Source organism: Toxotes jaculatrix, chromosome 17 (genome assembly GCF_017976425.1).
Source record: "Toxotes jaculatrix isolate fToxJac2 chromosome 17, fToxJac2.pri, whole genome shotgun sequence".
In the NCBI taxonomy this organism is placed as follows: Eukaryota; Metazoa; Chordata; class Actinopteri; family Toxotidae; genus Toxotes; species Toxotes jaculatrix.
Window position 1 is genome coordinate 14,998,750 of NC_054410.1, and position 70,583 is coordinate 15,069,332.

Sequence of the window (70,583 nt, forward strand, 5' to 3'; positions counted from 1 at the left end):
TTGGTAAAAAATTGTGATTTATATCTCATAATTTGTAGGGATGCACCGAAATGAATTCTTGGCCGAAACAGAAAACCCAAAATGAGGAAACCAAGGCCGAAAACCAAAAACCAAAACACCGAAAGAAATTATTTTGCCAATCATTAGTACCACTGCATTTATGGCTGAGACTGTGTACTAACCTCATTAAAATTACAAGCAATTGAGATTACATAAATTAATATGAATGTTTCAAAGAATAAATCAATTTAAACAAGATTGTAAAATTAAATATGTTCTCTCATAAAAACACAAAGTGCATATAAGTCAAGTGCATTTTAAAATTCTCGCTGTAGGTCTACAACATAATAGTGTATCAAAACAAAGACTGCCATAGTCCATATGTTAACCGCGGGCCTTTAACAACAACAAATGCACCAAGAGTTGCAGCGCTTTAAGTTTTAAACTTACTTGGCACAGACGGAGTGGGCGTGTTCGGAGGGATTTTCCTTTCCTGCGCTGCATTCCTCTCATATTCAGCACAGCGATCGAGATGTTTGGATTTCAGGTGTAAATTAAACCCGACGTGGAGAAATTCTTTGCAGATGCGCCCCCTCTTGAAATTTCAACAATACGTTTTGCAAATCGCTATCCGCCTGTCTTTCTCAGATTTACTAAAACACGTCCACGCCGCGGACATGTTGGCCTTTCCACACACGCTCGTACAGGCCGCGGTTTTCGCTTGCGTCATCACAACATCCTGTTTCGGCCGAAAACTTTTTTCGGTTATAAAAGTTTTTCTCGAATACCGAAACTGCACCTTTGGGCCATTTTCGGCCGAGGATTTTCGGTGGCCGAAAATTCGGTGCATCCCTAATAATTTGGATTTATTAAGTAAATTAAGTAGTTTAAGTACTAAAGTTGTAAGTAAATTTTGACTCGTTATCTATTAGGTTTTACTTAGTATAACAACATTTTGACTTATTAAGTCAAAATGGTGTCTTTTTATTTAGTAGTTGTGACATGAGCATGTTTTGGTTTTTATCATGACTGACTTCTCATATTTCTTTAAAACATTGTTTAGTTTCTTTTCTTGGCAGCTATGGGCTTCCATATATCACATTATTGCTGAGCAAACAGGAGAATGATATGAGTTTTGTCTTGATTTCTCTTTTAGTTGTCCCACTCTTACAGAATTAAAATGGTTTTATAGGTCATCTGAACATGTGGATTTTTTCAAGTTATTGCATTTGCATTAGCTGTGTAGGCTGAGCCCTGATGACCCCTGGTGTAATCCTCACAGATTCATCCTAAACAATAGAATGAATTGAAATGCAAACAATTAAGGCAGTTTCACTTAATGCGTCCTGTGGGCTTTCTTATTAATGACACTGTGATTTAAAACTAGCATTGTCATTGTAAGCCCCCCCCCCCCTTTCTTCTTCTTCTTTTTTTTTTTTACATTACAAGCTATTTTTCCACTTTCTGTTGAACTGGGGGGGTCAAGTATTTTCAGGAGATGCTTAAGCTGATAGCGCATAAGTAAATTTACATAAACCTGGTTGCAAATTGCAAAGACAATATGTACCATATCATACACTCAAAACAAAGACAAAAAATAATTAAATTTTATTCCGTCTTTGAGGCAAAATGCATAATATTTTATTTATTTGCTGTTTGTGTTGAAACTAAAATGGTGAGCTTCAGTGAAGCCATCATGAACGTAGGTAGAAGTGTTTCATTAACTGACCTTTTGACCTGTTCAGCTCTCCTTCACACTGGCCAAGCAGAGATAAATGTGAGCGCATAAACAGCCCAGCTCAGGCAGACTGAGCAAACAGGGCTGTTTTTGTGATAACCACCATATTTTTGCATATGAAGACACTTATTATAAGACCATTTTATTGCTGCTCGCAGCTCTGAACTCAAAAGAAATCAGGAAAAAAGACACTCAGGCAGTAAAATAGAACCACGCCAATAAATATCAGTGACAATAATGCTGACAAGTAAGAGTGAAAGAGAGGGAGGGGTCGTGTCTGCCATACCCCCAGCAGGCAAATCTGTCATTGTTATGCAGATTGGGTTCAGAGGAGCCTTATTCACTTGAGTTTATTTGATGTGTAAGGAGGAAGATCATTGTTTAAATCTGTTACAGTGCCTTTGTAAGCATCTCTCACATCAAAACTCCATGTATTACATGTATGCCCCAAATCTGGCTCACTCTGCAAGCAGTTTCTGCATGACTTGACCCTAATACATTTTCCTGCTTTGTGTCTGGTCTCAGCTGCTGTATAAATTATTCAGGAAATGATTGTGGCGAAAAGAGAAGGAAATGTTTCGGTCAAATAATGAGGATTCTGGACTGGGGCATCGTTGTAACTTCAGTTTCTTGTGCCTTCGCCCCCAAAGATTTTTGGGTCACAGTGATCTCAAAAGAGATTGCGAGGATGAGGATTGCACCCTCTACAGAAATAGCCCCACACTGTCACACTCACACACACTCAGAAATAACAACCCCTCCTGCCATCTGCCATCCCTGACCCTGTCATTCCATGGATAATGCATCTGACTGAACAGCAGCACGCTGGGCAAGAACAGCACCCTCATGTTCTCATGTCACCCACATTACATGTAAAGGAGACAGAGTGAGAGAGGTGGAGGGTGGGGAGGCGGGTGAAAGGTATCCCAGGTGATGATGGTGTAGAGGAGCTCTCCTTTCCTTACTGTAACTGGAAACCAGCTTAAAGAAAAGAAAAATACACATACACGCAGACACATGCACACGCTGCTATCAATTCTTTTGCAGCCCAATGAGGGAGTGGGAGGAGGCAGAGAAGGAGGGAAGTGATAAAGAGAGAGAGAGAGGTGGGAGGGAATGTGTGTGTGTGAGAGAGAGAGAGACAGAGAGACAGTAAGCCAGAGAAGGAGAGGGAGAGAGGGGGGGGGTGGAAGGAGCTGTATGGGGCCGTGATATTCTCTCCTTCTGGATGCTGCCTTTCCTCTTCATGGCTTTGTCCCTCCTTTGTACGGTCACCCTGTGTCCCCGGGAGCAGGCACCGGTACAGAGACCAGCACTCAGCCACGGAGCAGGGGATGAATCAGCCCCAACAAAGAGCCTTTGAGATGGCAGTGTGTGCTTCTGCCTGGAGGGAGGAACGCATCAGGCTTTCCCAGGCAAGCGGCAGCCTGCAGTGTGCGCTTGCTTGAGAGCCAGCCCTCCTCGTCGTTGTGTGTATGAGAGAGGGAGCGTGTATGTCCGTGTGTGTGAGTGGATGTGTGTGTGGATGTGAGTGAGCGGTGTATAATAGTGTATGTGAGTGTGTATGTGCGCACTCTCGCTTCCAATCCTTCCTGGAGGAGAGAGGCTCTCCTCTTCACTGGACGGCAAGGTAAGGGGGGGATGACTGATTTTTAAAATTTTTTATTCTTTATTATTATTACTATTTGCTCTTCTAACAATAAATCATCCCTCCAGAGCCCCATTTCCCCATTTCCTCTCTCCACGGTGAGGAGAGTGGGGTAAAGAAGGGGGGTGGGGGAGTGAGGAAAAGAGGCTTAACGTCATTGATAAAGAGCAGGCTCGAGTGTACCGTCGGTAGGCATCAGCTGTGGTGGTGGAAGAGAAGAAGAAGGAGGTGGAGAGGCTGTGAGCAGAATGCAGTGCAGCCAGGTGCTGATGTGGGGGGGTGAAAGACAGAAAAAAGGGAAGACTCAGAGGGTTGTTGGATGTATTCAGTGATGGACTGCATCTCAAAAGGGGAGCCTTCACCTTCTGCTCACCCCTCGTCCTCAAAATCCCCACATCCTCTCTTTCCCTCTGTCTCTGTCGCCTCTGTCCTCAACCTCTATTTCACAGAAAAGGATACAGAAATCTCTAAAATGCTGTCTCTCTTGAGATGGATCACACTTGACAAATACAGACTGTGCCACTGCCATGGGCACAGACACTTCCTGTTTGTACCATTGTGTATTCTTCTGTGTGTGTGTGTGTGTGTGTGTGTGTGTAGGCTGAGTTCTCAGGTGATCTTTTTGGTTCTACTAGTGCATGAGGATTCGAGCTGCCGCTGCATGTACACAGTTCAGGAGATGGATGCTGTGTGGAAACAGGCACGGGAGAGGAGACTGACACATGACGTATTTTCTTGACAACATTTACTTTCATCAGTAAATGTAATCATTAGAAAAGCTGTCGTAAAGATCTGTGAAGTCTTTCTTTGAGTCTCTCTATTAGATGCTAAATCCCCGGTGAAAGTCAATGTAAGGCTGAGGACTTTTAAAGAAGTGTATGGATGTTTGATTCAAACCAAGAGTTGTGGCTGCATCTGGTGTTACCCAGGAATCTACCACATACAAGCATAAACACAACTGCATTCTCAGAATTTGTGTTTTCATTTGTGCATTTCGTAAGTCTGATGATGATGTAACTGAGGCTCTGCAAGTCTAAACTACCATGTGTTTGAGTCTTAGGTTACTCATTGATATTCAAGGAGGAGAGGGAGGAAGGAAAGGGCAGAGGAGGTGACAGAGAAGGTCTCTTTGGTGTATGCACACACACTAATTCACAAACACACACACACACAGCTGGACATCTGCTCCACTGAGGGTGATGTGTACACTCCGGTGTCTTTTGAAGTTGTTAGTTTTTTGTCGCCCATCTCGGTTTCACGTTCTTACAGTCTCAGTATGACGCAAACTGGCAGCACAGGCTCACGTGTACCGGGACACTGACAGGACAGGAAGTGATAGGCACCTCTCACACACTCATGAACTCAGCACGCAGGTGTAGGTGGTACATCGCCGGCATGTGCTCTGCTGTTTTCAGGATTGTTTTCAGGAATGCTTATGTCATGTTCATGTCAGCCGAAGGAGGGAACAGCGTGCATTACCAGCTTAGCCTCGCCACTGGCCATGAGACGTCAAGCACTAAGGATTAAAACGGGCTCTGAGTCCAAACTGGGACAGCATGCTATGAGTACCCTCTCCGGGCTGAAACAGCACCCATGCTGGGTGACAGAGGAGGACAGTAGAGTCGGTGCAGATTGATACTGTAAGGGATCGGAGGTTAAAAATGGTCGGTGCTTTGTCCCTGAGAGAGACACGCTGAGGCTTGAGCTAAAAAAACATAAATCAAAGCTTTCATAAGCACATGCGCGTACAGTAAAGCTTGCACCGAGGCCTGGCGCATCAATAAATTAGACCCAAGAGAGAAGAGTTGGGCTCATATCATTGGTCCAGGCTGATCATATGTCTCTATCAGCACAGCGTCAAATTGTTCAAAGCACTTGTGAGAGCCAAGAGGATCTTTAATTAACCAGAGTGTTGGTCAGTGCTGCATTTCCCTACTCTCCTGACTCTAGCCTTTAGTATACATATTGTTACACTGCATGGAGAAGTCTGAGTTAAGAGTGTGTTTTTCTAGCGATGTGTCAGCATCAATACAACATCCCATAAAAGCCCCAGGACACTAGAAGTGCTGCTTTTACAATGTCATTATGTTAAGGTGTTTGGAGTAGATAGACACTGTAGCTTTTACTGCGTATTAATGTCCACGCTTCTCGCCGCAGGGAAGAGCAAACTAGTTTTCTTGTCCATTTTTCCTTGTCCGGGAGAATCAGTGCCAATATGTCAGGTGACAGAATGATGTATGTGCTCTGTTGATGCAACTGTCCTGTCCTCAGATCCCCTTTACCGTGGCTTGTTTACTGCAGACAAAGCTGCCCAAAATGATGGAGCAAAGAGGTTACATCTTCAGAAAGGAGAGGGCCATGGCACTGTGCCACTTTCTGCGCCCTTTACTGTGTTGTAGATTTTATTTTAAATGGATAAAATTGCAGTTTTTGTCTGTCAATGCAATGATGAAGTGAAAGCAGACGAGGGATCTGAATACCTTCTGTATGTCCATGTACTCAGCATGTTCTTTACTCTTTTCCTTTCTGTCCTCTCACTTTCTTCGTTCTCTTTCTCCGTCACTACGTCTGAGTGTCCAGACTCTCCTTTCCTCCCCCACTCTTCCTCCTCCTCCTGTCTTGACCTCTCATTTCTTGTTTCCTCCTGTCAATATTAACTCAAGACTGATGTGTACTCCTGCGCAGATGTCTGCCCTTGAAGAACTGACAGCCCGCATTGTTGGGCACAGACATCATATTTTACAATGCGCTTTCAGTCCTCAGGCGTTTTCTTTCCCACCCAGCGCAGAAATAAAATGACAGACAAACTCTTTGATTGTTTACTTTCTCAGAATCGCAGTGCTCTGTGACTTCAAACCATTTCTGACTTATACTACTTCATACAGAGGTTTAAGTGAAAGCCTACGCGTGACGCATCGCTTCGAGTTATGTGACATTTGAAATACCCCAAGATATGTCACTATCAATAAACTCTGTGTGTCATCCCATTAATGTTCAGTTTTGCTAGCTGAAATGTAAATGCAGAACATGGATATAATTGGCTATTTCATTTAATATTATTGGCCTCTGGCAATTTTTCTATATCATTTGTACACTCTCTGCACTTTAACTTCCTTTGGTACCAGGCTGTTTATAAAGTATAATAGTATATAGTGAAACTAGTCCATAAAATTCACTTCACATGCCCTTGGGTATGCTCTACATTGTGTCCTCACCCATGTGTGGAGCTTTTATTGGAGATAGAGATACACAGAGGACTAAGAAAGCTGTTGTTTGACCACTTTTAGAAAAAACTAGCACAGTACATCTTCACCACCTTCTCTTAGCTCCTTGACCTCCTGCAACTCTGAGTTACTCCTTTAATTTTGTGTTTTCAGTGAATTACTTTCACAAAGATCAATCAGTGTCAGCTAGCATGCCTAAAAAAGCTAAACTGTGCTCATAAGAGTAGCCACATTTGCAACATGGGTGACGTTATAGAGGTAGTAGATGCGTGCCATTCTTCAGCATTCCTTATATTCCTAGTGTTTTGTTGTGCATGATGTATCAGACCTCTAGCATGAAATATGCATGGCAGCAACGTGTTATTCCATGTCACTGAATGCAGCTTATTACATCACTTGTCGTATCCCATTGACAATCCTTCACTGTCTGCAGAGGTGACTTCAAAGAGAAAGCAGACATCAACTTAAATCATAAACGCTGCTGTTGTACTGTCCAGTCACGTCCAGAGCTTGTGTACCTTTTTCATGCTCTCAGATAGTATGTGTGTACATGCTTGTGTGTGTGCATGTTTGTTTGGTTTTTTTTTTTTACAAAGCACAAGGAAGAGATGACCAACCAAGACACCCCCACTCCCCCCCACCCTTGAGAGGCAGTCTCATTACAGTCAAAGGGCAAAACGGTCATCATAATGAAGCTGATAGAAGAGCAATCTCTAAGCCCTCCACACTGCCCTGCAGAGTCCCAAAACAGCAGTTAAGACCTCGATGCTATCTCTGCCACTATGAAATAAATGCAGCCCCCTGTAACTCAGTATAGCTGGATTATGCTTATACATGCGCTGACAAACACAAAAAGAGGATTACCTCATCTCCATCGTCTCCCACCCTCACCTCACTATTTGACATGAATTCTGTACAAAATAAACACGCGTCTGATGCTAGAGAGGGGGGTTGGGGGTGGGGGGAATGACGTGTCCTAAAATTAGATCAGTGGAGGACTGAACACCATGCTAATCCTGTGAGCACAGTCACCTGCACACTCACTACATTTCTGTGTGCATGCCAACAAAAAAGATAGAGGCAGAAATCAGGGCGAATAGAAAAAAATAATCATTCAACAGAGCTCGGAGCACTAACACCGAACAAATCCAATATCTCTCTTATCTCTCGATCCCCTCCCACTCATCTACAACTCCTGCTCGGGGTGATTTGAACATGAGAGGAAGGCGAGCATGTCCTCTCCTCTTCTGTCATGTTGTCTGCTGGAAACATATGGATTGCCTGGTTGCATTTCTGCATGGCTTGAGAGGCCCAGCCGCTCTGCCAGGTGAAGATGCTCCATCCAGTTGGAGGGTAAGGCTGTGGCCGGATCTTCAGTTTGAGCTTGGAATAGGGATGGGATTAATTGAAGAGTCTCTGCAGAGAAATGGCATCTATTTGCATGTTTTCCATAATTTGCATGCTTCATCATCTTTTTTTTTAAAGGTTTGTGTTTAGTCAGATTTCACAAGCAGATTTGCTGCAAACAGCTTTTTGCTCATGTGATTTTTTTCTGCATGTGAGATTTTATTTCTCAATGACGGGATTTGTGCATTTTCAGGTCATGCATTTGGATCTATTTAAATTTTTGCCCCTGCAAACATTTGCAGAGATGGAAATACCTAATGTAGCACAATTTTTTAGTGTGACCTCATCCTCTTTGGGTCTTCAGATCCCTGACAGCAGCTGGCTGAGTTTTGCCTCAGCACTTTGATAGATTCAAGACAAGCCGCTGAGGCATAGGGTCAAGTCCCTGCAGTTTTGAGGGATGTGACCAGAAAGTGTAATTATGCACTGTGCAAGTTCAGCTCTGTGCACACGCATTATACGATGGGCTTAGAAATCAATAGTATATAGTTATCAAGACAGTCATAAGCTTGGCGGAGTCAGAGAGGTCAATATAAGGCCAGTTGCATGTGATTAAAGCTTGTAAATCAATAATTGCATCAACTTTTCAATTCATTTGGCCCCGGCATGAATCAACAAAGAGAGAGAGAGTGTGTGTGTGTATGTGTGTGTGTGTGTGTGTGTGTGTGTGTGTGTGTGTGTGTGTGTGTGTGTGCGTGTGCGTGTGCGTGTGTGTGTGTGTTTCTACTCGCTTCTAATATCACAGTGGTTAGTTTGTATTTCCAGAGTCTTCAGAGGGGAACAGTGGTCGAAAATGAATAATGAATACTGTGATATGTTCTATTCTCTGCTGCTTTGAACTGATGAAGCTTGATCAAGTACCATACAAAGAAGCTGTCCTATTTGTGCTGGTATCACCCCATTACTGCTGGCAGTGGAGGACTGTAGCAGTTTGCAGTTCACTCATGAGTAAATATTGATTGATCTGCTTGTAAAAGGATACATGAGCGCTATGTGTAAATGTTTGTTCAGGCAATGCCCACATCTGCACGGTGAGCAGCTATCAAAGCAGATAGTCTCCTGTGCTGCAGAAAAAGAAAAGGAAAAAAAACAGAGATCACAATCTTCTGTTTTACAACTTGTTTTCTCAGGCATTCGTTATTCAAAAAGCAGCCACAACCGGTGGTGGTAAAAGCCTTTCTGTGTCTGTAGGAAGGAAAGTGGGTCCCTGTCTCTCTAATACATCCAGGTCTGACTGTAATCTTGGCCCCAACCCGTCTCTCCCCCACCTCCTGTGAGCCCTCACACCATAATGTCCCTGTCAGATAAAATTAAAGTCCTTCTCAGCACCACATTATGTACATAGGGAGAGCACAGAGTGATACGCTTATGCAACACTTAGCATATTAGCCTTGTGACTGAATCATCCTTGGAGGGTGACATATCTTTCCAAGCAGTACCCCCCCCCCTCCCCTTGACAATTTCTCTCTCTCATCCTAACCCCGCCTTCGTGTAATGAGACAGGTTTAGCTGATGTGACCAGTGGGCATGACCTCTTTTTTACCCTCTGGTGATGTGGAGAGGCGAGTGGCGTGGGTTAGTCTCCGATACACCTCATAACAGGCGTCGCTGGTGCCGATTAGAGCCGTGCTGGTCTGAGGGCGGAGGTGGAGAGAGGAGAGGCTGCCAGCATGATTGTCTGCTGGGCTGCAAAACTCATTTCCTCAACTCCCACCATTTCACAGTGCATGATGGGAGATTGTATCTGTTATTCTCAGGGCACCTTGTGGGCCTCTGCATTGGCCACATACACCAGGGCCTTTAAGTGTTTCATTCCGCTAAAATAAACAAGGGTCTATAGTCATGCTAGCGGTTCTGTGAGGCTGTACTTTAGACCTTGAGCTAAATGGTCTCATCAGCATACGAACATGCTCACAACAATTCCAGCATGTTGATGTTTGGCAAGTACATCTTGGTTCAGCATTTTAGCATGCTAAGATCTGTTAATTAGACTACAGGTAGCCACTTGATGCACCTGCTGGTAATTAGTTTGACAGTGAAATCATAAACGGACTCAACCGTGAAACTGAAGGACTATTGCACATTTAAGAAGGCATAGCCAAAACACGTGTCGATTTTATCCCTGTACTTGTTCTTGACCTTGAAAACTGAATAAATCTGACTGTGCAAAGTTTTTTATTCTACTTCAATATTTAGCAGTTACCACAGGGTACAGCACAGGCTGATGGGAATGCCATTAGTTTTGCAGAGTATTGTGACTTGATGAGGAAAACACAGAAGATTATCAAAGTGATCCTTTAGCAATGTTGAAAGTTGTGGCAAATTTCATGGCAATTGATCTAAAAGGTGTCAAAGCTTGGTGGTGGAGGAAAAATCAGGAGATCACCAATGTTAGTAAGATTTTTCCTCAGGGAACCAGTAGTGGACCCACTCACAGACTGGCATTGCCGTCACGCCAGTCACGCTGCCAGCTTGGCTGGCCAGGACATCCATAATGTGAGCTACATGAAAGAGTATTAATACTAATCATGAGACTTAAATGTGAGTGATTATCTCCCCGTACAGCTGTGCAGCTGAGATGTAATGTATTTCATTATTTCCCTACACTTGAATGGAAAATAAAGCTGAACATACAGTAAACCAGAGTTAGTGGCTCGCCAAACACAGGACCATCTATCCAAGGATTAAGTGGTTACCCTCCCTGCAATCAAGGGCACACGAGCTACTAATTAGGATAGGATATGAAAGGGTTGTGAAGGGAAAGACAGGCTGCTATAGTGTATATATATATATAGTGTGTATATACATGTAAATATGTATAGTGGGTGTGCGTGCCTGAATGTTCGTGTCTGTGTGTTGTACTCGTCCTGCTAATGCACTGAAAGCCTGTGGATGCTGGCCAACCCTTGTGCTCGTCAGTAAAAGGGCACAGAGAATGAATAAGCCTTAATTGACCAGATATCCTTCATTACACACGTGCTTACAAATCCATCTACTTTCCTTGCAGCGGTTCTCAGAGGCACAAACTCGTGACAGCCAGCAAGGCAGCATGGGACATACACGTCTCATGTCTGTGGATGTTGCTATTTAAATATTTTCTCCCACATGGAAAGAATATCTGCTGTACAGGTTTTATTTGAATACACCTGGTCAGAGAGTAGACAGTAAAAGGAGAATGGTTTGGTCACTGGGGCAGGAGAGATTTGCTTATGTTAAAATTTGGTGCAGATTATTATAGACTGAATACATTTCTCCATATTTCTCAGGGACACTTTGAAGTGGGCAGGCCGCCATCCTCGTTGACCTGAGGATGTTTCGGAAGAAGAAAAAGAAGAGGCCTGAGATATCAGCGCCCAAGAACTTTGAGCACCGTGTCCACACCTCGTTTGACGCCAAGCGTGGCTGCTTTGTGGGGCTGCCGACGCAATGGCAAAGCCTGATAGAGAACCTGCGCAGGCCCAAACCCATGGTGGACCCTTCCAGGATCACAGAGGTGGAGCTGAGGCCAAAAAAGGTGCGCCACACTTTCCATTCATCTATTTATTGATCCCATAACCTTATCATTATCTGATCACTAATGACTAGCACACCATTTCACCAGGCACTTATTAAGCTATCACAGTCAGCTGTCATTCTAAAAGTCTAGCTTCAATCTCTGATGCATAGAGACACACTGCTTATTGTACTGATGCAGAAGTATCCTCCTGTGCCTTTGAGAGATCCTGCTGTCTCAGAAAAAGCCATAATCCTCTGATGACAATGTGGAAGGAGGCCTTCTTTCCTTCCATGCTCCCCTCCCCATCTTTTTTTATTTTCTTATCTATCATGGGGCTGGGCTAATGACCCTGCTGTGTACACTGACTGTACAATGTTGAATACTCAGAGGGGCTGCAAGATTTATTACTTCATGCAGGCAATTAATAACAGTCCATGGTGCCTTCCCACAGATGTCAAGCAGAAAGGATAAAAAAAAGTGCAGGTACAGCACAGGAAACGCCAGTGAGTGATAAAGCCTGCAAATCTCAGGATTTCTACAATTCACAGAGCACACTGTCGATGCTGTTTATGACCCTCCAAAAAAAAAAAAAGGAAAAAAAACCCCACCAACATTTCATTAACACCATGATGTGATTGGGGCTGTGCAATAACAATCATGTCAACATTTAGGTGAGATTTATGGTTTTAATAGCATCACCGACATGAATTTGGTGTTACCCACAAGACCCTTGTAATGCAAAAATGTTAGTCATTTCAAACTATTCATTCATTTGTTTCATTTCAAATTATCACAGTCAAACTATTATTACAGCATTTTCTAAAACAGGATCTCTCACCAAGGCCGTTATCGCCTGCCATTCTCTCCTCTCTGAGAGGTGCTACAGTAGGTGAGATGTCATCTGACCTCTCCCCACTGTGCAGATGTAATGGCACTGAACCAGAGAAACAGGAGAAGTTGTTGACTGGCTGTGAACTGAACATGACTCTACCCTGAGACTGACAGATGAGCCACCATGCGCTCTCTCTTTCAGGCGCAATACTAACAGAGTTCTGGCAAAAGATCTTTAGGTTGTCTCATCCTTTTATATCAGGGCACGTTTCAGGCCTTTGCCTTTACTTGCCTGCTAACAATGCATACCATCTGTAAGGTCACAGGAGCAGTTATATATAATATCTCAATTTTGCAACAGAGGAACATTTATGGAGGCTCTGTCTTTGTAGTGCGTCTGTTTAAACATTTGCTCGTTATATTTGTCAGCGTATTGTCAGAATTGAAGCCACTGGCGAAATTATTTTAAGTCTCTGTCTTTGAAGGATGACAACGACGTCCTTTACAAATTCTCAAGTCTAAATTTAACTCGCCTCTGAGCAATGATTGTGTCAGCCTCATTCTTCCTTTCCGTCTGAAATCTTTCTATAATGTGATCATGGAAAGCACAATGTGATAAAGATAAACGCCTCTCCTCTTTCAGACCATCGTGCGTGGGAGTATGATCGGTCACGGGGACTACATCGCAGCCATGATCAATGATATGAGCCGTCTATCTGTGACCAGTTCCAACTCTTTGAGGAAGAGCAGCCCCTCAGCCAGGAAGAGGGCCCAGTCTCTGGGAAGGCTGGGGGAGGTGAACGAGGGAGACACTTACCAATACGAGGGCCTGACCCAGGATGATGAGGATGACGAGGATGCGGGTCAGGACCAGTGGAGGGACAAGGCCAGGAACATCCACAGTGAGACCAATACCCCTTACTTGGGCATGAAGAAGAGCATCACTCTGCAACCCAACGGGATCTTGCCAAAGGCCAAGTCCACTTATGAAGTAAGCGTCACCTCCCTGGAGGGACCCTCGCAGCCAGCTCAGCCCCAGAACATCCCAGTGTCAAGTCATGGGCCTTATATGAGCGGCGAGGTGGGCAGCCCTCAGGAGAGAGTGATATGGAAGAGAGATTTCCAGCTGCCAAGGGGAATGCCACCAAATCAGAGACCTATTGCTTGTTTCTACAGCCCAGCTATGACTGTGCAGCAGCCCCATGGAGATCAAGGGATGGTCACCTCGGAGCTCCGGCCCAACATACCTATGTACATGCACCCACAGAACAGCCCTGGGAGGCCGTTCTCGTCCTATGACCTGAAGGTAAGCCTGACATTACAGCAGTTTTTTTTACAATCTTTGCAGTCATTAAGTGCACTGATAATGCATTATTCATAGAATACACAATATATGCATATTTCTGCTAATGCTATGTACATCATATTATTAGTACTCGGCATGTTTTTGCATGAGTACCAAAGTTTTTTGTTAAGAGACCTTCAGGAATCATTTTCATGCTTAGCTTGTGGAAACTTGAGCGAGGCAGCATATTGACTGGCTTCCCATTAAAGGTGATTAAAGTTCTGGGGCTGAGTATTTTATTTAATTCTCTGGTGTTAAAATATGAAATGTAGGTTTAAAGTGCCAGTGGGGTTGTAAAACTTGAGAGATGGTGTGTTTGGCAACATTTCAGCAGGACACTTGGGTGCATATAGTAACATCTTTACATGGGTCATATCAGGAGAAGTAGATACAGAGTGAGAGTGAAGGACTTGATTTACATTCAGTTTTAAAGCAGGTGTTGAGCCACAGGCAGGCTGCCAACTCCCTTTCAGCTCCCGCTCGAAATGTTCCTCACCTTTTTTCTCTTATTTTGCAGGCAGAGTCGACAGTGAGGTACCACTCCGGCTTCCTGCCCACTGGCACCAGCAGTCCACTTGTGGGCGGCATCAGACCCCAGCGGACAGTACGCTCCTCAGCTAGCTACACACTGGGCCTGTCTCCTAACATGGGACTGAGGCCCAGTGGGCCGGAACCCTTCCTCAGACACTCTGGATGCCCCAACCCTCCTTACCCCAGGCAGGACAGTCCTTCCCAACCTAGACCCTCCCCTACAGGCTCACTAGCTACCAGTCCCCCCGGCACCTGCTCACCTGCCTTTAGACCCCCACAACACCCGTCACCCAGGCCGCCCCCAGACCCACCCAAAGTGACCCATGAACAGTTCAAAGCTGCCCTGCAGATGGTGGTAGACAAGGGTGATCCACGGTCTTATCTGGAGAACTTTGTGAAGATTGGGGAGGGCTCGACAGGGGTGGTGTGTATTGCCACAGAGAAGCACAGCGGCAGGCAGGTAGCGGTGAAGATGATGGACCTGCGGCGGCAGCAAAGAAGGGAGTTGCTGTTTAATGAGGTACAGTATCCAACCAGGAATGAAGTTACTCCCAAAAACAAGCACAAAGAAATATGTCAGCACATACTGTGATACTGTGATTCTCACTTCTGAAAGTTCACGTATTCTTTGAGGGTTACTCTTACTTTAAGAGGAACTTGGATTTATGTCTGTCTGGATTTAAAGGAAAAATGTCCTCTATGGCTTTGGAGGGTGCTTTCCAAAGTCTGAGAAAAGGACCCTGATGATGTCATGTGGATAATCTTTTCTTGGACTTGGAGACTACAAATTTTTAATATAAAATCTGCATCTTAAATTGAGAGTGTGGAATTCGAAACACTGGGTATTTACCAGGCAGGGAACTGTGCTGATGAAGATACTATTGAGTTGGGAGTTTTGTAGCTATGCTAGGCCTCTGCTACATTGATTTTATTGATTTTTTTAAAACTATTGTTTGGGGCATTTAATCAGACAGTACAGAGATGACAGATAAAGAGGGAGAGAGAGATGCAGTCCTTGGTCAGTACCTCAATCCCTAAGCTACAGGGGCACCTCTGCTGCACTGATTTTGACCATCCCTTTTTAATCTTTTTCTCACAAGTCCCCTAAGTTGAAAGTGCTACATTAAGTTGCTGAAATTCCCCTTTAATGTTGAAAAGCCAAAATGTGGCCACAGTAAGAGTTATGTCTTTTGTTATTGGTTTTAATGTGAATGTTTTGTGCTGCAGGTGGTAATCATGAGGGACTATCAGCACAGAAACGTGGTGGAGATGTTTAAGTCCGCTTTGGTGGAGGAGGAGCTGTGGGTTATCATGGAGTACCTGCAGGGTGGAGCACTAACCAACATCGTGTCTGAAACCAGGTACGAGTACCACCAAGATAAAATGTCTTAGTTCTTCTTTAGAAAACTGTATTTGGTGAATTCTGCCTAGTTATGATAAAATCTTTATTAACCATATCAACCACAAGGGGGTAGTGTGGTATCGACTGGTGTTGATCCTGGCAAAGACCCACAAAGACTGTCACTCAGTCCTTCTCTCTCCAAGCCTGCTGCTTTTCTCAGGAGGGAAATAATAATTTAATAACATAATCGAATATGTGCATGTTTAGATGACATGTGGAAGGTCAATCCTGAGTGAAAATTTGATTTCCTGGTGTTGTCGCATTGTTCAGTAGTGCATGCATCAAAAATAAGGAAAACACATCAAACAGCAGCAGGGGAGTTTTGTCCGGGTGTAATTGTTTTGAGCTGTCAGTGTGTTTTATATTATTAACAGATGGCTGGCTCCATCTCCATAGGATGACCTCAGGGTTAGATCGCTTGACTCAAAGGGATGAAAAAATTTCTCTCAAGCCAGATGACATATGAAATGAGCCAGCTGTCACAGGCACTCTTTATCAGGGATTAAGATAATCAGTGTATTGACAGAACAATAGAGAATAAGATTCCTTTGCTGGCTGTTTTTTTAAATATTAATGCAGGAACTTTTTCCTTATATAGTTTGGAATGTGTCTTTTTTTATATGGTGATAGTCATGTGTGGGAGAGTACAGCACTCTGTTGGATAATTGTTACCTTGTGTTACCTTCCTTTACAGTGGGCACCTGACCTTGCTTGCTGTTTGAAAATGGCTTTTGGTCTCCTGGCTCTTATATATAATATATAATATATTATATATTATATATTATATATATGTTACACTTGTAAAAATATTGAAGTTGCATTAAAACTACAGAGGAATGAACAGGTTTTGTTAGTCACTCTGCTGTGTAGGAGTTGTTGTTTTGAACCTTGCACTCTTTATCATTGCCTTTAATGTGCAGTGATTCATGAATTTCGACTTTCTGAGCTGTCGATTTGTTGTAACTCGTAATGGAAAAGTGTGAAATGTTAATGTAAAATCTGTTTATGAATGTGTGTGTAAATTTATGTATGTGTGTGTGTGTTGTCCTGCAGGCTGAGTGAGGAGCAGATTGCCACAGTGTGTGAAGCTGTTTTGCAAGCCCTGGCCTATCTCCATTCACAGGGAGTCATCCACAGAGATATCAAGAGTGACTCTATACTACTCACGTTAGACGGAAGGGTACGATATGGTGTTGTTCTTTCATTCTTTCTTTCTTTCTTTCTTTCTTATTTTTGCTGTGTTGATAATAAAGTCATTCTCTGTTCCTCACAGGTCAAGCTTTCAGACTTTGGCTTCTGTGCCCAGATCAGTAAGGACATCCCTAAGAGGAAGTCTCTAGTGGGGACACCCTATTGGATGGCTCCTGAGGTCATCTCCAAATCACCATATGGCACTGAGGTGAGGAAGGCACACGTTCAACTCTCACTCACGCTGATTAACAGGAGTGATCTCAGTCATGTAGCGCAAATGCCAGCAGTCGCAATCTGTGCTATAGGATCTGTTACATTTTCACTGTGTGATGGTGCATCAGGTGGATGTGTGGTCAATGGGTATCATGGTGGTGGAGATGGTGGATGGAGAGCCCCCATACTTCAGTGAAACCCCTGTAGCAGCTATGAAGAGGCTGAGGGACGAACCGGCTCCAACTGTACGGAATGTCAGCCAGGTACGAGAACAGACACGCTCACATACACTCACTCACACACACTATTTCTTTAGCAGTTTTAACCATGGCAGTGGTGTCTCTGTCAGAGTTGGTCTGATCACCACTTTGGTCTTTGTTGTTCTTGTTGCAAAAATTGTACAATGAAAAATTGTATGAGCCAGTAAAGGCTTCCAGCTGTCTTGTTTAGGGTGTTACTTTCACAGTTGTTATAATGACTGTAACTCTTGGATTAATTTATTGAAATGAAAATATATGTGCCATTGCTCTCTGCTCCAGATATCCCCAGTTCTAAAAGACTTCCTGGACCGTATGCTGACTCGGGACCCCTTAGAGCGGGCCAGCGCCACTGACCTGCTGGAGCACCCCTTCCTGCTGCAGAGCGGCTCACCTCAGTGCCTGGTCCCTCTGGTGGAACAGTACCGCAAACGCATGTCCCGCTGCTGACCCTTATGGGGCTCTAGGTCCCCCAACACCCACCTTCAGTCTGACCTGTCCAGGCCCTTGCACTGAGATCCAACTCCTCTAGCACCCAAGCCAACAGGAGATCAGCTCCAAGGAAGCAGCATGATGCTGCTAGAGTGATGGTGGCAGGACAGCAAGTTTGGTTGACAGACACCGCATGGTCTCGGGCATGAGAGAAGCACTTTAGGAGTCAGTTAAAGGCAGCATGCAATTCCTCACCTCTCAACTCGGTTCCAAACGAATTATTGATTGGCTTCCTGTAACAATTAAGTGGGATTCAACACAACACGACATGGTGCATATCAGCTGATAGCAAAAATCAATATTCCACGTAGCTACATGTAATGAACACATGCTACTCTAAAGATCCTTTATAGTGTTCATAGTGGGCATTATTGCTAGCCGTGTAAAGCTTATAAAGCTGGTGTTAGGCTCAAACCACAGTGGCTCATTGTGACATTATTAAGGAAGGATAAAGTTACCTCTGCACACACACACACACACGCTCTCTGCTGTGGAAACTGGATAACAACCTGGTCGGTACACTCCACAAACACTGACAGCAGACTCTTTGCATGGCCAAATGGAGGCACACCTGGCCTGATGTGAATGCTTGAATATGTACCAAACTGGGATGTGAAAGACAATTCTCCTTTATTAGCATAATAAATGGGTAGATGAAAGCCCAGCTGCTACTATTGGGCTGTTGGAAAATCCCCAGGACCATATTCCTCTTTTTCATATTTATTCTTTAGTTCCAAAAGGTGTTGTGGGTTGTTTGTATGATGTGAAGTTGCAAATAAGGTTTCATTATTACATTATTACATAAGCAGATAAATTAATAATGTAAATAAAAATACTGAATATTAGGTCCTCAGACCTGCTGATTCACTGCAGTAAATTATACGAGATGAATTCAAAATTTTACTTTTCTCTACTGAAATGTGAGTGTATAGTTGTGTATGTGCGTACGTGCGTGTGCATGTGAGCACATGGGTGCGTGTGAGGTGACATCTCAGTGTTTGCTTCTGATACAACCCTCTTTGTATTGTGACAGACTTTTTAAAAACCACCAGACGTGTGTGTCGCTCCTCAAGAAGATGTGTATGACTGTATTTGCATTTGTTTGCCTAGATAAAGCACACAGGCCTGGCATGTGATACTGCAGGACGTCCGCCTGCTGACAAACACTTTGCACATAGTCTTTGTATTCTGACACGGATACATGTTGACATGTTTCATGTATTTCTATCTCTGTGTGGATCATTCATGAAAAAGAGAATTACATATTTTAATTTTGTATAAATCAATAAATGATGCATATTGAAACGGATTTCATTTAAGCCTACATTTTCCTCACACGCCCACCCGAACGCACGCACAAATACAGGTTGAATGTGCTGGCGTTTTAAAGTATTTATTGGGTATTCATCATGAATTGTACAGTGCACAGTCACTCAATATCTTTAAGCAAAATACATACAATGTTTCTTATAAACACAGAAGCCATATCAAATAAATCTAATTCCATACAATATAAATCTTATATGTGTGAAACAAAATAATTATTTTTAGTAGCCCACAAATTGATATTATGTTAATTATAAATGACTTTGAATATAGAATAGTAAAATTGTATGCAACTGAACAATTAGCTTTAAATTTATTGTTTTTTATCAATAAACATTGATAAAAAACAATAAATTGCAATATTAGCAAAGGATTGTTATTTGTCTCAGTAAATAGAACCAAGCAGCCAAACAGTATTATCAGAATTTTAAGTGCTGTAAAAATTTCTCTACCAGCCTTTTCTCTAGCTTGGCACTGTCCTTGTTCTAATCGAGGGCGGACTGAGACAAGCAGCTTTCAAACTCACACTTCACTCCGCTGATGCTGTCAACGCTTGGCTGGCTGTTGACCTGCTGATGTGTGTGAGAGAGAGGGAAGGTTTCTGAGCGGGACATCCTCCCTCTGCCGTTTGAGGAGCCCGATGAACAGTCTATCGCCATCCTCATGAATTCCGGTGCCGTGAATCGACGCAACAGTCTGGTCCCCAGGCCGATGAACCCTGGTGCACGACCGGGGATCTTCCCTGACTCCATCTCCCCTCTGGCAAACAGCAGTTTGCTGTGTCTGGCGGTCGGGCCAAAGCTTCCCCTCTTCTGCTGCTCTCTCCTGCTTGATAGAGCCATGTCATTAGCCTCCTCTTTCTGTGATTTGACATTCTCCTCAAGTGCTCTCACGGGCTGACTCTTGGCGTTTAAAAGAGGTTTTGGCACTGAGACAGTTTTGTCAGCATTGTTTGTCAGGCCCCGGGTGTTTCCTTGACATTCCATCTTGTCTATCAGGCATCTCTCATCCTGCAGCGAGGCTCTCTTTAATTTGCTGGCTGACAGGCTCATGTCACGCACATCACCCTGATAGGACTGCTTTCTGCTGCTCAGAAGGTCCAGGTTAAATGACTTTGCTTTTCCCCAGAGAGGAAAACTCTCTAGTGTTTTCTCTGGGAGTCCAGTGTCTCGGCTGACATCTTTCTGGCTTGGCTCAGGCAGAGAGTTCAGTGTTTTAGCCCCTCTTAGCTCTCTAAGCTGGCAGTTTTGCAGTTGTTTGGCTGTAAAGAGAACGCTGTGATCCCCCTCAGTTTGGCTTTTCTCTAGCTGAGGCGGCAGAGCCCAGCTGTGGCGATGGTTGTCCTCTTGAGACTGGCTCCTGGGACACTTGAAGCGGTTCCACAGCCCGCTGCTGTCTCCAGTCTTCAGCTGTCTCTGAAATACCCCGGGCAGTTGCTCTTCATTATTCACCTGCTTGGAGAACCTCTCCAGAACATGCCTAGGGAGCCTGTTGGGCAGCCGGCAGTCTCCTTCACCAATGGTGCCCACATTAGCAAGTGGATCATCTGTGCTAACACCTCTCCTGCAGGGAAAGTTCAGAATCTGGACGCACTGGTTGTGTCCAAAGAAGTTGGCCACCTCAATGGCTGAGTGACCAGCATTATTGGTTCTGTCCAGTCTCAGTCCCAGTCTTTTGAAAGCCCGGACCAGGAACTCCAGAACCTGGCTGTGTCCAGAAAAGGCAGCATACATGAGAGCACTGTTACCCCAAGCATCAGAGATGTCCGGATCTGCATTGAACTGCACCAAAAGCTTGACAACATCCAGGTGACCCATCTCACAAGCATGGCTCAGGGCTGTGCGCCCATCTTCATCCTGGCAGTTGACATCGGCCCCTTTCTCCAGCAGCAACCTGGTGAACTTGGCCCTGGTCCCGGGGTCTTGCAGGCAGACAGCAAACATGAGCGGGGTGCGGCTGTTTTCCGTCTTTGAGTTGATGATGCGTCCATCCAAGGCGTCCAGGATGAAGCGTGCAAGGTGAACTTTACCACCATGCATGGCATCCAGGAAGGTTTTGGTGCCAGAGCCCTGGCGTAAATCTTTTGGTCGCATCATTCTTGAACAGCCACTTGTGGAGCTGAGCTTTCAATTGAGCTGAGAAAGAAGGTGACAAATAGGGAGAGAAAGTGTGTAGCAAGTTCTCTCAGGCTGTCTGTGTTGACAGTGAGTGCATTTACCACGGAGTAAGACTCAGAGAGGAGCTGCCAGTGTTTTTATACCTCGCTCTCCACATGCCCTCCCCACGTTGCCTAGGAAACAAACGTCTGAGGACCATTATGCAGTGGCAGCATCCATTCAGCCCAAGCACTCTCTGCCTGGAGAGAAAAATATGCCATTTGAACAGAATAATTACTCAAGGAGAAAAACATGACCAGTGTTTTTCATGTGTGGTCTGTGAGGTTAACCTAAATGCACCATTTTTACTTTTCTTTGATGCAAATTAACTTAATGAACAAATTCCTGCTGCTGACACAAGAAGTCAAATATAGAAAAGGACAATCCAGCATTTGGACAAACCTCTGAATAACACATTATGTTGTGCCCCATTTACATTCAAGAATATTTTGTTTTTAGGACTCTTACCAAAGGTTTGAGCTTCAAAGAGAGATGAAAATGAACATTTAGCTTTTTCTTTCCCCAATATGCCTTTTAAATGCTGCATCTATCCTTCTCACCTGCATCCACAAATTATGATACAGTGCAACAAGTTCAAATTGTGCTACTCCAATGAGATTTGACGTTCTGAAGGTTTCATAATAATGACTTTGCCTGAAGGTCTTTTTTTTTGTAATGGAAAATGGTAAATTCAATGAACTCCATAAGAAAGTTGATGTGATGAGACTGCTCCTTATTAAACAATTCAGTCATCTCACTGGCCTGTACCCTTTTAACCACTTAGATTTACAGACAGGACCGTTGTTTGTATGAGGATATCAGCATGACTATCGGTTGCTTTCTGAAGTAACACTAAAAATAAATGTCAAATATCCATGTGATTGTGGACTGCTCCTCTAAATACAACTTTTCACAGTGTATAGTTTAATAGGACTAACAATGCTTGTGTTGTAGTAGTGGAGTATGTGCACCAGCCACAACAATAAAACTGGTCATTGGTTTCTATTTTGTGGCTGATAGGTGCATAATAATTGACTAACTAAAGAGGCCATTTTATGAATAAATTAATTACACTGGAGACCAGGATAATTTCTCCCAGCTGGATGGATGGCAATGCTGTTCTGTTCTAAAGGTGGAATAAAATATATTTTCCTCTTCTCATGAAATGATTGTGACAATGGGATTTATGTAAATAGATATATGAACACACACACACACACACACACACACACACACACACATATATATAAAAATTATTACGCTAAATCTAGATCTGGAGTGGCATCACTGGCATTTTAAGAACTATTGAGATGTTGCCATGATGTGACCTTGTAATAAAAAAGATGTGGCAATGATATGACAGTATGATGAAAAGGGATAAGGACCTGCTGAGGGTCTGATGAAACCGGATGGTGAACAGTGAGGAAGGTGGAACCCCGGCAATGTTTCTGTCACCTCCACTGTTTGGCACAGTTTTGGTCCTGCTGAGATTTATATTAGCAATTAAAATTAAATTCTGGTCTTGCGGAGGAGAAACAGCTGCGTAAAAAGAGCCTTTTTCGCTTTTAATGTACAAGCCTTGACAAGGCATGCAACAGAAATGTGTTTAAATTTGGAATTTTTGATGTTAATGGTGGTAAATTTAGAAAATGTAAAAAAAACAAAGAAAACACTTGAAGGCTGTGAATGAAGTGGAAAATTAATTAATCATTTACTCAGTAAAAGTTGTGGTTGAATTGTATATATATCTATATATTTATAAAACATATACTAAGTATTATAAAATAAATTAATAAATGGAGATTAATTCTTTCATCTCCAGAGTTTCCAGAAGTTCAAATCTTACAGGATGTGGTCCTTTACGTGTATGTGTTTAAAGTGCTACATCACAGGTTCTTGACTATGACTGTGGAAATATCTTAGGTCACCAACCACAAATATAATTAACTTAGAGCAGAGTTTCCATACCAGTGAGGCCGCACTGATGACATAACTCATTCTCTGTCTCCTACACAAATTTGATTAGACCCTTTTTCCTGTCTGTTGCACTTCACAGTGTGCTGATAAAACCAGAATGTGTCAGCAGAATTACATACTCAGCATTGGCTTAGTGCTGTTGTATCACTTGCAGGGTAAATATATAACAAATAGGAGGCCACCTCTAGGATAAAACTGAGGAGAAAGCAGACGCTGAGTGTTGCACAGAGCTTGATAACACTTGTGCTCACCATAAGACTTCTTATCAGGTGTTCTTTTTTGAATGCTCTGAGACTTTGGCTGCTTTTTCAGTGGACAGCTTACCCACAAATAAATCTGAGCTGTACCTGGACTGCATTTGTCCTCGTGGGCAGGTTGTTATTGTGCTGGCCCCAAGACTTTTGGCCATACTGCTGATTATCTATATGTGGGGTGACATTTTCTGCTGGAGCCTGTTCGCTAGAAGAGCCCTGGTTCTAGGGACTATCCAGTTGTGCAATAGTTCCCAGGTTGTGGTTATCTATGCAGTATATATAACTTTTTATCTAATCTTTATTTTTAGCCTATGGCAAATGGAAAATTTTCATTTTATGAGCAATATAACTTTCCTGTTGTGAATGTGATTCATGTGTCATTAGGAGAAATCACTAAGCATTTACTGCACAGCACAGCTAAGGTGATTTTCATTCTAAATCTGTATACGTTATAATTACACGCCCAGGAGTGACTATTGATTAGTGACAGTAGTCAGTTATCGATTACAGTAATAGCAGAATATTGTCAAGGATGTACAGAAATCATGATGTGTATGACTCTATGCATGACATAAAACCACGCTACTGTCCATTCACTGAATGTGAAGAATGGACTGAGCAGAAGTGAATGAAATGTGGATGAAATATTCTGAATGTGAATGAGTTGGTGCCATGAGACTTGCTAATTGGACAGATGTATGCAATAAAGCAGAGATGTCATGGTAAATACCTGATCTCCCATTCATTGCGGGCCTGGCCCAGGCAGGAGCCACTTTGAATGCTTGATTAGGAATTAAAGCTCGTGTCAAGTTAAGGTGTTATCCACAGGCCTAAATGTCTTAATTAGTCCCCGGGGAGAATGCACTTTCAGTGCCACAAAATCAACAAATCTCTGAAGGTTCTTGGAGAAAAACTTGTAAATGGAAACAAATCACTGTGCTAACCCCCCCTTGGTAACTCCACTTAGCGACTAACACCTGGGACTAAATTAGCGTGTGAGCACAAGGTAGGAAATCAAGTTCATTCGAGACCAGATTCATCAAGGCCCATTTGTTGTAACTAAAAATGTTTTCTTACCAGTGACTCAACATGCCCTCACCCTCCACGGACTACTTCATCTTCTCCCTGCTAATTGAGCACACCTGAGAATGACATGGTTTGGGCTATCACCTGCTGCTGTAAAAAAAAACAAAAAAAAAACAAAAAAAAAAAACAAGCTTGTAGCTTGTGTTGACCTTTCTTTTCCATTCCATGATCAAATCTGCTGTGAGAAAACTATTGGCACAGTTACCTCAATCAAGTTGTCTCATCTGAGAAGATGTTGTTGTTTTCTCCCCTGGTTTCAACCATCTTGTCTGTTCTGTGCTGATGTAAGATCATGTGCACACGTGTTCCTATGGACGCACTATGTGCTAAACAGCAACACAAGCAAAAAATAATTACTATAACTATGCTATTACACTATAATCCTCCCCCTCCCTCCTCTGATTTGTCCTCGTAGTGTCATACTGTCTTTCTTGTGTGTTTGTCTGTCATGGAAAATCTATAATAAAATCTGAGCGGGAAAAAACAACAACAAAAAAACAATCTGACTTTTGTGTCCTCCAAGTTATGTAACATCTCAGCACAGGTAGCTCTGTCATTTGAGCAGTGGGGGGATAACAACTCCAGCAGGGACAAAAACACTAAATTGATGCATTCATATTCAGCAAGAACAATCATGTGTCTGTGTATTCATTCAGTCCCTCTAATGCCCTGTGATTTGATACACAGCAGTCTTAGGTTGAATGGAGATTTCACATGCCTTCCGTTCTAGGAAAGAGGCAGCAGCTGGCCTGCTGTCACTGTGTAACCATGGTGTGTTTGTATCATCGCTGAGGTTGAGGTGAGGTCACAGCAGTTGTCTTACAGCAGAAAACGAATGTCATGTTAAAACGGTCGAATCTCTAAATTAACTTCCAACCTTAGTGAAAGTCACTTTGCTGTTGTCCTCAGTGTTTATTTCCAAGGGATGAAAACTCACCAAAGGTGGACACTGTGATATTTTTTTTTTTTTCATTTTTGTCACAAGACAGAGGACAGATAGCGAGGCAGACTGAAGATAGCGAGGCAGAGCTGGATGAGAGAGGACAATTACACAGAGTTACAGGGTTGCAGCTGAAGAACCTGACAGCACACCAGGAGCTGCCAGTCACAGGGGCCACTGATATGTTATTGGCCATGGGGCGAACCCTTCAGTGCCCTTCAGTGCCGTTACTACCTCTGCTCTCATCAATTATCGCCCTGACTCAGGCTTACCAGGCTGCCACAACCAGATGGTAAACAGTGGGCTGTTCCTTCAGCTGTCGGATTTAGGGGGCTCTAATATCAGTCCTCAGGCTGAGGCGTTTTGGACAACAGAGAATTAGCACCTACAGTGTGACTGGTCTCTGTTCTTTTGCCACGGCCAGTGCGGGGATGACAATAATTCAAGAAAGAAAGCAGCACCGTAGAGAGGAAGTGCAAAGGAAAATCGTGACAGAATTTTTTTCACATGCATTACAAGAGACTGTTATTACTTATTCAAAGAAAAGAAACGAAAAGAAAAGCATAGGATATCTGTACTCTGGACCGCAGATCTCACAACTTTATCTAACAGTCTAACAGGCCGCATCTTTAGCCACACTAGCAGGATGACTCTTGGGATGGCAGTGACAGTCAATAAGTTACATCACTTTGATCGGGAGGGAAATATCTCGGCTGATGCTCTGATTGTACATCTATAACCATCAGCAGGTTAAAATTTCAATTTGGCCATTACTTTGGTTCATGATCAAACACAACTTCATCACAACTTCTTCTTCATTTTTCTGAAAATACACAACATAGCATGTCTGAGATGTCCCAGTAATGGGACTTGTCACTGGTTTCCTGTCAAACAAGAGGAGCTGAGTCTGTGTCAGCAATACCTTTTGCACTGAGCTTCGCTGCTGTTTCCCATTAGCCACCTGTACCCTCCCTCCTTAATCTATCAGGTCTGATGGAAATTCCTTCCCTGCAATGATGCGGAAGAGATGGAGGGCCAGAGAGCTCCCTCTCCATCTCCCGCCTGACAGGCCCTATTTGTGGCCTTGCAGGCCCCCGCTCACCTCTGACAGTTCAATAAATTGTGCAAAAATTGGATAACAAATGTATTTGTTTGATGGCCACATCGTGTGGAGATGGGTAACACTCAACCGCACCTGGAGTAAAGGTCTGCCACACAGTCACATCCACAGGAGAAGCAGTAGCAAACAGGTTTCAGGTTTCACTGGGTCAGGGAAGAAAACAGAAAGAAAAAGCACCTGGAGGCTTTAAGACAATAACAGATGCCAAGTTTCATTTCACATGATGTCTCGACTCCTGACACTGCTGCATCTCTCCTTTACTTCCCTCAGTCCATCCCTTTATGGACTATGATTTAAAAGGAAACAAATCTTTTGTTTTGCGATCAATGTTTTATTGACTTTACATATTCAACACACCTCTGTGTTTTAAAACATTTAAACAAGACTGATGACAATATTAACAACAGAGAAAGGCCACATCAGTCACATCTCACCTCAAGACACAAAAAGCTGAGTAAATGGCAACCCTCTGCTCTCCCCGAAGGAACTTCACTTCTTTTTAAATGAACTAATGGCCCTGAAGCCCACGGCCATCCATTCTCTCCCCCACATGCTCTGCCTCTCATGTTGTTCTGCATTCACCTTCTAACTGCTCACGCTGGCTTACAGTAAATGTAGCCCTGAGTAAAAGCATAAGTTTCATATGAAATGAGCCCCACTGTTATTACTTTGAAAAGAGGCACTTGGTGACTCACCTGCCTTAAGTGCATAACATAAAATGCATGTTGTCATGGCATTGTGGGTGTTACCATGGCTTATAACCTTTTTCACACCCACCATCCCCATCAGCAACAGCCCCCAATAGAGCAGCAATGCAAAAAAATTTAAATAAATAAATAAATAAATAAATAAATAAAATAAAACAACAAGTGGGGATACACTGATGATTTCAAGGTTGGAATGGACACTGAAGCTAGATTTTTTTTTAAATGTGCTCATTTTGGTGCTTTGTCTGTGAACAGTAATGTTTTTTTTATTTAAATCAAAGGAATTATTTGACCCTAATGCAATTTAAGGAAATTCAACTATGTTTCATCTCACTTCATACCAAATTAAATAACCATGGACCATGCAGATCACTGTGTACAGCCGTTTGCAGTTCAAATCAGGCATCTTGATGATTACATAATTGCACAGTCAGCTGTCGGGGTTTGAGATGACTCTTGTGTCTCAATCCTCTAAACTCACTGTGAGACAGATGTTCTCACCCCAGAGAGGTTGGGGCTGTAATGAAGATGTCATCAAGCAACAGGGCATTCAAATGGTGCAGAGTGCTGGAGCAAGAGCAGAATAAATAACCCAAAATGGGGCCTGATGATGCCATGAATTTTAGCTCCAAAACTGTCAGGGGAACATGAGGAAATCAGAATTCAAGTGGTCATGAAAGTGCTGTCTAGTGCTGGCTTTCAATATGTGGGTGTCTGTGCGTGCGTGTATAATTGTTTGCATCTAATGTAATCACCGTATCCTCAACACGCGCAGGAAGTGAAAATTTGCATCTCTGAGAAGGTGGAGGTGCCTCTCACAGACCCTCAGCGCTCATGTAACACACAGGAGGAGAGGGTGGCTGACTGCAGGGAGACGAGTCTCCTGGAATACTCATTAGGCTGCTAATCCCATGCCAAAACCATGATTTTCATGGGATTGTGTAAGGTATCCTGGAACAACAAAATAACTTCCTGCAGCCTGGTGACCTGACGTGAGCAACTCATGTGCAAAGGAATAAGGATTTTCTTGAAATCTCTTGTCTTGGGAATGGTTTTTTACCTCTTTAAAGGCAGTACAAGTACAGTATGCAGCCCACAGAGTTATCCAAGACACACACGCACACACACACATACATACACACATGCAGCCTGTGACAGTGCAGCCTCAGCAGGCGGTGTGTACGTGGGCGGTGTGGGTGCTTAATATTCATCCAGGATGGCATCCACTTCAAGCCAAGATGGACCATAGATCATGACTCCCCACCTCCTGTGGGTCTGACCTGCTTCCTCACACAGGAAACAGCGAGAGGAAGAGAAGAGAGAAGAGTGAACTCCTCACATGAACTTCACTGCATCCTTATTTTTTGTGCCTATCTGACCCAAAATACCCCATGTCTATTCTCCATTAGTGTTATTTTAATCTTGTGTTTTGCAAGGTAAATTAAAATTATTGTGTAGAACTGAGTCTTTAAATTATCAGGTTCGATTTTTCCATTTTTTTTTTGTTTTCTTTTTAAGGATTAAAATAGGCTGCAGTGTGAGCACAGCCTGCATTGGACAAAAGCTGGAACTGTCTTTTCAGTCACTGCCAAGATTCAGTAGGATTGCACTGATAGATAGTGTTAACAGTTTGTATGCTTTTCAACTATGATCATTTCCCTAAATAAATGTTTTCATGGTGAGATGAGCTTAATATAATCCCCCGTTAGGTGAAATACCAGGTACAAATTACCGATCACAACAGTTATCAGATTTAATGTTGTGGCTGAGTGGTGTGTTTCCACTTGTTTGAGGTTTATGAAGCATTTTACAACACGTTCACGCTCCACATGCATCATTTATTTGGTATTTAATATGTTAAGCCCTATGACTGCATTTAAAACACTACTGTGTAAAGATTTTTTTTCGTAGTCTTCTCATTTGTGTTCACTTTCAACTTCAGGCACCTTTTAATTTAATTTTACATGTTTCTGTCTGAGCATGCAAGCATTGGAGCTTCCTCTAGCAATGAATGTTAAATGTTCCATCTGAACATCTGCTTCAGTGCCTGCTCTGTGTGTGAGGAGCTTGGAAGCACTTCCTTCCTTCGTTTGGCTTTCTGTCCAGTGTTAGTCAGCAGCCAAGTGTTGCCGTGCGGTTGAAGATCCTGCTCAGGCCATCCCTCTCCAGCTGGTCTGAGGCAGAGCTACCGGAGTTTGTCTTCATCTTATGTAAGATTATCAGCCCAGTGATTCAGGGATGACTGGTTTCGCACTCTAAAGCTCACAGTTCATCTGTGTTGTGCATGAGGTGGCAGGACTCTCAGGCACAAGCTGTCTCGCAGACATGGTTTGTCCAGATCCTCCACTTTTAAATGTCACTCATGTCATTTGATTCAGAGGAAAGGTGTCACACCGAAAAAGGAAGTAAGAGAAAATGGACAGACTGCTTCGGATGGTGAGTCAGTTAAAAGCTGTGCTCATTAATGAATGCACTGCACATTCGTGTGAACACTTTGGGAACTGAAATTAAGTCGGGACATTTCTGAGTTTCATTCTCTGCAGTTCACATGTCTTTATTATGGCTCTGATTTGAAAAGAGCACTTGATCCATCACAGTTCTCACAGCCAGAGAGAAAAGACGTGGCAGTTATGAGGTATTGTGAATCAGTCATGCCATAATGTGCCATATCACACTGGCCACTGCAGAGGTTTGAGGCCACGCACAGAGAGACACCATGAGAGAGGCTTCTTAGCAGACATCACTGGCCTCCATGTACCAACAGCATATTATTCACATTCCAACCACTGGTTAAACCACTGGACTCTGACAACAACTTCCAAATAGCACTAGTTGTGTTTTGCCTAGATTGTGATGCTTCTTTTGTCTTCATTTTTGTCATTAATTTGTACTTTTAATTAACTATTTTCATTAACTTTATGAACTCAACGCAAAACAGAATGACTAGTAGTGGCTTCAGGTAGATGAGGAGGGGGGAATCAAGGTTGGGGGAGAGAGAGAACCCAGGACTGAGGAGGACAGTGTGGGTTGTACTGTTCCAGAAAACCAAGACATCAGAACTAACGAGTGGATGCGTGGCTGGTGATCCTGAAGCACAGGCGAAACAAACAGAAGTTAGCAGCTATGCTCAGACTGAGCTCCTCACAAAGGTAAACTTTTTACTACAGCTAAGTCACCCAGCATTTCTACCGTGGAGGACGACAGACAAACTGGTGACGAATGGACTGAAGCACCTGTCTTTAAATGCAGCAGGAAGTGGGTGAGTTGATGAGTAGATTTCTAACAGGTGTGCAGGTGAAGTGGTGGGAAAGGTAATGTCCCCACACTCTGTCTGAACAAAAACACACACACACACACACACACGGAGAACAGACATAACAAGACAAAACACAATTATTCTACTGAAAATCCTTCTTACATTTTGAAGCTTACTTACTTCACACTTGATTTGTTGAGAAATGCTGTATAGCTTTACCCCATCATATCAGAAATCTTGATATTCATGCAAATGTGCTGTAAAACTTCATTTGAACAAAGCAAAAAGGCTGTTATGTGAAGCCAGTTGAAAGTTTATTAAGAACTAATCATTACAAGACAAAATAATAACAATTCTGACTGCAAAGACCTTCACTTGGACTCAAGGATGAACTGATGGCTCTGACGGATGAGCAGTTGGTGACAATGATCTCAGGTGTCCACCTTGAAACTGTGGTGATTGTATAGATCAGAGGTGTCCAAACTGTTCCACAAAGGGCCGGTGTGGCTGCAGGTTTTTGTTCCAACCAAGCAGCAGCACACCAGACCTGACTCATTTAATCAACTGATCTCAGTCTTAAGACAGCTAATTGGTCAAACTGTGTGCTCTTAATTGGTTGGAACAAAAACCTGCAGCCACATGGCCCTTTGTGAAACAGTTTGGACACCCCTGGTATAGATCTGTGCTACTGCGTTGTAGATGGTGGGTGAACCATCCATATTAATACTTTTTGTTAAACTCCTTCAAAGTCTTCGCTACATTAGTCTGGATGGACATGGATGTCAACTGCAACTTGATTGTTTGGCGGAGGTAAACAGCAGTGGGGTGGTAATTCTGGTTTTGTATTTCCTTTGTGTGACTTTATAGGATTGTTGTCTATGTAACAATGTAAATTAATTTTCTTCATTTTGCAGAACTTTCTTTATGGTTACAACTCACCCAATTCTCAGCTTTGCGGTCTCTTAACAGAGTACCACGCAAGCAAAATCAAGTTGCACTGAAGTGTCACAAATGGAGTCATTGTCTCGATTCAGCCTCCAGACTCCAATAACCCATTTTTGCCACTACATTTTTCTTGCTACATTTATTCCCATTTTTGAGCTCATTAAGAGAACAGAAAGGAGACCGTGAGGCTTTAGTGATGGGCCTTCATCTGAAAGTTATTTGTCACTGAGGAGCCCAATTTAGGTTGTTTTTTTCCTGACTTGTGAAAAGCAACTAAAATAAGGGGTCAAATGGAAAATTAAAATCATTTCCAAATCATCTAACTTTTGGTCTTCGTGACATCCATGAAAACATCATTATGGCTTTAAAGTCCCTAAAGAATATTGCCTCCATGAATAGCACCTAGATCTAAATTGAAATTTCACACAAAGCTCCTTGAATTATCTACTATTTCATAGTTATACTGAGACTGTATATTAGGCTAAAAAGAAAAAGTAAAAGTGAGAAAAAGCTTTTGAAAAATTAGGACTAGGTTACACTGAGGGGTCAGGGATCAAAAGGCAAATTTAACCAAGAAAGACATCTCCGTAGAAGCCGACTCCCTCCACTTTCTTCATTCCAGCCTCGTCAACCAGTTCAGGAAAGTGGGCACCCACACAGACATTAACAGCGTCCTTCACCTCACCTGGAATGGACCTCAGTTTCTGCTCGTGCTCCTTCAAGGCCTTCTGATTGAGCTGAAGACACAAGGGCCAAAAGTCAGTTAGAGGTTAGAAGCTCATTGAAATGACAGCTTGACATTTTTAGACTTCTTTTGTCTCCCAGGTGCTTATTGTAGAGAATGCGCCAGTATCTATTCTGTATTGACAAGAGTGAAAATAAAGATCAGTTCTAACCTCAAGCTGAGGAACTGGCTTGAACCCAGTGGCATGGATTGATTTTAAATTTCAGGACATTGTGCCAATGTGCCCCCCACTGCTTTTCACAATATCAAAAATTGTATTTGTAAGCCAATACTGCTGGTGAGACATGAAAATACACCATCCATCTGGCGTTCAAACGTCAATGTCTAAACCACCTAACACCTCTTTTCTCAACACAAATTGCCAAGATTTCACTAATTCAAAGCAAAGTATTTTCATAAAAGTGCTCTGACATCATTTACAGCGGTGGGAGCTTGGTTTGTACTTTCTAAACTGGATGTGTCACTCTGCAGCATGACATACAATCACTCAATGGACAGATGGCCACAGCTGACAAGGCCTTTGAAAAACAAGGATTTGTCGTTGGCATAGATTCCATTGTAGATGTGAGTATGTGCATGTGTAGTAGAATTAACATTTCATTCACACTGTGGGGACACAAATCTGTTCACACAGTCACCTTATGGGAAAACTCCAAATGCTTATCACCACAAGGTAAACCATTACATTTTAGGCATTTAGTGGCTATGGCTGAAGTTGAGGAAAGTCTCCAGGGAGCTCTCCCCAGAGAACATGTACCTTTTTAGAGAACTCAGTTCCCCTGCCTACCTACCTTTTCACCTGAGGAACCATGGTCTAAAGGAAATTCTTTACCCCTAAAAAACTCTGCTCAGAGGGTAGTACTTTCTGAAGGTTCAGGTACTTGCAGTGGGGGGCTTGCAGCACGGAACATTGCTGACTTGTCAGGCACACGGTTCGCACAGCATTGTGGCATGCAGCATTTTTTAAAAACCTGCAACTGCAAGCATGTTGTTTTGCTAGTAGTCTATGGTCAACAAAACCATAATAGAGCAGCAAAAGAAATTTTGCAAAGCTCAGGTTTTGCTGTCCATTATTTTATTTTAGTTTTTTTTTAGTTTTTTTTTTCATGGAGCTTTGGCCCTTCTGTGGAAACCATGGGAAAATTCTTGGACATTTTTTCTTATTAAATTGAAGTTTCTGGAACTTTGTGGCACCTTAAATCTGCTTTTTTAAAGATTTAGTTCCGGTTTGGTAGTTCCAGATAGCAAAAACATGCTTGCTCATGGAATATTACTTTCTGGTGGTCAAATAACCAGCAGAGTTTGGAGCGCTGAAAACTGCTAGTTGGTAAATCTGTTACTGATAACTTGCCTAAGAACATACAAAAGGGACTTTTAGTTCCCTTTTACAAATGCAACAAATTGAGTTCCTAGGTTCCACTGTTTTTGTTCAAAAAGAGCTGTAAGTCAGAGAAACATCCTCCTCTGTGACATAAACAAGTGTATCCTGGTGTCAGTGTGTACCTGATTTGTCAGGGTCTTGATTTCTTCCAGTGTAGCAGCCTGTTTCTTCATCAGAGCCTCTTGCTGTGGGTTGTTATCTGAAGACTGTGACAATACAATAAAATACAATACAACATGTCACTGCTGAAAAACACCATCGATCTGTGGTTTGAGCCCGTGTGCATGTGTGTGCATGTGGTATCAAGTGGGGGATAAAGACTGTTTGCATGTCTATAAGCAGCTCTTCTGCTCATGTTTCTTCCTGTGAGTGTGTGTGTGTGTATATCTAGTGAGGACTGCACCCATGGGACGCAACCTGAGTGAGAGAATCAATACAGTTAAGTCACAACAGGTTGGACTTGTCCAATTCAGTTGGACAATTCATGGCCACCCTTTATTGAGGGTGGCCATGTAATACTGAGGCTGTGCTGATTAAACAAGTGATTGCGTTCTAAATGCTCCTGGTAATTAATTGGTGAACACTGATTAAGTAGGTCAAAATGAGTTGCACTATGACCCTAATGTGTAGCGGTATAAGTGGGGTTTGTAGCCATCCAGACGGAGTTGATCGGAGAGGAGTGAAATGGCCGGGTCTTTAACCCAGATACAACAGGTCTGAATCTTGATGAGCCAACAGAGGAACAAGAGCTCAGTGAGTCATCGACCAAGCAAGGATTAGCCCTCTCCCTGTAAACAGCTTCTGAGTAATGGACAAGCCTGGCCTATGGTCAGGGCCTGCTGCACTTTACTCAGCGGGTAAAAGGGTGTCTGTACTTGTGTATGTGGGTGAATGTGTGTGCATGCTCACGTGTGTGTAGGTGTACTTACAGTTCAACAATATGTGTGTGTGTGTGTGTGTGTGTGTGTGTGTAAGCAATGTGGGTGTATTATATGTGAGTATGTGTGCAGATGTATGAAAGGAAAGTACTGTTACATGCCTAAGGTGATATTTTTTCCATGTTTTGTTCAAATCTTTATAGACTTGCTGCCTCTCTGTAACCATAGTTACACTGTTAAATACAATAGGTGTTGAAAACAAGAGTACAAGTAAGTGTGAGCTGTGACACCGATACTGTTTAAGGTTCACATGAACATGGTAAATGCAGTGATGCACATGAGAGTGTACTTTCCGACTACACTGAAAATGAGTATGAAATACTCATATGTTATATGTACACACATATACATAATCATATACTCATATACTCATATATATATATATATATATATATATATATATATATATATATATATATATATATATATACTCTTTTGTGGCCTGGTTGCTACAACCCCTCCTAAACTTGGTTCTTGTACGGATTAAACAAACAGGATGTAATATCTAAATTTATGAAATCAAATAACCTTTGGACAGAGCCAGATAAGCTCTTTCCCCCTGTTGATCCTCCAATCTAGCTCTCAGACAGAAAGCAAATAAGCACATTTCACTTAATGTCAAATTACTCCTTTAATTCTACACACAAAAAAAAAAAAATTACCAAATCTTCTACCTTTATCAAAAAAGACTTCTGTACTTACTGCACTGTCAGACTGACTAGTCTCATCCAGCAGCTCCGTGCTCATTGCCTTTTTCAGCCTAAGAGAAGATAATTATAATTTTCAATTAGACCACTTGTACATAATGTTAAAGATTCATCAAATCATGTGAGAATTAATGTGCGATGCCATGTGGCAGGGATGTGAAAAGCTGAGCTGCTCCTCGTCATTTGTCCTCTCACATCTCTTTTCATGCTGGACAAGAAGCTGTAACTCAGTGAGAAGACTGGCAATGAAAGGAAACACATGAAGTAACTTAAGGTAAAGTCGTGCTGTGAACTCACTTTGTTTTCTTTGAGGATGAAAGGAGCATTTTCTTCTTATTTTCTCTGATTTCACTGCAAAATAAGGCAAAGACAGAAAGTGAGGACTCCTCCTGCTTGATTTAAATGAAAGGTGACCCTATAAAACAACCCTTTTCATTTGAACAACCCTTTTTCATTTGTTGCAGAGCTATGTGTTTCTGATGTGACCTTTTCTTTACAGTGAAAGGAAGGCTTAAATGCCATGTTATGGTGTCTGTGTGGACAGGTAGATGACCAGGGCTGCCTTTGCTCCCCTACTGCTGTTTAAACACCTGTTGGATAATGGTTGTCCTGAGATAACCATCCGCCAGCTGGGGACTTGGGATAATACACACACACACACACACACACACACACACACACACACACACACACACACACACACACACACACACACACACACACAGGACACCATAAGCCAGCCAAGGACATTGGAAGATCCGCACATTGAGGTGAATCATTCATTATCTAAGGTATTCTTTTTGCAAAATGTCAAATGTTCCACCTCAGATGACACACACACGGTCTTACATCTAAAATCTGAAAGCACAGATTGGACAGACTCAGCAAAGCCCTCTTAGTGTGTACAGCATGTTCCAAATGTGTTGTATGCGTGCTCACACCTCTCCAGGGTCTTCATTTCACTGGTGTGTCTCTCTATGGCCATCTCCAACAGTTTGGCCAGTCTCTGTCACAATAACAGAAACAAGTTGCAAAATCACAGTCAAGATAAAGCTGGAAAATGAGTCGCTCTAAATAACAGTGTCCATGCTGTGTGTGATTAAAGTCTCTCTTCTTTGAGCCAAACAAAAGTTCAGCCCTCTGGTTTTAGGTTTGACCAGAGCCTCTGTCCCAAGACCTGTAAGCAAGACGCTAACTGTCACCTCACTCCACAGCACTTCTACAGTATGGTCTGCACTCTGCCTGTTGATTTGGCAACCTTTGAAAAGATACCTGATTAACCCCTCGGTCTCATGCAGATTCAGAGCTTATGCCAAGAGCACCCCTGAGCACCTGGGTCTGATGTATAATCAATAGTGTCCAAAGCGCTGGCCGTTTGCCCGTAATCCCAGACTCACAGCACAGAGAGGTAAAATAAGGTGCTCCAGGAGAGATGTGAATGCATCCTGAACAATGGAAATGAACCCTGTTTTTGGGGCGAATCATTAGATATGATAAAAATAGCTGGGAGCTGAGTATGAGGAGACCACAAGAGAAGAACTATATTAGGACACATGTTTGGAGCAGATCTTAACTTTCAGGTAAACATTTAAAAATCCTCACATGTAGACTGATGATGCATTAGAGAAACAGCAAGAGAAATCTTTTTTCACCAACCTCTGTCGCAGACTGCTCTTTCTTCTTCTTCAGCTGCTCACTCTGTTCCGTCCAAAGAGCTTGCAGCTCAACCTGCATTTTTTCCTTCTGTTCCTGCACCTGCTCACTGGAGTCAGAGGTGCTTCCCCCTCCCCTGGAGGACACATAACACAATAGGACGTATATAAGGGGAACAGAGTTTATCAACTAACAGCCACTACTCTCCCGAATGCAGAAAATAAGGGCACAGCCATGTGGTTACTGGAAATCCTACGCGGCCTTGAATGGTACCTTGTATCCTGAAAGCATAGCGTGGAAGACTAATATCCCTATTCATTTAGTTGTTCTCTTCATTCTCTAATATTCTGCTTCAGCTGGAAAAACACATTAGCTGAGGAATATTCTCTGTGCCTCTTAATATAATCTCATTAATAACACACTGACCAAAACAACAACAACTTCATTAGTGAGTCAATATTAACATGCTGCAGAATTCACCGCTAAATTAAAGGAAACACAACACAACATCTTTGGTGGATGACTAAACATAAACAATTGGACAGATGGTTGTTGTTATTCTGAAATGATTACATGACACTACATCAACACTATCCAAGCTTCTTTTGTCAAACATTTTTTTTCTCCGTCCATATTTCAGCTTGAAAACACGCAAAATGACAAGAGATGGGACAGAAAAAAAAATCCCCTCACTCTTTTTTCAAAACCTTCTTCTTGATGGCCTTGAAGGAGTCGGAGTATTTTTGAATCAGGTCCTCTCCTTTTTTCTGATACTTCTTTTCAGCTTCCTTCATCTCTCTCTCCTGACGCTTGATGACCCTCAGATAGTTCTTGTGCTGTGTCAGTTCTTCAGTGGTCACAGTCAAAGGCTCTGCGGCACAAACACACACGGGTTTGTTGTGAGGATCATCTAACCTGTGTTGGCAGTGGTTGTGCATTCATAATAAATCTTTTTTTTTTTTTTTTTTAAAAAGCCTATAAATTGGTCTGTATTTTCCATCTCAGTGACCTTTTCCTACAATGTATTGACAGTAGGGGAACTGTGATGATTGCAGCACATAAAGCACTTCAGTGTTACTGACACTCTGAAATCCAAGAATAAGAGACTTCTTTTAAATCTCTCTTTAATACTTTTATAAAAGAGCTTTATCTGATTTCACATAATTTAATTCCATTTCATTTCATCACTGCCCAGATTACGTGATTCTTGTAGGTTTTTATGGATTTTTATTGATTGTTATTGTTATTGATTGTACTTTTGCTGGTGACACTGGAACTGGTCTTATTTGTAGGACAGTAAAAAAAAAAATAGTATAATTGTTTCTGTGATCTTCTTATTTTAACTCTGTCCCCTTGTATGACCTGCTTGTTTTAATTTGCTGCTCTGTGTGAAGCACTTTTTCACATAGGTTTAGAAAAATGCTCTGTAAATAAAGATTATTATTACTATTGTCGTTATTATCATTATCATTACCTTCACTCTGTGTCGGCGTCTGAGCTGAGTCATTTGATCCTGCAGACTCAGGTGGACAGGAGACAACCACAGCAGCAGGAGGCTCTCCCGGACCCTCCTCTGTGCCAGCTTTATCATCTGAAGCAGGAGCTGCCTCTGGCTCTGGAACCACTTCTTTCTCAGGTTCAGCCTCCTCAGGAGAAGGAGTGGCTTCAGGAAGGGTTTCAGATGTTGCTGCATCTGGGGCTGGATCTTCAGCAGCAGCAGGTCCAGGAGTTTGGGCAGACTCTGTTGCAGGTTGTGGAGTATCTGCTGTGTTCTCTGTCTCTTCTTTAGCTTCTTCTGCAGTTGGCTCTGGTGGTGTAGGCGGTGTAGGTTCAGATGCAGCCTTTTCTAGGGGAGGCGGAAAGTTCAATGATCAAATACAGCTTCTAAATCCAGCACTGAGACCTAAGAGTCATTTTAAAGCTGAACTCTGAACTGTGCCCCCCCCCCCACAAGCTTTATTACCTGCAACAGGGGCTTCAGTTTCCTTAGCTGTATTCATGGGGGTTTGGACCACAAGAGGCAGCTCATAGGGAGAAATGTAGTCGGATGATGACTGCGTGGGCACAAAAAGGACAGGAACATCACAATCTAACAGGCCTGGTCATCTTCCAAGAAGTTAATTAGTGCTGTTAAGGTTTTATATGCGAACTGGGGACATTAGTGATATGTCAATTTTAGTGGATGATGGCTGAGTTAAGTTTGCCGTGGCAGCTTTTTGTTACCTCCTTCGGGGTCTTTGTGGTCTTCTCTGTGCCCTTTGTTGGGTTGAATAAGGCGTCTGTGAAATCTGAGGGAGAATCAAATACATCAGTGTATAGTAAGGCAATAATTTGTTGTTTAACATTTACCAAATCGAAAAAAAGCTAAATGCTACTGAGTTCCACAAATCCTTACTAAATCTAATCAGACTCTTGTCCCTGACTGTCACTCTAGCAGCATTCATTCAGTTACAGCAGAGCATTTTTTTTTTCTTTTTCAAAAACACAAAGTGAAAAGCCAAGCACCTGCAAAGGCAGCAGGGATGTAGTCCTTGACCTCAATGTACACAAAGAGAGCAGGCAGAGTGAGCGGCATGTTGCTCTCGCTGCGCAGACAGATGTGATGGAAGCCTGCAGGGCATAAAACAAACCCCCGCGAATTAAAAACAAGGCAGCCGCTCCCCTGATCCAGTGGCTGACAGAAACACGTTAGCAAACATTCGGAGACGCTGGATGACTCAGTGTAGTTTTAACTTATGTAGATTGGATGTAGCATGATGTGAAGTGTTTGGTTTTTTAAATTCTCACTTTCACTGACCTGATTGGATGGCATCAAGTGGGATGATCCTGTGTCCCAAGAATTTACCATTCTCCTCATGGACTACGATTCTCAGAGCAGCTATTTCTGGGAGCAGGATCTATCCAAGATGACAATAACAAATATATTAAGACCAGCAGCAGCACATCTGCTTATAATGGCAGAACACACACAAACATATTCACATTGAAACACACATATTTGTGCATATTTGAGAATGTTTAGGGTACCTTCTCAAAAACAAAGGGCTCCTCATTCCACACTGGGTTAATGGCGTTGGGTGTGGTGGACCACTTGGTACGGTATTTCTTTTTGGGGTCTCCCGGCAGGCCAATCACCTCCACCTCCACCCCTGTTCTCACGTTCTTCTCAGACAGGAACTGACCCGAATAGATCTAAGTGAGATGAATAAGATTTGATGGCATACGTGTGAGAACTGGTTAAGCGTGGATGTGTCCTGTTGTGTGGATCTATGTTCAGGACACAGTGGATATAAATAGAGCTCAGGTTTTCACTCATGTGGAGTCTGCTGAATACCAGGAACTATGTATCAGTCTCAGCAGGAAGCTTGTATTATTACAGACGCTGCATTCAAAATAGAGAGAGAACCAAGTGAACATGGCTGCACATACACACAAACGCAGACTTCCCAGGGCTATTGAGGGTAATTTATTGCTCAATTTAGAAGAGCGAAAACAGCTGTCAGCCATACACATATTGCACTGTCGGTTCATCAGTTTCCCTTCAATGCAATAGCATGAATGATGCAGCTCTAATCTATGAACACTTTCAACTTCAGCTTTAAAGTCACTGTTTTCACCTTAAATTGTTTTCTTCTTGTATTTAGATCGCACAGATCCTGGCAGGCCTAAGCCAAACACACCACAGGGATGGTTAAATTGGGAGGAGGAGGATGATAATAACAAGGCTGTGAACCTGCCTTTATGGTCAGTGTGCTTGCCACAACGGTGTCAATCCTGTCACAAAAAGGGTCAAACTTCTTGTCGCCGCGACGCATGACGTCGTGCTTGATCAGGTATCCCGTTCTCCCGTTGAACTCAAACAGAGCCATGTTCAGCTGCATGGGGAAATCTGAAAATAGACACAAAGCAGCCCATTCATGCCCCCTCTCTTCAGCGCAAGGATGAGCAGTGAGCGTTTGGGATGCAAAGCACGGCAGCAGAGGCCTGTGCAGCTCAAAGAGGTGCAACACTGACCTGCTGTGGTGAAAAACAGAAGCTCGGGTTTTAAATTACAGCAGAGCATGATGTCAGACACACAAAAGGTGACTGAACTAGAACAGTAGACGGTTATATCCTTTTATGTACTGCAACATATTTATGACATTTTGACATCAGTGCATTCAGTGTGCTTTTTTACCCATGGTCTGGTAGTTGAGCGCCACCATCTGGCAGCCTACATTCCAAAAAGGCTGGGGGTTGTAATTGGATGAGTCCATTCTTGTTCCTTTGGGGTAAATCCTGCTCATCTGTCTCTTATTGTATCTGAGAAAGATGGTTAAGCAGCACAGTAGCACAATCTTATGTCTCTGTATTTGTGTGTGAGCCAGGATGCTCAGACAGATGACAGATAAAGCAACATATTTTGGTCCAATTTAGTGTGATTATTGTTTTTTTTTTTTTTTATCAAATCAGCCCATTTGAACACAGATGTCCATTGTTTTTCTCCTTTTGGAGCATAACAACACCTGCAGCACTTTTAAAGGATACTCGACAAATTCAACAGCAGTCTTGGAAATCATTGCTTCCCCTTTGGTCTCCACAAAGGATGAGATGACGTAACTCTTGTTTTTCTCTGTGAAGGAAGAAAATAGGAGGGAGAATTGTGTAACTCACACCAACTTTGATTTGTCTACCTGTGTTTTTTTTTCAAGTACGTGTAGTAAAACTAATTTTGTCTGAGTTTGGGTTAAATTTATGAGGCACAGACATACTTCTGGCATTGTCAAAAGAGATGAATTTGTTGGGCTGGATGTAGTTGACCAGGGATGACATTGCTTCGTAGGCTGTTACTTCTTGTCCAGCTGTGCCCTGTGGGCGATTGACAGGAAGTTAACTGACCCTTGAACTGTTTTAGGTGGACACGGATGATGTAACACAGAAAAAGAAAGTCATCACAGTTGTCGTCCTTTACCTCGTCTGATGTCTTCATCTTCTCCTCATCCTGTTCCTCTGTGTCTTCTTGCTCCTCGTTGTCATCCACAGCTACATCCCCCTCTGGTTAAATATATAAACATTATGTCAGTAACAGCTATAAATAACTTACCAGGCCTATTTTAGGAGCATAATCTGATTTGGCTTGATGTCAATATCATCCACCTTGGTTCTCCTGAGTGCTGGGTGCTGGGTTTGCAGGATCCTGGGAGGTACTGTTTGTGACCTGGTCCGGGGCTGCTGTGGTTGTGGTCTGGTCCGGGGTTGCTGTGGTTGTGGTCTGGTCCGGGGCTGCTGTGGTTGTGGTCTGGTCAGGGGCTGCTGTGGTGGTTTTCTTTGCCTGAGCCGGTTGGTCATGGCTGCCCTTCTTGTTCTTGATGAGGATCTTGCCCATGAGCTCAGCTGGGCTGGGGATCTGCTGACCTGGCTTCAGCTGGATTTCAGACACAAATAGGAGAAAGAAGAAACCTAAAACTAACTTGGAGTTAAACAATGACCGAACAGTGTCTGGTCAGGGGTGTAGCTACCACTGGGGACTCTAAGGAATCTCCTCAGTGTTGTACATTTTAAAGGAACAGTTTGAAATTTTGGGAAATTTGCCAATTTGATTTAAGTAAGAGGATCCATCAGTACTGTGATGTCTGTGTGGCAGCACACAACACGCACAGCTGAGAAGGGTCAAACACACATTGGCTGTAATGTATCAGTATCAGATTTAAATGAGTATGGGAGCCTACAAGGGTCATGCCTGGCAGAGATAAGATAGAGGACAAACATGAAACTTGAACTTTGTAATTTGTTTCCTTCATGCTAAAGCGGTTAGTCTGCAGAGCTCAGCTGAGATCACACAGTATAACATGATAACGCTGTATCTGATTTATCCGACAAAGTGTTTTGTTTAACAAACGCCCATACACAAACTTTATCTGACGCTGTTATTTTGACAGCGAGCTGTGTTGCAGCAGTGTACTCACAGGGTATTTGTCCAGCGGCTCTGTTAGCAGGGCATCACCAAATATGGTTTTGCAGTAGTTGGCCATCTTCTCCTGCTGTTTCACCCTGTAACAAAGCAGAGTAACACCAGTTACTAAATGCTGCGTCCGCCAGAACAAAAGCTTCAGTTACATCCTCAACATTTTCCATCAATATTCCATTTGGGATAATGGCATCAGAGCATTATTACATTGTGCTGATGGCATTAAATGGCATGAGTTCATGGAAAAGCTCTTACGAGTCAACGTGGTTCTCAAATGAGAGGATGACTGGGTACTGTGAGGTCTTGAAGGCGCTCTCAGCTATGGCCTCGATCACATCCTGTTACACATCAACAAAAACAAGAGTATTTTTTTTTAAATACATTTAACCACACTTTTATTTGAATAAGATTCAGATTAAAGACACACAACTGACAAGAGAGCAACAGAAAGCAAAAGTATGCAGATGAAAACAAAACAAAAACTTTGGGACAAGTATTAAAAATCCAAGGAGAGAGTGAGGCCGACAGACTGAGCCAATCACAAACTATTCTCCCCAAAACATGAAGAGAGACATCATGACAAAGTGCAGAACTCTTGCTTCTATGCAGAGGCCCTGAAGTCAGCTCCAAACCTATCACATCAAGAGGCTGACAGTAAACTGAACTGAGGTGTTGTGTCCGGGCCCATGGGACTGTGGAGCTCCAGCTGCCCTTAAATGGAAGTGTTGAGTGCAGTTGAGGGTGATGGGGGGGGGTGTTTGCCTGCCCAGTGAGCGTGTATGTGTGTGTGTGTTTGTGTGTTACTGTCTCCTTCTTAAGCCTTCACACTCTTTAATGTGCACAAGGACATCAGTGAAAGGTAAACAGGAGAGTTTATAGGCTTATCATGATACCCATGATACATTGTGACGTTCTTTAGTCAGTGCGAACAGCTTCAGGTGAGTGTATACAAGAAGATGTCATGTTGAAACAATGCAAACTGTGCTCAAGGAAACTGGCCGTTCACTAGAAAAGGCCCAAGATTTATGATAAACAGCAGCAAGGAAATATTCACTTGAAGTGGGAAGAGCTTGGACTGGGAATTGTTATGAATCGGCTTCATTTTCTGGTTTGAGTTGTTTTCTTCTGTTATTTATACTCCTCATAAATACATGTATTTAGTTTAGCTGTCTGCTAAATAGGGTCAGGTTTGTCGTTGGTAAAAACAATCATAACAAATGATTTATATATAGATAGAAGTTATATAACTGTTAATGGTACAGATAAGAAATAAATGGTGAACTTTGTTAATTTCCTTTCCAGATATTCACTCATGGTCAAACTAATAGGTTGTAAATGTTATTATGTATTTTGTGCACAGCTAAACAGGAGTATAAATTGATGGCAGCAGAAAATGAAGCAGTATAGACAATTTACCATACTGCAACTTGTGGTTTAAATTGTAATCTAGATAGAAAATGAATAGTGGACATAGAGGAAGTTTTAACACAGTGATAACAGAAGGTCCAGATAAAAATCTAGTTAATGAAAATGCGTCAGTGAAAAAAGAGAGAGAGTTATCGAAAAAAATCTGAAAAATTCTGTTCTACTATTATGTTGTTCGTATCTGTTCTGAGTGCATTGTCTGTTCATGTGTGAACAGGAACGTATTTGCATGTGTTTGCATGCTTATTGTTTATAGCGTGCAAGATCAGGAAGGGTTCAGAAAGTATAAGATAATGTATGACAGTGAAGTAAACGATGTGTAACCACCTTGAAGAGGATCTCAGTTGTCATTGTGAAGCCATGGGTAATGATGGGCTCTTCATCTGGAGGCTTGCCCTTCCAGCAGTCCAGCTCCAGACACCGGCAGCCGGTCAGCAGACACTGTCTATACATTTCCGGAGAGGACACGCCGGAGAACTGACCAGCTGCAGGGTGACAGACAGTGTCAGAAAAATTTCCAAATGTGCTCAAAAATGATCCTTAAAGCTTTACATCAGCTTGAACATACACAGACTGTTCAACAGAATCGTATATGAACTAGGTACAAAGATTTACGAGCTATATTCAAACTAGTGCATGTGACCTGTCAGGTAAGTGTTGTGGGAGGACTTGATGAAGTAGTGGGGTATGGGCTGGGTCATGTCCTGACTCAGAGCCAGCCTGTCCTGCATGACAACTGATGTCTCCGGCCCCATCAGGAAGAACAGAAGACCCTCTGGAGAAATCAGACCTGCAGACATAAAGACATAAAGTGAATAAAAATAAACAAATGTGATAACGAAGCAGTATTCATTTATGACTACACTCCTCCATATGACAGACCCATCATCAGTGACTCTCACCTCTGTTAGAATTAGCTGAAAGGGGTTCGTATTTGTCAATCAGAGCCTTGATCTGGTCCTGCCGCAGACGTGGAAATAGCTCCTCGTTGAGCCGGGAGTCCCTCTGTTTCTCGTTGAGAAACTTGGTGAAATTCTCCTTTGTCATGGTGGGTTTTGTGGAGCTGGAGGGCGCAGTGAGCCGTGACAGTTACATCAGCGCTGCATGTAATGACACTTGTGCCCATCACAACCAACTACCTGTCACCTGAGCCCCGTACCAAGTAGCTAATGCATGAGTTGGAGGCTCAGACTGGCTGAGCATGAGGCCTGCGTCTCTGGATTTTTGGTCACAAATTTGAGTATGAGAAGAAGCTGTATCAGGAGATAATCAGTGAAGTAAAAGGTCGACTCACTAAGAGGTGAAGATCTCGTAGATCTCTGGCCGAGGGCAGAGGTTTGTCAGAAAGGCCCTGAAGGCAGCCTCAGTGAACACATCAGGCTTCATGGTGTCATACTGAAATGTGAACACATCAGATTATTATTACAAAAATAATCAGGAACTATTTATTATTGCGCAAATATAAGTACAAATATTGGCTCTAACATATTTGAGTGGGAAGTCTGGGAACCCAATTTAATCACTGAGATAAGAGTCAAGGGTCACAACAAACACCACAACATAAAAGGAAGAGGTCACAGGAATAAAATAAAAACATTCAAATTTTCCCAGTTTCCTGTAGACAAGAATTTAGTTTCTAACCTTTCCTTTGGGGAGGTGTGCTGCTGCCAAGGCACTTTCCACCCTCTTCTTGTCTGCAGGGAACATCTTGTAGATACTGAGCAAACACACAGAGAGACACTAAGAAGGAAATATGGAAATTCACTGTACAAGATAACTGCTGCATGCCATCCCACACCTTCAGATGGCTGCACTGTAACCTACTTTTTCACTGGGATCTTGCCATCCTTGTTGGTCTGAAGAGAAATGCGGACGTATCTAAGATTGAAAACAAGAAAGGTTTCTGTTACCGTGCGATGATACATGATGAAATGCAGCACTATGGTGTTCACTCCTATGACAGACTGCATGATGTTCACTCACATTTTCTCCAGAAAGACTTGTCTGCACGCATTGATTCTTGCAGCGTTGTAGGTAATTGCAAGGATGTCATTTGCCCAGTTCTAATGTGCATTTAATTACAAAAACAAAACAGAAATATTACGCCCAGTGTCAACATGAACTGTGCTAGATGTGCTATTAACCCTGAAAGAATTACAAAGGCTTTTAAATCGACAAAAACCTACCACTAGAGGGCATTAACATTAACATTGCTTTTGAACAAAACACAACTTTGATTTCATTACAGTTGATTAAATCCGGATATTGGAGTCATAAAGTCCAATAAAGACTAAAAGGGACAGCAAGGGTGCCTTAGTGGGGGAAAAGCAATGGCTCATTGTGTACCAGCTAGTGACCTGTGGCTGTTTGAATAATCCATAGGGATCAGTAACAGAAAGGGAGGATTGTAAACTGCTAGAGAAGGACACAGTGCCAGTAACACAGTGTGTACAGTGGATTATTACCTGGGTCACTTTCTCTTTGGAGGCAAAGAAGTTATGATAGGTCAGATTCACTGTGTCAGGACCTGAGACGATGGTCAGGGTTTTGGCGAGGTGGTTGCTGTCTGGGAAGTCCAGGTTGAACACGTTGCGAACCTTGGGGTGCTGATAAAATCAAAAAATCAGACAGAGAATTAAATTATGCAAAAATACTTCTGCCATGTGTTCAGTAAGGTATTTTTGATTTTTTTGTGTGTGTGTGTCACTTTTAGTTAAAAATCTCATCTGAAACACTTGTTCTCTATACTGATTGGACACCTGGAAACTTGTTCAACACAATGCAAATGTGCTGACCAGGACATGCAAACCTATGCAAGTACACATTGACATTCCTGCACTCACACACACACACACAGAAAAAATCATGCACAACACATACAGGAGCAAGAAGACCAGTGTTTCAGGATCTGCTCTCCTGTACATGACAATGATATTCTACAATCAGTCGCCTCTGTTCTACTTTGAGAAACGCAGAGCTGACGTCAGGACTGGAACCGTTTTCCCAAAACTCCTCAGGGGCCCGAGAGGAAGATGTGCTTCCAACAGCACCCCAACTGGGATGATGCAGTGCTCTGTGCTCTGTCCCTATGGGGAACAGATTTCGGATTTCCTCTCGGTGAGGGATGATGACGGTTACATACTGCAACTCTCTGTGGAGGCCAGCGAGGACTTTCAGTTTTTGACCGAAAAAACAAAACCAAAAACCAACACGCACACAAGTTCGCTCACACAAATCTCAGCTCATGACTCAGTGTGTGGTGGGGTGTGTGTGTTTATGTTTGTTTGTGTATGTGTGCGTCTGTATGTCTCTGCAGTGGGGAAGTAACCTGGGTGTACGTGTCCCTAGCCATTTTTTTTTTTTTTTGCAATGCAAATGTGCCTCTCAAACTAATGGGCAAGCTAAAGGCCTGACACCATATTTGCATGCCTGCAGAGATTCTCACACAACAAATGCACCAGCTTGACTTAATTGTCAAACCAGAGTGCAGGTTATTACAATAAATAATAATATTGTGCTCACTTTGGGAAGTTTTGCATATTTCCCTGTTCGGGTGTCTCTGATGGTAGCAACATCCAGGAACGTTGTCTCCTAGAAACAAGAAACAGAGAATCATCTCCAGTACTGAACTCAACATGTAGGCGCCAGTCCAAATATGGATTGAGATACAAGTCATCCTTTGGCAAAGTGCAAAAACTATGGGATTTACTTTGTTTGTGCGAGGATTAACACATCATGTAGGAAACTGTGGTGATGCTTTTTTTCATTTCAAATGCACACAAACACTTTACAGTCAACAACAGCGTGCCAGCAGCGACTGAGGCACACATTTGATGTAGGCTTCACTGGTTTTATGATGTGGTGAAAACCAGAGGGTGCCTCAGTGAGAGACAGAGAGAGAAATGGAGCAGCAAAGACAGATAGTTCTCTCTCCATCGAGTGCATCACAGTTCAGCTGCACAGTGCAGCAGGATGGTGAGCCCACATCAGTACCAATCAATAATCTCCACAAGCTGCTGGGGCCGGAAGATGCAGTGCAGTTCTTAGCTATCCCACAGCTCCGACAGATCTTAATCACAAGCACATTACACACACTGTGTTTGTCTGATGCACAGAAAGCCATTTTAATTTCTATCACCTACTGTGCAAGGGCTTGATTTATTTATTTATTTATTTTTACTTTTCCAGACTCTTCACATCGATTACCTTGCTTTGATTGATCCAGTAGACATAAAAACCTTTTGGATCCATCTTCATGGTGACAGGAACAGTCTTTGTGGAGTCCTTAATGGAGACAAGGGAATTGGGTTTCAAACATTTTGGACATTTATTGAGTTTAAACCTCTGTAAAAGAGCTGCTTGATGGTGATGTGCTGATGTTAAATGAGATCATTTAAACTGGAGGGCTACCTATAGTTTCAAGAACAGTTAAATAATTGAACATCAGTGAAAAGAGAAGTTCATCAAAGGCAATGAAGTTGCAATTATGAAACGTCCGTGTTGCTCATCAGAAACACGAATCACCAGCTCTAATTTAGCCCTGGTAGTTCACCTGGTAGAGTGCATACCAGCAAGACTGAGTCCTTACCACAGTGGCCAGGGTCTGAATCTGGGCCTTTTGCTACATGTCATCCCCCCTTTCTCCCCTTACTTTCCAATTTCTCTCACCATCAATGTCTGAATGCAGGCAAAAAAAAAAAAAAACTTTGAGAGAAATATATGTATGCATCCACTCACCTCTGACCACTTGGTAAATCTTTCTCCTTTGACCAGGTAGTCTTTGACCTCCGGAGGCTCCAGAAAGTATCTTTTCTTATTCATTTTGTCCTTCTCGACTGACTTTTGTTCTAGTTTATTGCTATGACTGATATATATCCACTGTGTGGGTTTCCACCATGGTCATAACCTCTGACTAGCTCTTAAGTGCGTAGACTCTGATGGTACTCAGGATGCACCACGAGAAATATGCATTGCAAATTAAGCTGAAAAAACAAACGTGTAACATGACTAAAGGTGGATGTGCTTCTGTCAAACTGCTAACAGAGCAAGAGCTATAGATTAAGTGGACGACATCAGAGGAGAAGACTGGTTTTCCACTGATATTAAAGGGCTAATCTAAATTTGATTTTTCAGTTCTATGAAACAAAATTCAATTCAACTCCACTGTTGTTGGGGTGGAAGCAGAAATCTCAAAAATCACCAAACCTGGGTAAATACAACAAAAAGTATGTGAATGAATAAACACAGCTGGATTTAAGTGAGAAAATCTTTTTCTTGTAGTTTGGGTGAACTGACCCTTTACCCCTTAATAAGAGCTTTTACTTATTTGTTAATGGGGAGTGCTCAGTTCCCTTATTCAATTGTGTCCTTGTGTAAATAGATAGCTACGTGCAGCTCTACATTCAGCATCATTTACATTAACAGAAAATCCCCTGTAATTGATTTACTCATCAGGTTATTATTTTATCAAATGATGCCACAACCACCTGTCCGTGGTCGTAATGGAGTGTAATTTATTGCTCTGGGCAGGACGCTCACGGCTCTTTCAACAAAAGACTCTCTGTCATTTGGATATCATTCAAATAAACCTTCAGACCACGCAATATCTAATGCAAACGTTCAGCCAGTCAGTGACGTCTGGTGAGCCACCACAGGCTCCGTTTGTTTAAGATGCTGATGTCTATTTATTTATTTATTTAAATGGAAAAGGGGTTGATACATATTGCACCACCATATAGATGCAACAAAAGGCCAAGATTACAGCTACTACATTACAGGTCTTCCTCCCATCTCCATATCATCATCTCCTCCAGTTTAGGCAAAGAAAACAATCAACTTAAACACCTGTGTGTGTGTGTGTGTGTGTGTGTGTGTGTGTGTGTGTGTGTGTGTGTGTGTGTGTGTGTGTGTGTGTGTGTGTGTGTGTGTGTGTGTGTGTGTGTGTGTGTGTGTGTGTGTGTGTGTGCGTGTACATGTGAGGATCAATGTTTGACTCCTCTGTAACACATATACATCATGATGTGCAATAAGATAAGAGTCATATTTGTAGAAGCACGACTGGCTGCTGTGTTCAAAAGATTTGTTTTGGGACAACCAGGCACAATCATACTCTTAACTTTAAACCATCCTGCTTGCTGGGACTTTCCGACATGTGTACTGTCATTTTATAAAAGGACTTTGGACACTAGACACATAATCCAGCGTATATTCAGTGAATGTTTAACACCTACACATGATGTATATTCAACAGAATCAAACTCATGTGAGCCAGTAGACTTTAAGAGTACATTTGTGAAGGATAAATAAATCTAAATGAGTTCTTTTGTGAAATTGAATTGTTTAGCTGGTTTTGTTTTGATCAGTGGATGTGTGTGATTTGTGTTTGTCACTTTGAGGAGATCCCAGTTTAACCACGTTATAAAACGAACACACCGCCGCCCTTTTCCTTCACCTGCTTCACCTCTACAGCCACCTAAAGCACATGAGCAATGAGAAATCCGCTCCGGCGCTGTCCATTGTTCTGAAACGACGCGCTGCGAGTGGAGGAACCAACAGGTGAACTCACAACGAAACAAGTGTCCGGTATATGAGCTGTTGGCTGTGGTGACTATATAGTTTAGCAGTGAATTTAAGCATTGCAGAATTCATAAATCCCGACAGAATTCATTAATTACCCCTGCACATATCTAACATACGTGGTTTCCACCTGGGTGCGCAGACTGTAAGGTAAACACTCTTCAGCATCACTTGGACCAGTGTTCATCTCAGCATCAACATCCTGCTGTCCATGAGAGGCACAAGCGTCCTGATGTGAAAGTGATGTTTTTTTTTTTTTTTTTTTTGGTTTCTTCTCGGGCTGCTGCACAGCTGCTGCTTCTTTAAGAGCCACCGCCCGCCCCCTCTCCTGTATTTTTAGCTGAGCCAGCCACTTCATTTGCTGGATAAGACAGACAGCTGTGTACCGTATGATCTCACTTAATCGTTTTAATAAATGACATCAAATCTTATACTGCGGATTCGCCGTGGGCCTACAGCCAGCTGTTCCCTGGAAATGTCGTACAAGGTAGACGTTTGTCCCGCCGCTGTCGGATGCTGAAACGCGCAATCAGCCTGTGGATGCTTGATGTCCATTATGAAACGCGATGCTGCACTGGGCACCGAATGATAGGCGCTGCGCTTCTGACATCAAATGAATTACAAGAAATCAATTTAGCTGCAAAATACTCTTGTGGTGCGGACGGTTCAAGTTGGCCCAGCATCCTTCTCCTCAGCCCTCAGCTTCCTGTCTTCTCTTGGACTGTGGATAACAAGAAGCCTTCAAGACGGAGGGGGTGGTGGAGCATCGAGGAAAAAATAGGGGCAATATGAGAGAGCGGGACTTCATGCCCAATATGGAGAGGGGCAAACCTGCCACTTACACGGGGGACAAAAAGGCTAAGATGGCTGCTAAGACTAACAAGAAGTGGGTGAGACTAGCCACTGTTTTTGCATATGTATTGTCCGTGTCCTTAGCAGCCATTATCCTGGCAATTTACTACAGCCTGATCTGGAAACCAACTAGTGCATCCTCTTCTGCGGGCAAGCCGGTGGGGCCTGAGGAGGTCACCCCCACGGCAAACATCTCAACTAATTTTTCCACAAGCAACAATGTCACAGAGTGGAACTCTACACAGACAGGGCTACTGGCTTTTAACCACACCAGGCAGGGCACAACCCCGCACAGTCAGGCGTTTCAGTGGGATGGCATAGCCGAGAGAGTGGCCGTCTCCCCGCGCGGTGCTGGAGCAGAAACTGCGCACTCGCAGCAGGAGGATGGACTCTACGCATCATCCCACGGTCACACAAGCGCGGAGAGATCGGGGGCTTTGGGTAGAGAAACACACGCGTCTCAACCCCGGGTGAGCCATTACATCCCGTCAAGCACCAGGGAGTCTGGCGCTGCGCTTAATGAGGACGAGGAGGAGAGGGGGGCGCGCAGTCGGAGCGAGGGGGCGACTGACAACCGCGACCCCGAGCAGGAGGCTACAGATCCTGCCGCTGTTTCTCCTCCGACGAGCGGTGCTGGCCTGAGAGGAGACTGATCGGGGCCTGATTCCCACCCACACCCCCACCCCTCTCTCTTACACACACACACACACACACACACAAGCTGACCCAACAACGAGTGTTTTACAGACTCAGTGCCGCAGGTCGGATAACACACAGGTCTTCTTCTTTAGATTCATTTCGCAGATCCCCTTGTGGAGGCTGAACTGCACATAAAAACTGCTATCTTGATCTTGGAACTGAGAAAGGAGGAGACCTCGCTTCCTCTATGAACAATGCCCCCCCAACACAAACTATGCTTTTTTTTTCCCTTTTTCTTTCCTTCTTTTTTCTTAGGCCATCTGTATGCCTTAAAATCAGTGTGTGTCTACTTCACCTCGGAGAGCTTCTGAGGCCACTCTAACCTGCCTGTGCGTGTGGACAAGACTGGTATAGATATTTTTGTTAAATTAATAAGACAAAGGCTCCAGAGATGCTTTTGGTTTTGTAGGACATAAATGTGTCTCACGGGCATACAGCGCTTAACATCACTGCCATTCATCGGCTGGTCTAAATCAATACTGCATTATTGCATTTTAACATAGGCTGTACTTTTCGTTTCATGGATCAAACCTGGATTCCCAGTAGAAGAACTGCATTATTGAGTTATGCTCAGGTATGTGCATATAACCATGTAAATGTATTGTGTATTTGGTTATGTACATATAGGGCAGGCATACATCTTTTTGGCCTTGATGACCTTTTAGTGTAATTAGATGATTTTTATTAAAGGTACAGTATGTATAATAGGTATAACTATATCACAAGGTACAAATAAACATCCTTAGAAAATGATTCATTTCTATGGTTTTATATATCTATATAACAGACCTATGTAAATCCTAAATGAATCACTGACATTACCCTGTATGTTAATGATATTTTATTTATTCAGAACCAGAATGGATGATATATATTCAAATAAATGTTAGGTTTTTCATAACAGCTAAAATTTTGTTGCACAAATGAAAAGTCAGATGGATTTAAATGAACTGGGGCTCACTTCAGAGCGTAACAATAACAGGCAAAAACCCACATTTATTGACTGATATGAAGAAGTAGGTTCAACAGAAATAATAATAGCACTGCGTGTACAGTCCTGTGATCTGGGCATTTAATCTAATTTTGGTGAGGGCCCTTTAATTACCTGAGTGAACTGTCCAGTGTGTGATCAGAGAGAGAGACTGTCTGCTCCTCGCAGAAAGAGAAGCATTCATCTCTCAGTCTGCCACAGTTCACTCGCTGCAGCTCTCGCTGAAACCACTTCACACAGTCACATGTGGTGAACTCTGAAGTGGAAATAAGACCAACCGCCCCGTGCGCTCTCTCGGCAGCATGTGAGGGAGGTGTATCGATTTGAGAGCTCTGTTGTTGCACTGTACAAAACCGAGAAGAACACATTACACAATACCGCTTGGTGCTATTTTGATCCATCTCTCTCTGAAAAGGGCTGTTTGGCTGAAAGGTTTGGTTTCTGTGCTGGCGGTGACAAGCATCATTCACTATCGCACTGAAAATAAAACCACTCGATTTCCGCTGAGCAGCCAGTGTTTCAGCAACGTTGCGCTGTGATGGAAACAGTGATGATATGCACTGTTGTGTTAATGTGACAGATTTTCAGAACCAAAGCCAAGGTATGTGTCTGGTGAACCAAATAGGAAGTCCATTCATCAGGGACGACAGCACGAGACGCAAGCGTCTCCTATTATCACAACACAGGCCATGTGTGCCGGAAAAATGTAATACAGAGTGTGCATAACACAGTGACAGGCCTGTCAATGCTGCAGTGGCTTCTGCATATAGAGCAACCTTGACAGATGTGTTTCCAGTGCCTCTTATGGCTCCCTGTGATATATAGAGTAATGACTGACCTATTGATGAAGGAGTTCATCAGTGCTGACAGTTATTGCTGGAAACTCAGGACAGCATCTGACCTTATGACTCTTGAACTCAGTCACTCAGGCAGATGATTGCATTATCTGATGTGAAATCAGTCATATGTTACACTGAAGTTCAGTATGAGATTCATTTGTTTTGTGGCTCCAGCCAGTCAAGAGATCACATGATATTTTTAATCAGGAAAAGACAGAGCATACATACATCTATCAGTTAATTTAAATTAATAAATAAAACAAGAAAACAAGGAAAACAATTGCATCTCCAGACAAATCCATGGTAAGAAGCTGTAAAACCCTTTATAAAGGAAGATTTGCTCAGCAAACAATGTAAATTACAAGGCAGACATGTTTTTAAATACATAAAAATCATGTCTAAAATATTTTCCCATGAAAAAAAATTATAGTTATAGTATTTAAAAAATATTTAAAACTGGTGCAACCAAGGCACAAGTTAATTCTCATTTTACACATCCAACAAAATTAACAATACGTGAAACTCATTTTTGAGATGAGGATAGAGAGTAAAAAGGTTCTGCTTTCTATAAACTGTTTGCCCCGTCAGATTTGACATGTCTGCGTTGACTCACTACAGCTGAGAGACCTTTCCAACAAAGCTTAAGGGATTGAAGGCCTTTCAGTACAGCATTGTCTGAGCAAGACAGCATCACATCAGTTATGAAATATTAACATGTTGTCTTGTGGTGCAAGGGAACAATATGAAGGCAGTGAACAATGGCTTTTTCAATTAAGAAAAGGGCTAACATGAGGAGTTCGTGTTCGAATCCGTGTGTGTGTGTAGCTACTGTTTTGTCAGCTTTCGGGGAGTTTAACATTCGTGTTGTCTCAAGACCTTTTGAAAAATTCATTTTCCCACCATTGCTAGCACACACTCTCCTTGATCATAGCAGCTGCTGAGGCGTGGTTGTTACATCCTGAACCATGACAGGGCCGGGTGGGGTGGAGGTTTGGGGGGGGAGAAGGGGGGGGTGACGCACACACTCAGTGGGGACTGCCAACCTGTCTGTGTGAGGTTCTGTCAGGGTCGCAAGGCTGGGCCAGACCTCGCTTCCACTTAACCTACATCCATCAACGGTAATGAAACACCTCGAGGGTTACCTTGGACTGTTACCATGTTTAAAGACGCAGGGCCAATAAAAGGCATCACAAACCCAGGAAGAACATCGTCTTAGCAGTGCAGGTTTTATCTTTAAGCTGTGTGGGTTGACATTTCAGGAAGTACACTTCTTCACTGTCTTTATGCTAAGCTAAGCTGAAGCCTTAGTTGGCTGAAGCCTTATGTTTACTGGACATATGCAAAAGTGGTATCAATACTATTACTTTAAGGTAAAATCCAAAGCGCTCCTTTGGTCTCCAGCCTGGTTGAGTTACAGCATTTTGGAGCGCGGAGCACAGAAAACTACTGTCAAAGAAAACTTCTCTCCAAGCCACAAATTTCAAACCCAGCACCAAAACAAAAGAGGCTATTGATACACACAAAAACAGGATCCTGTGTGATCTACACTGACAGGCCTCAGCACCACTGTGGTCAAAAGCTGCTTTGAGCAAAAGTTGAGCTCTTTTTGGTTTTACCTCAGGAAGGAAAGCTTATGAAGCTTCTCTTTACTGCACAGTGCAGCTGACATAATCCTACACTGCTCTTCAATCCTCTAACACAGCCTACAGGACTTATTTCCATAATATCAACACCCCCACTGTAGTGTACTATTGCGTCAGACACTTCAAACTATGAGCTAGCTTAGCACTACAGTGAACCAGCAGTGTTAGGGACAGAGACAGTGTGTTTTATACAGTGCTTGTGTTACAAAGAACGACTAAAGACATTCTGGTTCACTTTCAAGGAGAGTGAGGCTGCCGCACACACTGTACAGCAGGTCACAAGCCCTGAAAGCCTCAGTGGCAGGAGGCTGCTATGGAGACAGCCTTGGGAGGAGATAATTAAAATAGTAGCACCTATGGGAGGTCCCACCTGTAGGGCTGAGAGGGAGCCGTTTCCAATGTAACAGCTCTGCAGAGAGCTCATCTGAAATTAATCAAATCCAACATGAAGGCAGACTCAGTGGACCAAGGTCAAACTTCATGGACTGGTAATGCTGCAATGTACTCTACATTTCTGCCCCTTTTTCTCTCCGAGACTCACTACAGTGGCTTTTTTTTTTCCTTAAGACTTAAAAACTCTCCTGAGGATGAATTCATTCGCATCTGTGGTGTTATTACAGTTGGCTAGGTGATGAGGGAGAGGGTAAGAGAGGTTGACAGTGCAGCAAAATAATGCCAGTCATGATTAGAGACTTTGAAATACAGAAAAAAACTTTATTGATGTCCTGTATGCCTCCTTCCTTCCAAATTGTTCTACAGTAAATGAAGCTATGTTGCACACAGATTTAGAGTTAAAATGAGCACTCCGAACAGTAAAAAGCTGGGATCACACATTCACACACAGGCACACAGACATTTATTCCTTCCTTATGAGTGTTTGTGAAAACACGGAGGACAGCAGTTGGTACCCAGGTGGAGCGAGAAACTATCACAACCACATCTCACATTTGTCACTTCAGTGAGGTGAAAATGCAGATGCCTGAAAACTAAATGAACAAGTGACAAACAAGGACAAACTGCTCTATGGTTTGTAGGTCCTAAGTTTCCTCTCACTAAACAGAATCCCACAGGGAATTTTAAATATTTCAGAGGTAATCTGTATGATCTGCTTTTTAAACAAGTTTCTTTTAACACTCATTCAAGTTAAGTATATAGTACAGAATAAGGCCCCGACTCAAAAACAGCTCATTTTTCTTCTTGATGCTGGACTGGCCTTAAACATTTTGACTTGTTTCTTTGTTTTCCCAGTGTGCTTCTACAAGATTCCTGATTATTTGTATTTTATGTAACCAGCGTTGAGGCTGACAGGGCCCTGCAGCTCAGAGCACGTCCAACTATGTTCTCTGCTTAGGGTTACATAACTGATTACTATACTGTAGCATTGACGAAAGCCAAAAACTTCGTTGAGGACAGAGTTCTTGTAAGGCTTCTTATTATAGTTGTCACTGATACCAAAAATACAACAACAGACTGGCAATAAATAAAAACAAATCCATAAATGTCACAGAGGAAAAAAACCCCCAGCTACTATAATGCACATAAACATTGTTGTACAGTTTTAGATTTGCAAAATCATTCTAGGTAACATTCTGTTGTCCATTGGAGAGGCAAATAAATAAAATCAATACTGATGCTGCACTGTTAGTACAGTACATTTAACACTACAGTGAGTTATGATACAAACCATGAAATAAAGGTACACCTTCAGCATTTGAAGAAGCCAATTTGCAAGGCACAACAACAGACTACATTCTTAGTGAGGAAGCTTTTTAAAAAATATTAGTTGTCTTTCATGATTATAAAAGAGAGCAGTTGACAAAACAATGCCAAAAGGGAGTTACAGCTGAATCCCACTGTTTTGACTATGAACTAAAGGTTGGATCCTTGTGGACCTGGATGGTGTATTTTCAGCAGCTCAAATCTGCCTGTCCCACAGGGTAAAAAAAAAGAAAAAAAAAAAAAAAAACTCAGCAGAGAAAAAGGATGGAGACTGTTCCACCCTTCTGCACTCTTAACACTGGCTGTTTAAAAACAACTTGAGCAAACTATTAAAAAAGAAAAACATATTTTAGGTCCCAAATTAGTCTTTGATTCAAAACCTTGACTTTCATGTCTCTGCTGACCACAGTTTGTGTCTTGTAAAATTAGACATACATGACAGTTCAATATTAAGTGCCTAAAACATAAAACAAGAGTCACAGGAAGACCAGAGAATTGGGATTCAGCTGTAAAAATTTGCCAATATCAGAGAATACAACAGCAATGAGTTAAAGGCAAGTTTGAGATTTTAGTTTGACAGTGTCATTGATCACTTGGGATGATAAATTGTAGAACAGCCAAATGTTCTTAGGCTTGTAATATGGATTATGCTATTAGCTGACCTTTAGCTTAACATTAAAAAGGACACTCCAGTGACTTAGATATGCACTTTCATTAACTTGGAGGACTTAGGAGGAGGACAGAAAAGTGTCTGTGCCGCAGAGGCCAAGACATCCTGATTTTTAGTCCCTTGTATGAGTCAAGCTCCAAAAAAAAATTGAATACAAAGATTCCCATAATGCAACTTGATAGCATTTCTTTGTTAGATCATCTCTGCCTGCAAAACACCGCCCACAGTTTGTAACACAGGCTTTCTGTGTAAATTTGTGATTTTAAAACTGAGATAAACTCTGTGATAGCACTAAAACATCTTCAGGGTTATTTTCTCAGACTGGACGAAGCTCCTCTGGAGCCACAGAAGACATCATACAACTTCTACTAGCCATGAGGAGAAATCTGAGCTTGAAGAGTGAAATCAGTGGAGTGCCCCTTTAAATTTTCTTAATAAGAAAAACATTTATGTCAGTAGATATTTCAGAAACTTAACATTGTTACAGTCAGTGGCCAATAAGACAATAAATCTCAAATGTGCCCTTTAAATAATAATATATTGATTTCTAATTCGCAAAAGGCCATTGACTGATGCTGGAAGCAGTTAACAAATAATGTCTACTCACACAGATCTGAGTGTAGAAATACAGACTCTACTCTACTGTGGGTCTGCCATTACTGTATCATCAGATAATACAGACTTCATTCCATTACTGAAAATACCTCTAAGGCAGAATCAGGCACTAGATAATATGACTGTGGCTGAAGTTTATTGTCAAGGGCTACCTAAGTTAAACCGATTAGCTAGCCTCCTGATATGTACCTCGAAAATTTCCATACAAATGTAAACATTCAGTGATATTGCACTCAAGCAGCATACTAACATACTGCGTAATGTGTCAGTACACATACTTCAATACTCATAAAGTGCTTGGATGTAAAAATATTTGAGCAGGGAAAAGGTTCACTGTTCCTATGCCAAATTCTGAGATATTTGAAAACTTCGAGGGGTGGGACACGCCACAGCAAAATTAAGCCATGGTATTTTTTTTTTTTTTGTGTGTAAGCCATAAACGTGGTATCTCAAAAGAGCTACCTGAAGTGAAATGATGCATCCAAATACAAGGCTCTGTGTCGCTGCGTTTTGGTTTCAGTATTTACATCCCGAAAATGTCAGACAATCTTCCCATGCTCTCTTGCCTGCAAAATAAGAGAAGAAACATACACAAAAATTATTCATTAAAGCTGGAATTTCTTTTCTATAATTCAAAGTTTATTCATCTATCTCAGGTCCATCACTCACATATAAAAAGGCGGTCATATATTAATGGGCAGATTCAATGCTGGATGAGATGAAGAGGCATTCTCTCCTGAGGCAATTTCTCCTGCGCTCGAAACAGGCCTCAGAGGTGGTGAATATACTTAAACTGAAATTGGATATTGCAGCCTATCTCTCTCTCTCTCTCTCTCTCTCTCCCTCCTCACCCATTTGCACTTCCCTCCATCAATCCATTTACACATCTATTGATTCTCCCATCCCTCTTTCCTGTCTCCCACACTGACCTTGTCACTGCTGGTGGAGTGTGTTGGGTGTGTTTCTCCTGACTCCAGGCTCAGGACAGACAGACCGGAGTCTCTTAGCTCCTCTATGTGAGAAAACCAACATCAGCTTAGTTATATATCATCCAGATGTAGTGTCAGAAAAGTCAGGGCCATTGAGGCGATTTCATACCTGTGTTTGTGTTGCTGATGCTGCACTTGGCGAGCTCTACAGGCTGGACAGAGCCCTCCTGTAGAGAGGCACAGGCTTTTTCAGCAGGGGGGGAGCTGGGAGCTGTGGGGGGGTTACTGTCGTTTTTAGTACATTCAGTTTCAGAAGCCTGCTGCTGGGCAACAGGAGGAGCACACGGACCACCTCCCTGATCCTGAGGACTACCATCATCCTGCTTGGAGCTTTCAAGAGGCTGCTGTGGCCCTTGCACCTCCTGTTGGTTCTTTTTAGGTGAGGAAGCTTTCAAGGAGCTCTGACTTTTTGATTCTGAGCTGGCAGAGTCCCGAGAGCCTGTGATTTGCCTCGTATGCGCTCCTAGGATGAGTTCCTCTGAAAAGCGCACTTTCTTCTCCAAACTTCGAGGGGACGAGGCCTCTGCCCGCCCCTGAGTGGAGGTGTCCTCCTCTAACACTGGAGCTGTGGATCCGCTCACTTCCTCAGGCGTACTTAGCGAATCTGGGCTGCATGACAGCTTCATTTTTGAGTCCTGATCTTCTACTTCAGCATCTGTGAGGGCGTCAAGTTCCTCCAAGAATTCCTCCAATGTTGTATCAGACGTCTAAGAGATGAGATTAGAACAAATCAGTAGTTTTTCCTTCTTTAGTAACATTTATTAAGTAATGCACAGTTCATATTCACACACTGAAAAAAATGTTTGTTGAATTTACTCAATTTTAATATTGAAAGTGGTTGCACGCAATACACTCATCTAAATCTAGACATATTTTTTAAGTTGTCTGTACTTAATATTTTTGAGTAATTTCAAATAAATTATGTAAGCAGTTTCAGCACAAAAATTCTGAGTAGCTGTTACTCTGATTTCGTTAGTAATTCTAACTAAACCCATGTTTAATTTACTTAAATTCATTATGTAAATCATATATTGTGGTTAAATGTGTTATTGTGATTTAAATTGAATTGTTTTATTTTACATATGTAAAATATGTTAATTCAATTCACAATTTTATTTAAAACAATCAAAATGCATATGAAGATGTGGGGGTGGCTGAGAAACCCGGTATACAACAATGAGTTGTGGCAGACTGGAGCAATTCCCAATTCCATTTTATCTGACAAAATTAGTGTCTTGTTCAAAAACTTCACAGTAAAAAATGGACATTGGGCCAACCAGAAAGACAAAAGTAAGCAAAAAAGGGGGGGGGGGGTTTCTCAAGAAGAAATATACACAACAAAAGAATTTGCTGTAAACTGCCTTTCTGGCTATGCCCTTAAAGTTTGGGCCGATGGCAGGAGCTATAATCTGGAGCTGTGTTCAGGAGCTCTGCTTCTCTCCTCTAGCCTCCGGCCGCCACAGCCTCCTCCCTTTTATACTGGTGGACTGCACCTTCTCAAGGAATCGATATCAATTATCTCTTCCAGCACACTTACAATAATCCCAATATTAGATAACATATTATCAAATAGAAGTTCAGTTAAACTTACTTTAAAAACACATATTTCTTTTTAAATAAGATACTTATAAAGGTCATTTCACCACAAAAGACAAAACACCCCTCCCACTCTACCACACTTGGTTTCTTCCCCTGTGAACTCCCCTATTTAACCAAATGGACCGCTCCAGCCCAGGTTTGGCTGTTCCTGGTCTGACAGAGGAAGAAGTGCAACAAAGGAGACAGGTCAACACAATTTAAATTCAATAAATCAAATACACAATCACAATGTGTCTTCTCTCCTTCACCCCCTCCTCCAAATGTTCATACCACACACATCACCACCAGCACTTCACACCAGGATCAACATTCTGATAAAATCTACCTGAGAAAGAGTGTGTAGCGCATGTGCCTTACTACAGTGCACAATTCAACAAAACATTTTTTTCAGTGCACCAACACAGGTTTGACTTCTCACCTGTAGGTTGTCTCCTTCTTCATTTGCCTGCCATCTGAAAAATGAAGGGACTTTTATCAATAACTGTTGAGTAACTGTGGGAATAGTGGAGTTATTCTTTTGCCCATTACAGTGTGAAACTTCTGGAATAATGCAACCTTTGTTCTCTGCTGAGAATTAAATGAGAAGACTAGTTCCATTCTCATGTTTGTATGCTAAATACTACAGTCAGCTGCCATTTAAGCTAAATGGCTAGCTTAAGCTAAAGCTCCAGTTAGCCTGGCTCTGTCCAAAGGTAAAATCTGCCTGCCAACACCTCTAAGTTAAGAAGCAATACTGTTTACTTAATCCATACACAAATCAAGTGAGGAAGTCACTGTAACTGGCCAAAAATATAGTCATGCACATAGCCTCATGCAATGTTGTCAAGCGAACTGTCTCCTGGTGGTAGCTTCATGTTTATTCCACAGATATGAGAGTGGTGTCTTTTCATCTAAAGCTCGACAAGAAAGTAAATAAGCTTATTTCTTAAAACAGCAAAGTATTCCTTTTACATCACATAGCCAGGCAAGAGAAAGAAAGTAAGGATGAGAAAGGTGGATAAAGCTATATGTGCTGTAGTAGTCTTAGGTCTTAGCTGTTGTAGTATCGGTGGCTTGTGGGCTGCCTCTCCCTACACTAGGATTTATTGCCAGCTGTGACAAAAGCACAGCCTGATAATAGGAATTTGTCAGGGTACACCAGAGCGCTGTATTACGCTGTCCCCTAACCCCTACCTACTGCTATCACTGAGACACAGAGACAGAAAATCATGTGGCACATTACATTTTCACACTGAGAAGCTATAACATCCCTTTTCCCAGGTCTGTGGTCTCGAGACTTTTTCAGATTATGAGCAATGCTTGTGTTGCAGCACACCCTGAAAGCCCCCTCATCACCCAGCACAGTGGGTTGTTTCACAACAGGGGAAAAGCCGGAGGAGAAAAAAATAAATGCTGTGAGATGTGAATGAGGCCTTCTGGGTTATTTAGTCAGCTGCCATAAGTTCTAAATCAAGTCCCATGACATCCAGGGGAATTTGTACATTAGGGCACAGTGCGGGAAAACAAAGTGCCCTCTCAACCGCTTTACATATTTCAGTAGTCATAGTGATTTTTCTCCATGATGGTTAATTGAAACTGTGGTGAGAGACATCCCAATGGTTGAATCAGCTCTAAACTAAATAATGTTTAGCAGCTACTGACCTCCTGGCCCTCCCAGTCAGACGATCTTTGCCTTTTGCTTTACTGCTCATCACTAGCACATTTTTAGCTCCCTTGTCTTTTCCTCGCTTCTCATGACCTAGGACAGGAGAATACAGAAAGTTCAAGTCACAAGTATGAAATGATATTTTATATAAATAGTTATTATCCTTTCCTTAGCTTTTATGCACACTATGTGTTTATCTTAAAGTACTGAATTAATAAATAAATAGTATTTAAGTGTGGAATACCTCTTGAGTCCATATTTACCCTGGGTTGTCCTCTTCTAGCATTTCGCCCTCCTGAAATTGAAAAAAAAAAAAAAAAACATAATATAAAAAGACCATGATAACTACAAAACCCATTCTTTCATCACTGTGAATGGTCTTATTCTCATGGTCTGAGTTTGGAGTATGTCTGGACTATGTCTCACCTCTGTTAGAAGGCCCCCAGTCTCTGTCAGGCAGGGATTTGTCTGAAAACCTAGAAGCACAGAGGTTTGGTTTAGACAGAAACACAAACCAATCAAGGCAGCGTCTTGGTCATGTTTCAAAATAATTCCTCAATTTCTGTCCAGGTGACATAGTACCTCATCTACGTCCCATCAGCAGCCTCTTCTGACATTCGAGTATCATCATCATACATTTATTATGAGCCTTCTGCAAACCAGTGAGAGGTTTTTGCTACACGAGTCACACCCTTGCATTTTACATCCACTGACACCATCCGAATTGTTGAATCAAAAACACATTTCCTCTCCTATTCTTACTCGAGGGCCTTGTTTAAGCCTCGCCAAATAAGGCAAGGCATTCCATCCCTTTTCCCTAGCTAAAAATAGCCGCTCCTTCCTCGTCTCTTTACATTGTGATGCTTCCTTGAACAGCACATTAATTTACTCTGCAACATGGTCACCCTTTTCCCTATGACCCGGTTTGTTTGAAATCTAGCAAACACTTAGAATTAATGGGTTGTATTTTTCCTCCAGGCGGTTTAGGGTGATCATGTGGTACGACACGTAATCCACATCAAGCTCATCTAATAGCTTCTTCCATTGAATAATATCACCAGAAAGAACCAGGGTCTTCTTCAAGGTTAGTTTGTTTGTTATTTACGTATATACTAAAAGTCAATTAAGTTTTTCACTGACTTGAGAAGTAAAAGAAAAGGAGAAATGAAAAATTTGGATTATTAACATAACTGCTAGCTAAGCAGGTGATTAGTTAGTGAATGACAAAATTCGCAGACCACATTAAAATAAAGTTAAGATGACACACCTTATGCATAATATAATCACAACATCCTCTTAAGAAAAAGGCACTAAAGTCATAGTTCTACATTTTGGCTTTCTCGAGCATTAAATAAGAAGACCGACACCACTCTCATGTCTAATGTCACATATGAAGCTAGAGATAGTTAGCTTCGCATAACAACTGGAAACAGGGGGGAATTAGCGAGCTTAGCTTCGCCCAAGGGTTAAAAAATGCCCCTACCAGCATGTCTAAATCCTTAAAAAAAACCCTCTGTTTAAAAATGTCAATTTTTAGCCAAGAAGTAAATTTAGCTTTAGTTTTACTCCCCATAAATGAACTAAGAAGCATCTTATTTTAGAAGAAAATGTAAAACTAAAGGGATAAAAGGATAGTTAAAGAGGTTGATTTGAGGTCAGGAGGTCACCACTTCCAACTTATAACTGGACTAGTAACGCTCCACTGTCCTTGAGCAACCACAACCAAGGTTCCCATTATAAGTCAATACTTGAGAAGAATAAACCTGCTCAGTGATCATTTCATGGGCAAAGATTAAAAAGGAAGATTTTTCCAACTCAAAAATAGAAGGAGCCAGTGAAATATCACCCAGAGGAGTAGCTGTGAGAAATCTAAGACATGAGCAGACAAAGTGCCTTGGGAAAAACTGAGTGCTAAGATATCTTACATGTTCTCGGTTTTGTCCATGTCCCACGCCCTTCTCCACTGGCCCTTTGCGTTTTTATGGCGTGCCACTCTCTCCCTGTCAATCTGCTCGCGCTCTTTCTTCCACCGCAGATACTCCTCCTGCTCTTCTTTCAATGTGGGGATGTTGAGGTCTGTGCTGGCGTGTGGGCTCTCAGGCTCCTAAGTGGACACAAAACATTTCAGTGTACTTTAATGCATAATAACAAGTAGCATTGTTAATGCATAAGTATATCCAGGTTACTGGCCACTTGCTGGTAATGAAGTGCTGGCATTAAAACATAACTAAATTAAAACACCTGTACCACTCAGTGAGTCCCATTAAAATACATTCAAAGCCTCACTCTGCACAAAATTCAGAGCAGTGGAGGGAACCAGCTCAGCAACAGCTTCACATTAGGCACATTAGGCATGGGTGGTCATAAACAAGAATAAACAAGAACGGTTTTTCATCTCCAAACAAATAATTAAACAGCAGCAGAGAAATATACAGATCAGTAGGGATCAAAAGAAAGGAAACAAACAAGGATCTTTCTGGTATTTTCATGCATTCTGAGTTACTGTAAATGCCAATCACTGCCTCACTGTAAATACTAATGGTTGCCTCTGGGTCCAGTCAGCTCCCACTTGATTACGAAAAGCTTCTTCTTTGTCTACCATGATGCCTGCCAGGCAGCACGATCCAATTCTTCAAGACGATATTCCAGGCAAAATGCAGTGTACTGTAAATGCAATTACGTCCCCTTCCTCCTTTCCCATCTTAACCGGTTTATTGATTACTATGATGAAAGCAGAAAGGATTGCTTGCTAATACTAAAGGGAGAGGGGGAGATCTGTTGCAGGCTCTTTAACACATCAAAGGGGGGACAGACAGCGTGTGTTCTTGTTACAAAGGCCTGGAGCAAACCAGGTCTACAAACTGCACTGTGCTCTGAGGGAAATCACATAAAACACCAGAAATCTCTGAGCAAATGTGACTGTCAGTGTTTGTTTTGGGGGCTTTTTTTTTTACACGGCAGGAGGGAGAAGATGTTGGTTTCTGGAGAAAAAATTACAGTGTGATAACACTCTGCATGTTTTGTCCAACAGCAACAGTAAAAACAGTCAGAGAAAGAGACACAACAGTCCCAGCAAGAAACAACGATGGTTGATGTTTTCCCCTCAGGTGTGGACCAATCAGAATCAAGTAAACATGTTGCCTCTCTGTGTGCAGTTATTGGTGAACATAGCATCTGTGCTCATCCCTGTGTTTTCCATCTCCTCTACCCTCCCTCTCCTTTGGCCCCTGGAGGACATCAGGGACCACAAGGGAAGGCACTTCTCGCATGTTCCAACAGGTCGTCTCCTGCTGCCACCCCAGCCGCCCTACTAATTAGCACTTTTCAATTTCTTGCCTCCATGGGGCTTCGCAGAGAGGTTGTCAGGGGCCAAGACAAGACAGTGTGGACTTTACACAGAGAGTGTGGTCAATGCTGAGAGAGAGAGAGCAGGACTTGGTCTCAAACTGTCAAATTTACACAGATTAAAGATTGGCAAATAGAGAAAAAATAATGATTCAGCTCCTGTACTGGACTGCTGAGCCTCCAAAAGCTGCACTCATTTAAGACTGAAAATGCCTGCAGAGGTTTACAATTTATTTGTTAACCAAAACAGTTGCTTACTCAACACCTGAAAAAAAAAACTAACTCTGCATCTTATTTCCTTTCCACAGAGGAGCCAGAGAGGCATGAACGGCATCACTTGTCATGTGGCATATTCGGCGGGCCTTTGAAGCTCATCCTCCCTGCCTCCCCAGTCAGCCTATTTATCACATGCCTGATCTGTGAGACAGCTCTGAGCTACTCCAGCAACGTTACCACGCGAGCCAGAGGGAGGCAGATGGGGACAAGCACTAGAAAAGGGGGGCGTGCATGATAACGTGTTGTGCTTATCTGCGTGTGAATGTTTGTGATGAGGGTAGAGCACATATTTGCATTTCTGTGGGGTTTTTTATGTGTTCGTATAGTGGCACAGTCACATGGAAGCCTTTTTGTTTTCGTTTCTGTGAACCACATGCTCACTGTGAGCTGGAACTACAACCTTATTAGCCAAACCCTAATGGGCTTTTCTCAAATCTGAGAAAGCGATGTTTACAGATAGAGCAACGACATCCATATTCAAATGTTGATGTCTGTGTGTATTTGCGTGTCTGTCTTGACAACCAAGGCATTGTGCTACCTGGCATTGGTCTGAAAGCCTGTGATGCTCCTCGGTGTGCTTCTGCCCCTGTTTAGCCTCATCCTGTCAGAGAAGAGAAAAAAAAGATTATCATAACAACAATAAGGGTGACACAGCAGCTTGCTGCCAATCAATTAAATAAGGTTGTAAAGAGCCACATTACTGCTGCAATAAACAGTAAAAGCAAATCAAGCGAGGGCACAAGACTCAACTACTGGGATAGATTAAGAGGCTTACGCTGCCCCCAAGTGGACTAATGGTGTTACAGCGTGACTTGGCACTTATTCGGTTTTAAAAGTCCACTCTGCAACGGGGTCATCTGAGCAGAGTGTAATTCGCAGGTGGCTGAACTTCAAAATTGGAACTCACCTTATTACAGGTGTGAATTTTGGTTGTGCTATATTTCTGACTACAAGCCGTGCTCTGGTGAAAACAGCGGATGAGTCATGTTGCCATTAACGGCAACGCTTGCATGTACAGCCACGGGAGAAAAGACAGTAAGCGTTGGACAGAAAGGTCTAGTACACCTACAATGACGCCCACATACACACTCACACTCACTCACACACACACACACACGCACGCACGCACTCACTCTCCTACCCACACCCGAATGCAGTCTCACACATACACAAACACAAAAGACCCCTGGCTACCTTGCTTCTTTTCTTCTCTCTCCTCACACTTTCTTCCTCTCCCTCTCTGACCCTTTCCTGGCACCTTTCCAGGCCCGTCTCTTTGGCAGCATAATGAGCCTTTTCAGAGTGAGAAAGCAGACGAATGTTAATTAGATCAAATCGGCCCTTTCAGGATGGTGGGAATGGGGAAACAATCGTTCCAGAGGAGGGTAAATCACTAAAGGATCCAGAGGGGAGAAACGGAGGCTGGAAACAGACAGTGGGCTGCCAGGAGTCTCTCCCCCTTTTTCCTCTCTTTATTTTCCCCTCACTCTCTCAATTTCCTTTCTCTTGTCTCTCTCTCTAAGTGTGAACTCACGTCCAGTCACGAGGTGCTTCCAGGCATCACAATCTGTCTGGGACACTGCCAAATAACCACACCCCTCTCCCACCGAGTCGTTATTTATTTCCAGGGTGTCTGATGCACACTCACACACTGTCATGGCAAAAATATTTCAGAGGCAGGGCACAGCCAGAGCAATGTGCAGCTCATCATGGATCTTTTCCATGCAAATATTTTTCTAACACCAGATAGATGCAGCACATTTTCTCCTCCCATATCACCCTTCAGCAGCATTCTTCCCGCTGCGCTTATAAACCATGTTAAATGATACCGGTTATGTAAACAGCGACCACGTGGAAACCAGGTCTCTGGGATTCACAGATGACTGGTGCACTGGAGCGCTGGCTACTGTTCAAGTGCTGATTCAGTCCACATGATAAATAAGAGGGGGACAGACCAATCCGGCCAGCAGCAAAGGCAAGAGAACAGCGTGTTCAGCCCATAGATTTAGTGCACATTAGCTCCGACGGGCCAGTGAGCAGCACTCGGTGTATCAGCCGGCCAGACGCAGATGTGTATATACACATTTAGAAAGAGGCTCTTCTGTCTCCTGTGGCTGGACTGTGTCTTTGTTTAGTGTGGTGAGGATCAGCTGTCTGTGCTGTGCATCAGCTTATTGATTGTGCAGCTAGTATGTGTCTGTGAGTGTGAGTGTGAGTGTGAGTTTGTGTGTGTGTGTGTGTGTGTGTGTGTGTGTGTGTGTGTGTGTGTGTGTGTGTGTGTGTGTGTGTGTGTGTGTGTGTGTGTGTGTGTGTGTGTGTGTGTGTGTGTGAGGCTTCAGACTGAGGCAGAGCAGTTGTTCCTGATTTTCTGCATACCCAGGGGGGGCCTAAGGTCAGTGACAGTGTGGCATTTCACAGCCCAGCCGGGGGTACTGCATGTGCACATGTGTCTCTGCCTATCTGCATTAAACACGGAATCTCAAGCATACAGTATATAGCAAAGCTATTGATATTAAAAATGATATTTTCTGTCTCCTTATATTCCTGACAACAAGACCTTTTGTTGAGCTGTTGCAGCATCTATCTATCTTTATGGTACTAGAGGGACTCTGTGAACTTTACAGCATGTTCCACACACCCAACGGCATCTACACACACAGGCTGAGTGATTTTTCATTTGCTAAAAATACAACAAAAGCTCCTCAGAGAGAGAAAAGATGATAAATAAACATCAAACCTGAGTGGGATTATACTACAAAAGTCAAAACAGTCATCCAGGCTTTTGTGAACAGTCTTGATGTGTACTAGGTATTGGTTTTTAAAGAGCATCTACTTAGCCAACATCTCTGTTAGCAGCCCCCCTTTCACTAATCCCACACCAGTCAGTCACAGCCCCAGCCCACCCCTTGTCCACAAACCATTGTGCTCCATCACTGGAGGGGTGTGGGGAGCCAACATGTCTGACATCTATGTAAAACACGTTGGTGCAGCCCGAGAGAACAAACAAAGGGGGGATGTGAGAGTGGAAGCGGACTGAAGCGTGCATGCCAGGTTTTAAAGCGGGAGCGTATGATCTCTGGAGTGTTCAGTGTGTCTGATTCAAACCTGTGCTGCTGTGTTTCTCTTGGTTGTATGAAGTGGCTGCTTCCCCCTCCCAGCCGACTCCACGCGCCTCGCCTGTCCGTCATCTGTAGGGCTCTTGGCGTCCGCAGGGCTCGGCCTCTTCTCTGGCCTCTCACTCACCACCCTCTTACCCTGGAGAGACGGTTACTCATATTAGAGTGTCATAACTGTAGCCAGGTGCATTGTAATACAAAAGTACCAGTGCTTACCGCGTCTGAATTCTGCACAAGAATGATTATTTTGAGGATACAAATACAAGTCTAACAGTAATTCATGTGCACAAATCAAAACATTTAGCCCTGCCACCTGCTGGTCTCTATACAGACTGTTCATGAACAGAGGAGTTTGATAGCTGTAGCACAAAGGGAAGCTCTTATCCAGAATTTTTCCGACTGAGCAAGATTACATATTGTACCACCACCATCTGCACATTTTAAGCCATGCTAGCATTGTGTCTCTTTTGATGGCTATGTCAGTCTGGTGCTTGTTCCACCATACTTCAGTCCCCCAAGAATGAAATACTCAACAAATATTGCATGTGTTTTCCTGTAATCTGCCCAGAGTATGTGTCCAAATGACCTTGGTGACCCCTGACTTTTCCTGTAGAGCCAACAGGCTAATATTTTAAAATTGGAATTTTTCATATACTTTGGTTTATGACCAG

The 70,583-nt window shown here is 42.7% G+C and overlaps 5 protein-coding genes across 8 annotated transcripts in view; 2 read left to right on the forward strand and 3 right to left on the reverse strand.

The window, feature by feature from the left end:
- Positions 1–11,327: 11,327 nt before the first annotated feature.
- On the forward strand, positions 11,328–17,733 carry LOC121197663 (serine/threonine-protein kinase PAK 6). The gene is made up of 8 exons (XM_041061365.1): positions 11,328–11,531; positions 12,988–13,650; positions 14,207–14,740; positions 15,448–15,581; positions 16,676–16,802; positions 16,896–17,021; positions 17,155–17,289; positions 17,566–17,733. The coding sequence occupies exons 1-8, from the start codon at positions 11,328–11,330 to the stop codon at positions 17,731–17,733; spliced, it is 2,091 nt and encodes a 696-aa protein (XP_040917299.1).
- A 516-nt stretch (positions 17,734–18,249) lies between these two features.
- On the reverse strand, positions 18,250–49,181 carry plcb2 (phospholipase C, beta 2). 2 transcript variants are annotated; one of them, XR_005896258.1, is made up of 33 exons: positions 49,076–49,181; positions 48,545–48,622; positions 47,861–47,929; positions 46,804–46,944; positions 46,322–46,401; positions 46,163–46,216; positions 45,980–46,055; positions 45,633–45,733; positions 45,241–45,401; positions 44,982–45,128; positions 44,666–44,823; positions 43,169–43,251; positions 42,912–42,996; positions 42,103–42,370; positions 41,918–42,000; positions 41,718–41,814; positions 41,494–41,578; positions 41,144–41,268; positions 40,704–40,855; positions 39,994–40,158; positions 39,764–39,863; positions 39,472–39,576; positions 39,190–39,254; positions 38,930–39,020; positions 38,441–38,812; positions 37,660–37,837; positions 36,970–37,102; positions 36,255–36,319; positions 35,611–35,664; positions 35,309–35,366; positions 33,791–33,874; positions 31,641–32,279; positions 18,250–18,260 (listed from the first exon to the last, which is right to left on the reverse strand). XR_005896258.1 is itself a non-coding variant. In XM_041061364.1 (32 exons), exons 1-32 carry the CDS (start codon positions 49,157–49,159, stop codon positions 32,109–32,111), a joined length of 3,768 nt encoding a protein of 1,255 aa, XP_040917298.1. In that variant the 5' UTR covers positions 49,160–49,181; the 3' UTR covers positions 30,901–32,108. The 2 variants fall into 2 exon arrangements, 1 of the variants encoding a protein (XP_040917298.1); XM_041061364.1 differs by lacking the exon at positions 18,250–18,260 and having other exon boundaries at positions 30,901–32,279.
- On the reverse strand, positions 19,587–21,197 carry LOC121197664. The gene has a single exon (XM_041061367.1). The coding sequence runs from the start codon at positions 21,195–21,197 to the stop codon at positions 19,587–19,589; it is 1,611 nt and encodes a 536-aa protein (XP_040917301.1).
- A 2,118-nt stretch (positions 49,182–51,299) lies between the features above and the next one.
- On the forward strand, positions 51,300–53,261 carry LOC121197412. The gene has a single exon (XM_041061014.1). The coding sequence runs from the start codon at positions 51,703–51,705 to the stop codon at positions 52,417–52,419; it is 717 nt and encodes a 238-aa protein (XP_040916948.1). The 5' UTR covers positions 51,300–51,702; the 3' UTR covers positions 52,420–53,261.
- A 3,277-nt stretch (positions 53,262–56,538) lies between these two features.
- The window catches only part of LOC121197684 (coiled-coil domain-containing protein 9B), an 18,389-nt gene continuing 4,344 nt past the window's right edge, over positions 56,539–70,583 (reverse strand). Inside the window, exons 5-15 of one of the 3 annotated variants that reach the window (XM_041061397.1) lie at positions 69,902–70,051; positions 67,991–68,089; positions 67,335–67,397; positions 65,101–65,279; positions 63,602–63,651; positions 63,420–63,470; positions 63,172–63,268; positions 61,949–61,982; positions 60,041–60,638; positions 59,872–59,954; positions 56,539–59,508 (exon numbers count right to left, since the gene is read on the reverse strand). In XM_041061397.1, the coding sequence (XP_040917331.1) occupies positions 59,482–59,508; positions 59,872–59,954; positions 60,041–60,638; positions 61,949–61,982; positions 63,172–63,268; positions 63,420–63,470; positions 63,602–63,651; positions 65,101–65,279; positions 67,335–67,397; positions 67,991–68,089; positions 69,902–70,051 (1,431 nt within the window). In that variant the 3' untranslated portion in view covers positions 56,539–59,481. The remainder of the gene's footprint in view (positions 59,509–59,871; positions 59,955–60,040; positions 60,639–61,948; positions 61,983–63,171; positions 63,269–63,419; positions 63,471–63,601; positions 63,652–65,100; positions 65,280–67,334; positions 67,398–67,990; positions 68,090–69,901; positions 70,052–70,583) is intronic. The other 2 variants (XM_041061398.1, XM_041061399.1) reach the window with 2 other exon arrangements.

Coding starts and splice junctions, on each gene's coding strand:
- LOC121197663 (XM_041061365.1), top strand. CDS start 11,328: ATGTTTCGGAAGAAGAAAAAGAAGAGGCCTGAGATATCAGCGCCCAAG. Junction 14,741..15,447: donor GGGAGTTGCTGTTTAATGAG/GTACAGTATCCA, acceptor TTTGTGCTGCAG/GTGGTAATCATGAGGGACTA. Junction 17,290..17,565: donor CTGTACGGAATGTCAGCCAG/GTACGAGAACAG, acceptor TCTCTGCTCCAG/ATATCCCCAGTTCTAAAAGA.
- plcb2 (XM_041061364.1), bottom strand. CDS start 49,159: ATGAATAAGAAAAGATACTTTCTGGAGCCTCCGGAGGTCAAAGACTAC. Junction 46,056..46,162: donor GGCAAGATCCCAGTGAAAAA/GTAGGTTACAGT, acceptor GTGTTTGCTCAG/TATCTACAAGATGTTCCCTG. Junction 39,864..39,993: donor AGCCCTTTGTTTTTGAGAAG/GTACCCTAAACA, acceptor CATCTTGGATAG/ATCCTGCTCCCAGAAATAGC.
- LOC121197412 (XM_041061014.1), top strand. CDS start 51,703: ATGAGAGAGCGGGACTTCATGCCCAATATGGAGAGGGGCAAACCTGCC.
- LOC121197664 (XM_041061367.1), bottom strand. CDS start 21,197: ATGATGCGACCAAAAGATTTACGCCAGGGCTCTGGCACCAAAACCTTC.